Consider the following 72,089-nt stretch of genomic DNA (forward strand, 5'->3'; position numbering starts at 1 on the left):
TTAGTAACAAAACGAATTTAAAGAACAAAAAAAATCTGTATAAATTGTATGACCACGAATGCAAGAAGTCTGATCGGTAAAGTGGGTGAGCTTGAAGCGAGAATGACTGATGAAAATTATGATATAGTCGGAATAATGGAAACATGGCTTGATGAAAAGTGTGATTGGGCGGTAAATTTACAGGGTTACAATCTCTTCAGAAGAGACCGTGGGAACCAGAAAGGGGAGGGGTATATCTGTACGTTAAATCGTACTTAATGCCGAGGCTACGGGAGGATATAGGTGCAGGAGATGAACATGTGGAATCTCTGTGGGTGGAAATATAGAAATTGAAAAGAGAAAAAAAATAACAAAATCCTGATAGGGGTTTTCTATAGACCACTAAAAACAACAGAAGAAACTGAAACCTTACTATTACAGCAAATAGAAGAGGTGTCAAACCGCAACAAAGTAGTTATCATGGGGGACTTTAATTATCAAGATATAATATGGGAAAACGAAACCTGCAAATCTCATAGGGGTGATATGTTCTTAAGATCAATTAAAGATAATTACTAGAGATGAGCGAACACCAAAATGTTCGGGTGTTCGTTATTCGGAACGAACTTCCCGTGATGCTCGAGGGTTCGTTTCGAACAACGAACCCCATTGAAGTCAATGGGCGACCAGAACATTTTTGTATTTCGCCGATGCTCGCTAAGGTTTTCATGTGTGAAAATCTGGGCAATTCAGGAAAGTGATGGGAATGACACAGTGACGGATAGGGCAGGCGAGGGGCTACATGGTGGGCTGCATCTCAAGTTCACAGGTCCCACTATTAAGCCACAATAGCGGCAAGAGTGCCCCCCCCCCCCCACTGTCAGCATAAAGATCGTTCTCCTCTGCCACAGCTGTAACAGCTGTAGCAGAGAAGAACGATGTTTGCCCATTGAATTCAATGGAGCCAGCAAAACAACAGGTTCCACTGAATGCAATGGGCTGCCCGCGATCGCAGGATGAATGGTCGGAAAGGGGTTAAATATATAACCCCTTTCCTGCAATTCATCCAGAAATGTGTTACACTAAAAATATATACCGGCGTATAAGGCGACCGGGCGTATAAGACGCCCCCCCAACTGTCACCTTATACGCCGGTAATACAGTGCAGCAAAGAATAAAAAGCATTACTCACTTTTTCAGATGATCTGCGGCGCTCCTGCAGGCTGTCGCTCCCTCCTAATCCACGGCAGAGTATTCCTTTCTGCACGAAAGGCTTGAAATCCCCGCCTCCAGAAACACAGCCAATCACAGCCAATGACAATGATGTCATTGAATGGCTGTGATTGGCTTGAAATCCCCGCCTCCAGAAACACAGCCAATCACAGCCATTCAATGACATCATTGTCATTGGCTGTGATTGGCTGAAGGCACATGTGTTTCTGGAGGCAGGGATTTAAAGCCTTTCGTGGAGAAAGGAATAGTCTGCCGGGAACCAGGAAGGAGCGACAGCCTGCAGGAGCGCCGCAGATCATCTGAAAAAGTGAGTAATGCTTTTTATTCTTTGCTCCACTGTATTACCGGCGTATAAGGTGACAGTTGGGGGGTCGTCTTATACGCCCGGTCGCCTTATACGCCGGTATATATTTTTAGTGTAACACATTTCTGGATGAATTGCAGGAAAGGGGTTATATATTTAACCCCTTTCCGACCATTCATCCTGCGATCGCCGGCAGCCCATTGCATTCAGTGGAACATGCTGTATTGCTGGCTCCATTGAATTCAATGGGCAAACATCGTTCTTCTCTGCTACAGCTGTTACAGCTGTGCCAGAGAAGAAGGATTTCTCTTCTATATGTTCTCAATGGGGTCAGCGCTGCTGCCGCCGGCCCCATTGAGCGCATATAGAGAAGATTTATGGCCCTAAGAAGGACCGTTGGGGTTCTTGACACCTAAAATACTCCTAACACTCTCCCTATAGCAGCTCCAACACGATAGCACTTTCCCTAAACTCATGTCAGAATGCATCCATAGCGAGCCGCAGGAGGGGCAGATTTCAATACTCGGGTGACACCTTATCTCCCCAGCCACTCACAGCAGGGGGGTGGTATAGGGCTTAAACGTTGCAGGGGGAAGTTGTAATGCCTTCCCTGTCTTTATATTGGCCAAAAAAAAGCGCTAACGTCTCAGGGAAGAAAGTTAAATTAACCAGAACACCGCATGGTGTTCGTTACGAATAAAACGAACATCCCGAACACCCTAATATTCGCACGAATATCAAGCTCGGACGAACGCGTTCGCTCATCTCTAATAATTACCTTATCCAACTTGTGCAGGAACCAACGAGAGGGAGGGCTATTCTGGACTTAGTACTAACTAGCAAACCGGACCGAATAAAGGGGGTACAGGTTGAGGGGCACTTGGGGAACAGTGACCACAATATAATCAACTTCCAACTGTCAATTAATAATAAACCTTATCAGGGAGCGACAAATAAACTAAACTTTAGTAAAGCAAAATTTGATCAGCTTAGAACTACTATCGGTAACATTAATTGGGACAACGTCCTAAAAAATGTCAGTACAGAGGACAAATAAGAAAAGTTTAAAAGGATCCTAATCACCTCAAGTGAGCAGTTCATTCCCTTTAAAAATAAAAGAACTTTGAGTAAAACGAAACCAATGTGGCTCGACAAGACTGTAAGGGGGCAATAAATGAAAAAAAGAAAGCGTTGAAACTACTAAAACAAGAAGACAGCAAAGAAGCACTAAAATCGTACAGGGAAAAAAACAAAATATGCAAAGATAGGATCAAAATTGCTAAGGAGGAGGCAGAAAGACTGATCGCCAAAGAGAGCAAAAACAACCCGAAACTATTTTTCAACTACATTAACAGCAAAAGGATTTGCAATGAAAGCACTGGCCCTTTAACAAATAATGCAGGAGAAATCATTGAAGATGATGGAGGGAAGGCAATTCTATTAAATAGTTTCTTTTCAAGCGTATTCACAAACGAAAAGGAAATGCCCCACGAGATGCAGGTGAATAAAATGAACCCCTCAAAAAATATCTCATACCTAACGCAGAAGAAGTGCGGAACAGGTTAAAGGAGATTAAAATCGATAAATGGCCCGGCCCAGATGGAATACACCCAAGGGTTCTGAGAGAACTAAGTGATGTGATAGCTAGGCCGCTATATCTAATACTTGTGGATACTATCAAGACCGGGGTTGTACCATTGGATCGGTGCATTGCCAACGTGGTTCCAATTTACAAAAAGGGGACCAAAAGTGAGCTTGGTAACTACAGGCCGGTAAGTCTCACTTCACTAACGGGAAAAATATTTGAGGGGTTTCTGAGAGACACAATCGAAGAATACCTCAAGGAGAACAACGGAATAACTCCTCACCAGCATGGATTCATGAAAGGTCGATCATGTCAGACCAATCTGATCAGCTTCTACGATGAAGTAAGCTGGCTCAATGATAGAAAGCAGAGGGTGGTAATAAATGGTTCATACTCTGATTGTGCCACCGTCGCTAGCGGGGTGCCACAGGGTTTAGTACTAGGTCCCATTCTGTTTAATATATTTATTAACGACCTGATAGAGGGGTTGCACAGTAAAATATCAATATTTGCAGATGACACAAAATTCTACAATATAATTAATGCAACAGAGGACAATGTACAGCTACAAACGGACCTAGATTAGCTGGGGGCTTGGGCAGAAAAATGGTAAATGAAGTTCAATGTGGATAAATGTAAGGTTATGCACATCGGCATGAGAAACGGATGTTACCAGTATACACTAAGGGCGCCCACCCACTGGCGTTTTTTTTCCCTGCGAAATTCGCAGCATTTTTTTCTCTGCAGGGGTCTATGGGACTTGTAATGTTAAAATCGCGATCGCGCAAAATCGCGATTTCGCGGTAAATTGCGATTTTGCGCGATCGCGATTTTAACATTACAAGTCCCATAGACCCCTGCAGAGAAAAAAATGCTGCGAATTTCGCAGGGGAAAAAAACGCCAGTGGGTGGGCGCCCTAAAAGGGGTACTGATGTGGGTTTGATATTTGAAATAGTTGTTTCCAAATAGTGATTGCTGCGTGAATTGTGGAGTTCATTGGTGTTACTATTTTTAAATCTAAGCTAGATGCTAGGAGTAAGTTGATTAATGATTTTCCCCTCAGAATGCTTTGTTCCATCCTGGGCCAGCTGATCCCAGGTTGTGGGAGGCACCATGCTCTTATTTGTTTGATAATGTTGGCTTTGAAATATGCATCTAGATTTGGGACTCCCAGACCTCCAAATCGCCTTGGGCTGCACATTATTGAGGTGGCAACTCTTGGCTTTTCGTTACACCAGATGAATGACATGATTTGTTTTTGGAATTTCCTTACTATCTTGGTGGGGCATATGGTTGCAATGTTGCGAAATCTGTATAATATTTTTGGGAGGATCATCATCTTGTAGATAACAATTCTGCCCTGCCAAGAAAATTCGACCTTGTAAGATTCTAAGCTTTTCTCTAATTCCTCAAATAGGGAGTTCATATTGTTGTTCATTGTGTTTTTTGAGGAGGGGGTAATATTTATTCCTAGGTATTGGATCCCCATTGGTTCTCACGCGTATGGAAATTCTTTTTGATTTGGGTTTGGAGGGTGGTTGGTATGTTCAGGGCTAATATTTTTGATTTAGATGGGTTGATTTAGATCCTTATAAAAGGATCATTTGCTAAAGCTATATAGGAGTTCTGATACTGCTCTTAGGGATTCTATAGGGGAAGTCAGCATTAATACGACGTCATCTGCGAACAGGCTGATTTTATGTTGACTGGGGAACATTGGTACTCCCTTGATTTCCGGGTGCAAGCGTATGGCCTTCGCCAAGGGTTCCATAGTTAGGATGAACAGGGAGGAGGACAGAGGGCAACCATGCCTGGTCCCATTGGTGATCTTAAAGGGGCTGGATACAGTTCCATTGATTAAAACCTTTGCTGAGGGGCATCCATAGAGCGCTTGTATTGCCCCCAGGATTGCTCCTTCAGATCCCATCTCCCTCAGAACTGAGACGGTGTATCCCCAGTGGATTCTGTCGAACGCCTTCTCCACGTCCAGGGTTAGGAGCAGAGAAGGCGTTCCGGAGACCTCCAATCCCTCCAGTGCTACCAAGAGTCTTCTGGTCGCATCGGATGTTTGTCTCCCTTTAACGAAACCTGTTTGGTCGCTCTAGATAATGTCAGGTATTATCTCTAGCAAGATTTTTGCATAATATTTGGTGTCGTTATTCAATAGGGATATCGGTCTAAAATTGGCTGGGGAGGGCATATCTTTACCTGGTTTGGGTATTGTGACAATGTTTGCCTGTAGCATTTCAGTCACAAGAGCGCCGTCAGGTCAGGTAGTGTAGCTGGGGTGTTTAGCGCTGCCAAAAGCGCAGTACCAAGTTGTGCGCATTTTGGCAGTGCTGAAACTGCTGCCCATTCATTTCAAAGGGCGACACAGGGCTGAAAAGGCCAAAAATGGAACATGCATCGCTGTCAAAGCGCAGTGTTGAAGACGCTGCGTTTTCAGCCTTGTGTGAGTCGCCCCACTGAAATGAATGGGAACGTTTAGCGCAGCGCTGAAAATGCAGCACTCGACGCTGTACTAATATGCCTGTGTGAGGGAGGCCTAAGGCTCGGGTCGTATCTGCGTTTGAGAATGTTGCAGGTTCTGTAACATTTGACAGGAAATCTAAGACTGTATGAAGAGCAGCAAAACCGGATAGAACTTATTACACATCAGTCCTTTTGTAGCGGCTTACAGATGGATTATCCAAAATGTCTGCCCTATTGGTCAGATGGGAGAATGAGCCAGGAACTCTGATTGGCAGATAAATGGTAAGGAGACAGGAGAGTGGAAGCCTGTGATTGGAGGGCCCGTTGACTGGATACACCAGAGTAGCGCATGGGAGAAAAGATTAAGAAAGCGTGCGTACGCTGCGGGTGACAGTTGGTCCAGTCAGCGGAAAGCAGAGAGAGGAGTTGGGTCAGCCATCCGTGTAGAAAGATAGAACTAATGTCAGTCAGTCAGTGAGCCGATGGCCAGACAGAGAGGAGTACAGCTGATGTACTAGAGAGTGCAATAACTGCAGAGTGTAGGAGCCGGCAGGAGAAGAGAGAATCAAATGAGAGATAGTGAGAGAGGTCAGTTAGTGAGAGTATAGCCAGCTACCAGTCCGTGTACAACAGAGAACAAGGCAGTGCAGAGCGTGCCCGTAGGAGTTATTGCAGGGAAGTAGTCATCAGATAGTGAGATAGATGGGTTAGTGAGAGTATAGCCAGCTGTCAGTCTGTGTACAGAAGAGAATAAGGCAGTGTGGAGCATGCCCGTAAGAGTTGTCATAGGGATGCGGTCATGAGAAAGATGGGTTAGTGGGAGTACAGTCAGCTGTCAGTCCGTATACAGCAGAGAATAAGGCAGTGTAGAGCGTGCCTGTAGAAGTTGTCACAGGGAGGTAGTTATCAGATAGTGAGATAGATGGGTTAGTGAGAGTACAGCCAGCTGTCAGTCTGTGTATAGCAGAGAGCAAGGTGGTGAGGAGCGTGCCTGTAGGAGCTGTCATATGGATGCAGTCCTGAGATAGATGGGTTAGTGAGAGTATAGCCAACTGTCAGTCTGTGTACAGCAAAGAACAAGGCGCTGTGGAGCATGTCTGTAGGAGTTGTCATAGGGATGCAGTCATGGGATAGATGGGTTAGTGAGAGTATAGCCAGCTGTTATTCTGTGTACAGCAGAGACCAAGTCAGTGTGGAGCGTGCCCGTAGGAGTTGTCATAGAGACGCAGTCGTAACATAGATGGGTTAGTGAGAGTACAGCCAGCTGTCAGTCCGTATACAGCAGAGAGTAAGGCAGTGTGGAGCGTGCTTGTAGGAGTTGTCATAGGGATGCAGTCATGGGATAGTGAGATAGATGCGTTAGTGAGAGTAAAGCCAGCTGTCAGTCTGTGTGCAGCAGAGAGTAAGGCAGTGTGGAGCGTGCCTATAGGAGTTATCATAGGGAGGCAGTCGTGGGATAGTGAGAAAGATGAATTAGTGAAAGTACAGCCAGCTGTCAGTCCATATGCAGCATAGAGCAAGGCAGTGTGGAGCGTGTCTGTAGGGGTTGACACAGGGAGGCAGTCATCAGATAGTGAGATAGATCTGTTAGTGAGAGTACAGCTAGCTGTCAGTCTGTGTACAGCAGAGAACAATGCATTGTGGAGCATGCCTGTAGGAGTTGTCATAGGGACGCAGTCGTAAGATAGTGAGATAAATGTGATAGTGAGAGTATAGCCAGCTGTTAGTCTGTGTACAGGAGAGAACAAGTCAGTGTGGAGCGTGCCCATAGGAGTTGTCATAGGGATGCTTTTGTGAGATAGATGTTAATGAGAGTATAGCCAGCTGTCAGTGCGTATACAGCAGAGAACAAGTCAGTGTGGAGCGTGCCCGTAGGAGTTGTCATAGGGATGCAGTCGTGATATAGGGTGATAGATGAATTAGTGAGAGTATAGCCAGCTGTCAATCCGTATGCAGCAGAGAGCAAGGCAGTGTGGAGCGTGTATGTAGGAGTTTTTATAGGGACGCAGTTGTGGGATAGTGAGATAGACAGGTTAGTGAGAGTATAGCCAGCTGTCAGTCCATATACAGCAAAAACATGGAGGTGGGAAGCGTGCCCATAGGAGTTGCCATATGGACGCAGTCATGAGATAAATGGGTTAGTGAGAGCACAGCCAGCTGTCAGTCTGTGTACAGCAGAGAACAAGGCAGTGTCAGTACAAGAAAGAGAGACAATAGGATAGTGATAGCCTGCTAGTCTGTTTTAGGGAAAGATAGCAGCATACTGGAGTGTGCCCATAGGAGTTGTCATAGGGACGCAGTCGTTGGATAGTGAAGAGAGAGTCATCAGAGAGAGCTGTTGTCGGGACGACGGAGGAGCATGTAGCCCTGGGGATTATGGTCATGAACCTGACAGGAGAGCCATCAGACCCTGTGGCGAGTGACGGCCTCTATAGCAGAGTGAGGGTGCCGAATCCTAAGGGGAGAGAGCAAGCGATCACAGAAGAGGAATAAGTACCAACAACACCCCCTGCTATATACTCCAGCCCTTATTGGGATCTCCCTGGACGCCGCGCTCCCTGTCGTCGGGCTCACAGGTCCTGGCAGTGAGTATTGGCCTGTCAGGTGCGCCCCCTCACCACTCCACTCCTTTCTGCCTGCCGTTGTCGGCCTCTGAGCTGCGGGCCCTCAGGACTTTGCTCATCGGTGACAGGCTGCACCCCACTCCGTTCAGTAATCATGCGGGTCCTTGGGCCGGTCACCTGCGCCCCCTCAGCAGTACGCTCTGTTCTGCCTGCCGTTGTCGGCCTCTGAGCTGCGGGCCCTCAGGACTCCGCTCACTGGTCACAGGCTGCCTAAAAGGTACGCCGGAGACACTGACAGCGGCCCCACTAGGGAACTTTATACGGGGAGATGGCAGTGTGCCGTGCAGCACAGTAACAGCGCAGGTCCCACGGCGACGCGGGCTTCACTCAGAGCGGAGCCAGGACCAGCGCCGCCGCACTTGCTGCACTCTGTAGCCAGCGCAATTACAGTGGCCACAGGAGGGAAGATGCCATTAAGACATTCACTTCTGTGGCCTCTGCAAGGCACATGTCAGCGGGACGCTCTCCTCTGCAAACACGAGTGCTCAGTGCCACCAGCGCTGATTGCCACGACCTTATGGCTCTTTCTCCAGCATCACACAGGATGCCCTAAAATGGTTCACTCCTCACGATGGGATGCCCGAGTATGGTTCATGTTTCACATCACACAGGATGCCCTAGCATGGTTCACGCCTCACCACACAGGATGCCCAAGCATGGTTCACCCCTCACCACACAGGATTCCCTAGCATGGTTCACCCCTCTCCACACAGGATGCCCTAGCATGGTTCACCCCTCACCACACAGGATGCCCCTTGATGGCTATTCTCTCCCCCTTCGTGGCTCTCTCGCCCGCTCTCCCGCTAAATGCTGCCTATGATTCCCCTCCCTCACTGCATGTCAAAGTCCTCCTGGCTTTGAGTAGAAGCTTAAATTATGTCTTCTGCTTGGTTTCAGCTCAGATCTGAACCTTTGCAGAATCTTATTAACTAATAAAGTAAGTATATAGAACATATATTACATTTGTACTTGGAGGCTGTTGGCATCAATGTGCCACATTCAGTCTGAGATGATGGGATCAAACATTTGACTAATTTCTCCCCAGTATCTTGGGGGTTCCAATAATGTAACAGACAATCTCAATGTAATGCTCAGAAAGTAATTTATTGTAAAAGAACCAATCAGAGGTACAATTACTTCTCTTCAGATAACAGTTTTCATTCTATTATCCAAATGTATAGATAGAGAGGTGATTAGAAAGAAATCAGATCTTGTGGCATGCCTGTGCCATAGTGATGTAAGGTACCTGCAAAACACAAGAAGCCATGGTTAGTGGGGGATTATGGAAGATACCACATATATGTACTGTGTGTGTAACTGTATCCCTTATTACATGGACAGGTATCCTCAGGGCCCAATCATGTCTTTTCAGTAGGAAAATCCTGCTATGGTATTTAGAGGTTCCCAAGCAGCGGGCGCTCAGAGGATGCCCTTCACTCACAATGTCTGCCATCACTCTTCTTTGCAGCCACTTTCCTAAGCAGGGAAGCCCTCATTGATCCCACTGGGTTCCTATCACGTAGTGACGGTCTGTTCCTCTACAGCAGGCACTGTTCCCTCTGTACTAAATGGGTGCTCCGTGAACCCAGGAACCTGCAGGGCTGTCTCAGCACAGACATTGGTGGTTAGGATAGGCCACACAACTACTGGGATCCCATTAACCCCTAAAATGCACTGGGAAAGCTCCATGCGACTTCATGGCTAGCTGGATTCTGCTGGGTTTTGTAGTTATGTATGAAACATAACGGATAGCAGAGTCATGGCATCAGTCATGGGTACAAAAAGGCTGGATATAGGATTGCGTGCTGCTGGAATTATTTCCCCTGGCGGTTGAGTTGTGCGTTTGGGGAACAAGCGGAAGGATCACAGGTTGATGTTTTGTTCTGAGAGTAAGGGTAATCTGTTAGGATCACTTTTATGTCATGCAGACAGTTCTTTATTATCACAATTTCAATTTTTGGGGGTATTGAGGAAATGTCTGGTTAAAACGGGTTGTGGTTGCACTACGATCACGTCTCATTCTTTCCGAATCGGTGCTGCCACGGAGGCAGCGAGGTTGGGGATGGCTGAGCAGAGGAACCAGAGTTCAGGAAGATGGATGTCTGACCGCTATAAATTATATGTACGTCCTGCTGATGTTGCTGTTTAATGTCTTGTCTACCGGAAGTACTGAGGAAGGTGGTGTGGATAGTGGGACGCTCCTTTGTCCATTGGGGTCAACATAGAGTGATGGACAGATGCTATTCAGAGAATCTGGGGCTCGATGATGGACAATTTGAGGCATTTTGGTATGGGATCAGGGGGATGCGGCGGCTCTCGATGTCAACATTCTTGTTCAAAAAAAGAGAGGTGTTGCCAGAGCCAAGCATTTTTTTGATGCATCTCGGGGGTAAAGATATTGGGAAGAAGAGTTTTTTTGACGTGTTATGCGATATCCGTACTGAACTTTAGTGGGTAAGGGATAATTTTGCAGAAGCGGTTTTAGTAATTTCTGAGATAATCCCTAGGTCGATTTGGTCTTTTCCCAGGTTTTTTTTCATGGAGAAAATTCAGAAGAGGCTAAATAGAGTGTTAGAAAGATGGGTACAGACGATAGGAGGCTTCTGAGTGAGGCACATAGACCTAGAGGGATTTGCGGGGGGTTTATATTGAGCGGATGGAGTTCATTTCTCAGCAGTGGGTTTGGACATTTTTAACATGAAATTCCAAAATATGATTGAGCAGGCTGCGACTGGGTTGGGTGGGCCTGTCGTCATGCGTTATGGCCTGGGGGGGATTGCCGCCTGACTTTGGCTTGTGGGTATCAATGGTGTGATAATGTTTGGTTATTTGTTTAGTCTGGGTGCATACAGTATGACCAAGGCTACATGGTTTTATACAAAAATTATTTGAGTTTGAGTTAATTGTTAACCCCCTTTGAACATAAATGCCGTGGTCATTAATTGCCATATTGGTGTCAGTGTCTTTATTACAGGTATTGTTTAAAGCATAAGATTCCATGTTCTCTACCACAATTTATTTGCCCTTTCAATAGCTTTTCAATGGTCTTTGTTGCACTAAGAAAACAGCTTCTCATTGGCTTAAAATAAGATAACTGGTCACAGAAAATCATTATAGCCAAGGTAAACTTCGCTACATCTATAGGAAACTATGCATGTTAAAATAAATTGTGTGATTGCTGGGAACAGTAGTACACTTCTACATCACAAACTGCATAGTTTATGAAGTGTGCTATTCAATGGGAAGCCACGCTGGCATCTGCTTTATTTACTCCAATAAAGACAACGGCAAGTAATTAGCATTTATTTTGTGTCCGGGATGGTAAATTAGTTACATGGACTTATAATGGGTTAATATGTCTGATTAGGATGAATTGAATTACTAATGTAAATATTGGAAACAGATAAAAAGGACTGTATTTTATTACCTCACATTAGCATTGCTTGCTTCCAGCCATACCACCAAGAACGCCTCCAAGAACACCACTAAGGCCTCCAACAGAGCTTCCAACGTTTCCAACAAGGTTTCCAAGAAGGGATTGAACAGTGGTTATAAGACCTCCAATTACACCGACAATAATAGTAGTAAGACCAGCAACAAGAGCAAGATCCCCAATAAGAGATATAAGTTTTGCAGACACGTCGGTTAGAGCTTCGTCCACGGTATCACTGAGCTCCTTTACGATGGGAATCACATCAACCAAATTCTGGAAAGAAAAACATTTATCAACAAGTGGATTTTGTAAAGTAATATACAATACAAATATACCTTCTAGTTCCCAGGATTAAAAATGTATTTTCTATACTTTAGTCATTTTTATATAACGCACACATGTTCTGCGGCGCGGTACAGGGAACACTTCCATTGGTTCCCATTGGGCCTCACTATCTGACCTCCCTTTATTAAAGATGATAATTTAATGATGTTTGTAATGTTGGAGGGGTGTCTCATCACAACCTCTTTACAATAAGGGGTTTCCATGGTAACATGTAACTGGTCTGCCTTTATTACTTTGCCTTGTATTATTGCCTTGGCAGAAGAAACAACTAGCACCTGTATGGATATAGATATACTATGTCCGAAACAACATTTACAGCGGGCAGCCCTGGGGGTCTTTGCTCGGCCGAAGACTGTCTTATAGAACTTTTACTCCTAGCTGTTATGGCATCAGAGCTGACAGAAAGGAGCAAAGACGGCCATCTCTGCTGCAGCTCCTCCTACCAGCACCACAGCGGTGTCTGGGGAGGGTTTGGATGGACTTGCATGGCCAAGTACCTTACATTATTGTACATTTGGATATACAGGTATCTCAAAAAGCATAAAACAGGTTAAACTCCCCAACAACGCTACACTAATCCATGTATGACATCAGCAATTATGTCATGTCAGGATATAATTCTTTGCAGATGACTCATGGTAAAAGGGTTTTCCAGGCGCTTTTTATTGGTGACCTATCCTCAGGATAAGTGATCAATAGCTGATCGGCTGGGGTCCACTGCTCAGTACCCTGACGAATCAGCTTTTGTAGCGCCTGCTATCACCGGTAAAGCACACACAGGGTATGGAGGAGAAGCACATTGTTCCAACCCCTGTGTAGTGGCCATGGCTGGTAACTGCAGGTGCAGCTCTCACTGATTTTAATGGGAGCTGCACCTGTAGTTATCACTGCCAGCCATTACACACGGGTCAGAGCGACGTGCTTCTGCTCCATGCAGTGGGTGCCAGAACAACTGATCAGCAGCAGACCTCAACCAATAAGCTATTGATGACTTATCCTGAGGGTAATAATACCTGGCAAACACCAATAACTTACCAGTCTGGGTGCACAGTATAAAATGAAAGATGGCGTCTTTATATAAAGGGTCTGGCCACTTATTTTTTTACATTTAGAATGCTGTAAAATATTAAAAACAGTTATAGTAATTTTAACTATCGCCCGGCACTCTGTATGTTTGATCCCTATTGATTTGGACATGTGAGCACTGCAGCCAATCATTGGTAGAGCCAGTGATTAACGAAAGAGGAAATCCAATGACAAAATGATCCAGTGATGATGTAAAATCCTTAATACAGATACTCCCCTACTTGCAAACAGGTTCTGTTCCAGGAACCGGTTCGCAAGTACATTTGTTCGCATGTCCGAACAAATGGTTGTATGGATGGGATCGCGGGTGGATCCCGCCCCATACAATGTCGGGTGCAGGCTGCTCTTACAGCCGCCACCCGGCGGCACCAGTTCCAACAAGCAGCACCGCTCGTCAGAACTGTTAACACTTCAAATACTTAATTTGTGTATTCTGACAGCGGCATTTAAAGTGTTAACAGTTCCGATGAGCCGCGCCGCTCGCCGGAACTGCTGCTGTCGGGTGCCGGCCATAAGAAACAGCCTGCACCCAACATTAAGGGGTCCTGTACAGTCCTGTAAAACATGCTTATGTGACTTCTGGCATAAAAAAGCAATGATTCACTTCCATGGCTTGAGCCGTGGCGATCTTAGGCCATGACTAAAAGTGCCGCAGCTTAAACCGACATCCTAAGAGCGCGACAGCTCACAGCGCAGAAGCCAGTCACTGCTTTTATATGGCGGGACTTCAATAAAGAGATCTTATTCATGGGAAGAGAGGGGATGGATAGTCTTGCTTTCATCACTGAAGGCCACTCAGTGTATTCAGCACCCCAGGAATGAAGGTGACATGTGGTAACCAGACACGTATGTAACATGTGAACTGCCTTTATACTATTGTATCCAGTACCATAATGACAAATGGCGGATGACTTTCTATGCGCTTCCAGCACTCCTCTAGAAGATCCCAAGTGGCCATTGTTCTCTAACAGTCTAATGACAATGAGCCATTATCTCCTTTATAATAGGAAGCTTTCATATGGCCGTGATTTCTTTAAGATGCTTTTCTAGCCATTAAATCCTTTTTTATTGAACAGAAAGTTATACAATTCTCAATAAGACTTCGAAAGGCCCATTTACATGCATGTTCAAAATTCGTTCAAATGGCCAAAAATGAGTTACTAACATTAAATGTAAATGTGGGCATCGTGTACTTTTCGTTTAAAGGAGGATTTTAAGGTGAAGTTAAAATCCATCATTCAGCCACCAAAAGATAAAGCAAGCACACTTATCTTTCAATAGACAGCAGGCTGTTCTCCCCACAGCACCTTTTCACTAGCCAGGAGAGAACCATGCAGCTGTTTGTACAGCTGGGAGTGTCTTTAAACACATGCTGGGCTCTGCAAACAACTTTTACACACACATTAAGATGCTAAAGTGTTAGGCCACCTGCAGAGAGCCGGTTCGGATCCCGCTGCAAGAATTCTCTCAGCGGGACCCGACCTGAGCCCCTGCAGGGACCAGCCTGGCACTCACCTGCTCCTGCGGCTCTGGCTATGTGATGTGCTGGCTGCCGCCTCGGCCGCTGCATGCGCAGAGTGGAGCTAACGGCCGGGGAGTGACATTTCTGCAAGCCCCGCACAGAAATAGAGCATGCCGCGATTTGTTTTCGATGCAAGATTTCGCGTGGACAAATCACGGCCTTGGGATTGCGTTTTCTAACGCAATGCTATGGCAGCTTCCACGGGCGGAAATTCTGCGGCAAATCCTGTTGCGGTATTTTTGCCCGTGTGCAGGGGCCTTAATGGCTATTAACAGTTTACGCAAATAGATCACTTAATGTTTCAATCTTTCAGTCATTTGAAAGATTATCTTTGCATGTAAAATGGCCTCAATTCTTCATGGGTTTCAAGATTCTTCTGAGTGGGAACTTCACTGCCTGTTTCATTGCGATTCTCTGCTCGTGGCCGGCAATTCGCAGCATGTTGCGAATTGCCGCTATTCTCCACGGTCAGCCTATCTGTCAGATAGGCTGACAGCGGAGATCCGTCTGCCGGCTCCTGCTCTCAGGCGGCGGCTCCTGCTCTCAGGCGGCGGCTCCTGCTGCGGAGATCTGCCGCAGGATACCGCAACACCTATGGAGAGGCATCCTTAAGGTTTCCCCATCTCCAGCACACTAATTACTTCCTTTATCTATGGCAAATGGTGTTGCTGTAATCATTAATAATATACTAGGCAAACTGAAACTAATTAGTTTAGAAATGGCTTGATTTCAGGTGACTCTTTATGAAAGGAGTCTTCTATTGGCAAGTGGGAAGTCACATTACTGTAAATAGCATGCACACCAACCCCTGATTGAAGCACTTACCTTAACGCCACAGACTACCCCCAGTACAGGTTTAAGGACAACTTTAAGGACAGCACACACGACTTCCTGCAGATTATGAAAAAACATAAAACCATGTTTTCAGTATATCATTTCCGGTGTATTACAGTCATTTTCAATATTGTGACTCCTGAGTGCATTTTACACAATGTTATTGTCGGTAATCAGAGTAGTTAGCAGACAAATCAGATTCTATCTGTAGGATGCCGTGAATACTCGTTATATATCTCAGATGCCGCATCAGCTGTGACTACAGAGAATGTCTGTGAACCTTATGGCTGGGTTCACACAGGGCGGATTTGCCGCGGTTTTGCCGCAGCAGATCCACCCGCGGCAAAACCGCCCACGGCCACTAATCCCGGGATTAGCCAGCCATGTGGATGAGATTTCTCAGAAATCTCGTCCACACGGGACGGCTAATCCGCTGTGGTAAATCCGGTTGAAACCGCGGCTGCGGCCGCCGCAGCCGCGGTTTCAAAAGAAGCAGCATGTCCATTCTTTTTTTCATTCCGCTGCGGCCGCGCTCTCCTCTATGGCAGCGCCGGCCATAGCGAAAGAGCGAGCGGCCGGGCCGCTTCAAAGCCACCGTGGCGTAAACCGCGGCGGTTCTCCCGGCTGAAATCTCGCGGTTTTTGCTGCGGCCAAACTGCGAGATTTCCGACGGGAATCCGCCGTGTGTGAACCCTGCCTAGTTTGTCTGCGCTTCACTGCTATTTTCTTGTCTTCTGTGTGAGGAGGAGCAGAATAAAAATGTAGCTTACCGTCAATTTAATAACAATTTTCAGAAGGTCTTCAATAATGCTTTTAAAAACTTCCATAACTTTAGTGACGTCCCCAGTCTGAAAAATAAAAGTTGATTATACCTTTAGTAATCAGTTGTCATTAGTAACAATTGCATGTAAAGATGCATTAACCCATTAAACAATCCTCTAGCTCCCTTAGTGAGCACATAATAGACCTGTCTTTATACACAGCAGCCAATATGAACCAGCAGAGCGGCAGGGAAAGGGGAGAGAACGGAAGACGGGAGCAAGGATTTGTCAGGAGACGTTACTCTGACTTCCTGTAGACCCCGTAGATAAGTTGTAGTCAGGGGTCACAGCTCTGCCCTATCGGAGCCGAGCAAAACAATCATCTAAGCTTTCAATAGGCAGCAGCTATACTCTCAGACATACATTTAAAATGCCTTCTTCCATCAGACGTTCCAATCATCATATACAGCGATACCTTTTTGTAAAATCCCTTAAACTGCGATGTACTGGCATGTTTCATTTATGCTTGACAACTAATGTTGCTGCATTCTGTTGGGATGTCTGCTAAAATGGGAGCTACAAGAAAGCCGAACAACAGTAATAGTAATGCCTCTGCTCATTTAATACATATGTTTAACCTCCTGTCTATGACAGTGTTTCCCAACTCCAGTCCTCAGGGACCGCCAACAGGTCATGTTTTCAGGATTTCCTCAGTGTTGCACAGGTGATGTAATTCTTGTCGGAGCCTCAGACATTGCCACAGGTGTTCTTACTATAGGAGATCCTGAAAACATGACCTGTTGGGGTGCCTTGAGGACTGGAGTTGGGAAACACTGGTCTATGATGTAACTGAGTTCGGATATGATAATGTGCAGAAATCACAGGGACAGATAAAGTTCTTTTGAAATTTGAGAATTTCACCGAAGAGAATTAAAATTAAAATATAACTTATTAATATTTAATTAAAATATATTGACGAAACAACTCCAAGACATACCGATACAGAGATCTGTGTATATCCCCCTGGCTTATAGATGCTCACTCGGGGCCTGATATCAATTCCTTGTTGTATATGATCCCTTTATATATCAATTCCAGGGAATGAATAAAGCTACACATGACTTTTCAGCTTGCCCTACAACATATATTACCTAATCATGGTGCAGCTCCTTTATAAGGGCGCCCACCCACTAGCGATTTTTTTTCCCTGCGAAATTCACAGCATTTTTTTCTCTGCAGGGGTCTATGGGACTTGTAATGTTAAAATCGCGATCACGCTAAATCGCAATTTACCGCGAAATCGCGATTTTGCGCGATCGCGATTTTAACATTACAAGTCCCATAGACCCCTGCAGAGAAAAAAATGCTGCGAATTTCGCAGGGAAAAAAAATCGCCAGTGGGTGGGCGCCCTAAAGGAAACCAAAAAAGATATAACTGCACCTGCCAGGAGATATTTGAAAGAATATTTCCATACAAAGTCTCCCAGCTGCTGTTCAAAATACTACAAGGATAGGTGCAATCTATTGTACTGCATGTATAAGACCCAATTTACACAGAAAGATGATTTAAAAAAATGCTCAAAGGACAGTTTAAATGACAATTTTGAGCCATCATCTTTGCATAGTCTATAGTAGCTAAGTGGCTACTAAAGAGCTATGCAAGTGGAGCAAGACACCACTGTGATCAGTATGAGAACAATACAGCTGTTTTGCATAACCAAACAGCTGCATTGTTCTACTTGCTTATAGCTCGTATCCCGCTGTGAACTACCAGCAGAACATGAGCTAGAACAATCTTATGAGCGCTGCCAACTGTGATAACAGCCTGCACCACTGATGAGAGTTCATTGCTCAGTTCTAGAAAACTAGAATTGAACGAGGAACGAATCGTACACGAAAACTGCACAATGTACATGCATTTAGATGCAACAGTTATCTCTCAAAAGATGGGTTTGAGTGAACTTTGAGCGCTAATCGTTGTGTCTAAGTGGGTCTTTTTTGATATTATGTAGATCTTGTCTAAAGCAAGTCACTCAGAGATCTACTCTCCAGTATATTGAGATAAAACCTCTTCTCCAAACAGCATTGTACGCCTATTCAGGTCAAGGATAATAACGCAGCCATTCTGCTATTTATGGGAGAAGTGGGGGATATGGACTGAATATGGATCTTTATCATACTTACCCACACATCCCTTAGGCCTCATGTCCACGGGGAAAATCAGGCCTGCTCCGGATTCTCCATGGAGAATCCGGAGCGGGTCCCTCCTGCCCCACGGACATGAGGGCTGAAAATAAGGATAAATAAGAATAAACTTACCTCCCGCCTGCTCCGGATCCTTCCTTCACTGCGGCGCCATCTTCTCTGCGTCGCGGCCGGATCTTCTTTCTTCGGCCCGGCGGATGCGCAGGATCACGTCGGTGACGTGCCCCGCACATGCGCCGGCCCGAAGAAAAAAGATCCGGCCGCGACGGAGAGAAGATGGCGCCGCGGCGAAGAGAAGAAACGGAGCGGGTGAGTAAATTCCGATTTTTGTCTCCCGCGGATCCGGACAGCTTCCATAGGCTTCAATAGAAGCCCACGGGAGCCGTCCCCGTGGGAGACCCGCACGAAAATGGAGCATGGTCCGGATTTTTTCATGCTCCATTTTTTTTAAAATCACTTTTATTGACCATCCGCGGGTATTTATCTACCCGCGGGTGGTCAATGCATCCCTATGGGGTGCGTATCCGCGGGCAGGAGAAGAGTTAAAATCTGCTGCGGATTTTAATTCTTCTTTTGCCCGTGGACATGAGGCCTTAGGGTTTCTATCACCATAAAGCCCCTGACAGATGTCATGCATAAAGGATCTAATGGTGGTGACTGAACGATGGTGTTATACTGACAATACACCGTACATTTATTAGGTTTCTGCTGAATTTCTTTGAATTATACATACATTTATTGGTGTCTTTATTCACATACAGACAGCAAATGACGCCAGATACATCCAAAGCGTCTAACTCGCTGCCAATGCCTGCTTTTTGAAAATGGCTGTTTTCTCTATATGTTTAACAAGCATTAGTCTCTCCTGATATCCAGAGACAACAAGCAAATTGTACTCAATTACTTATTTTTTAGGTGAAGAGCTTCCGTGATCCGCTTCCTTAAAATGTCCAGCTTTTCCTGACTGACTATCTGCAAACTGAGACGCTCCGGAGCCTCCTTGAGCCGTCTTATCTTACGTAATTGATAACCCCCTATTTATATAGGCCTCTCAGCTGTATAAAGAAGCTGATGTAAAAAACTCTCTGTTTAGCTGTCTATTAGAGTCTAACTACCGTGTTTCCCTGAAAATAAGACACTGTCTTATATTAATTTTCCCTCTTTCTGCTCTCTGGGTGTCCACATTCTTGTTGGTCGTCCTCAGTACTGAAACAGCATTCTGTTCCTGGTAACGTGGGTGGAATATCCCGTCTCCAGCAAGAGAATGCTGTGATTGGCTCAGGACCGCAGCCTGAGCCAATCACAGCTAGTCTTTGATGAGGCAATCACAGCCATTCAGTGAATGACATCATTACTTATTTTTCAAGCGAACGCCATCCCTCACCCTAACCCCATTCCCTCTGAAAATCAGGTTAGGGTTTATTTTTGGGGTAGGTTTTATCTTCGGGGAAACACAGTATAACCATTCTCTAGAGGTATATCTTGATCTTTCTAACTATCTACGTGTTTCCTCAGCAATGATGATCCCTAGCGTATTCGTCAGCATAGTGTTTCAGAGAAATGAGCAGCTATTTGGACAGCCGTGGTGCCTGGCTGACATATTAGATACAGAGCTGGTAGGCATTGTAAGAACCAGGGTTTAATAGTTGTAGCTCCGCCTACCTTTCTCCGGGGGCTCATCCTCAATGCTCCAATAAGCATGCAGCCATCACACAGAGACCTTAACCTGACCTGATAATGTGCATATGTCCATTATTTGATATGAAAATCCCCTTTAAGTTGTAGGTTGCTACTTACCAGGATCGCAGTTATCTGTGCAGCCGTGCAGCCCTAACAAAGATAAACAATGTAGAATTCTTAGATTTGACAGATACTGTTTTCTTACATGTGTTTACTATAAGCACTAGAAGACAAAGTTTACAACACTTTTCAAGAGATTTTTCATAAATGTTTATTTTAAAAAATTTTTGCCATGTACTCCATGAAGCTGGCTTTCCATGCAAGCACATTAAAGTGGTTTCCCATGATTAGAACTAAGGTTCTGCTATTTCTCCAGTCTTTTTATTGGCTGTTTGAGGTATTGAAGCTCAGCCATACTGAAGTGAATGCAGCTGACTTGCAGTACCATACACAGCCTACGGAAAGTTATGGCGCTGTTTCTGGGATACACAGTAGATCCTTTATTCCAGTCCTGAACAGTCCCCTTATAGCCGTTGAAGTCAATGAAATAACATCATTTAACTTTACCAAATAAGGTTTATCAATGAGCCAATAACATAAAATAGGAAGGAAGGTTCTTACCATTCCATTTAACATGTCCCCAAGTTGCTTACCAAGACATCTAGCCAGTAACTTCTGAAAAGTAAAAAAAAATACCATGAATTAAGAGTGAGCCTTTTCAATATTGCAAGAACTACTTGTGAAGGAGGGAATATTAACCAGTGTTGTCCTGACATCTATCCGTGTTGGATATACCTCTAGGCAGATATTTTGCGCATTACGTGGTCATCATTTATAGAATTCGTCCTGCAGAAACATGTGATTGTTTTATTCTGATCTGTTATTTATAAGTTCATTCTCCTCGATGCTCTCACACAACACTATTAACCGTTTTGTCGCTGTCCCAAATATATATCTGGTTTTCCCATTGGCTTAATGCAGCCCATTTGCTTATTTACCACTGAGAAGTAGAGATCCAAACTGAAGTCAGATCTGTTTGTATCGAGGCCTTCCAATCTGCAGTGTGCAGTGAGCAATCAACTTGCTGAAGGAGTTAAGTATTTTATGTTATTATATGGCACATATAGTGTATCAGTGTTAACCTTACTTCATCACATCTAGTCTTTAATATTCCTCATTTAGGCTGCCTGTCCATGGCCACGACAGAATAGCGCTAGCAATATTGCACTGCAGGTAAGGAGGAGAGCACTAAAATGTCTTCATGATGAGCCTGTCTTAATAACAGGCTCACCGCAGAGAATCGCGACATGCCACGACTTTATTCACGTGAGCGGAAAATCGCTATGATTTTCCATTCGTGTGCATTAGGCTGTGCTTTCATAGTTATCCTATGGAAAGAGTGTCATGCGAGCTCCGTGTATGATTTATCACCACGGATCTCACTATGACACCTCGCCCGCGGACAGCCAGCCTTATAGATTTGAAGCTTTAGTATAGCCTTTAACCCCTTAATGACACAGCCCTACCCCTCACCACCATTTTCATTTTTTTCTTTCCCCTTTTAAAAAATCTTAACTCCCTTATCTATTGATGTCGCTGTATAAAGGCTTGTTTTTTGCGGGATGAGTTGTATTTTTCGATGGTGCTATTTAATGTACCATATAATGTACTGAAATACTTTTAAAAAATTCCAAGTGGAGTAAAATGAAAAAAAAAAACAACATTCCGCCATCTTTCAGTGTGTCTTGTTTCTACGGCACACAAACTACAACAACAATGACATGCTATCTATATTCTATGGGCCAGTACAATTACAACGAGACCAAACTTGTATATTTTGTTTGCTGTACTATTTTTATTTTTAATTTTAAAAACTTTTAATTTTTGAAATTATTTTCTGCCGCCATCTTCTGCGCACAATAACTTTTTTTTATTTTTCCATCAACGGTGGTTGTGCGAGGTCTCATTTTTTGCAAGACGTCCTGTAGTTTATGTTGGTACCATATAGGAATACATGTGACTTTTTGACCGCTTTTTATTGCATTTTTTCAGAGTGACTGAAAAAGTGCATTTCTGGCGTTCTTTTTTTTTTCTGACGACGTTCACCGTGCTGCATAAATAATGAGATACTTTTATAGCTTGGACTTTCACAGATGTGGCGATACCAAAGATGTATTTTTGATTTATGATTTAGATTCTTTTTTATTATAGATATGGCAAAAGGGGGGTGATTTAAACTTTTATTACTTTTTTTTTTACAATTAATAAGACTTTATTGATCTGATTTTTACTGTTTTTTTAGCAAACCCCCCCCCCCCTCCCCCCCCCCTAGGGGACCACAACTAGTGATGCTTTGATCTCTACTGCAGTATTATGTATTGCAACAGCATTACATTGTAATGCAATCTGACAGGCAGTCTATCAAGCCACCCCACAGGGACAGCTTGATAGGCAGTCTGCTAAGGCAGCCCTGGGGCTTTTCAGAAGGTCACTGCCTGCCATGATACCACATCTCCCTGCATTAATAGCTGCGATCAACCATGCAGCTGATTTCAGCTATTTGCTGCGGGTGTCAGCTGTAATAAAAAGCTGACGCCCGCACTGTATGAAGAGAGGTCACCCTGCGATCTCCCTTCATACATACCTCTCTCTTCATACATACCCCGATGCTGCATGACATAAATGTATGACATATAGCAGGAAGGGGTTAATATGAATATATTTTGAAGTCAGCATGCGGTCTCCTTGTGAAACTAATTTTCTTTTCTGAGACTAATTCTACCTCAATCACACGGTCATATTTTCGATCCATATTATCCACGTATTTATTTCACGTTATACCCCATTGAGTTGTATTGGGGTATCCACGCATGCATTTTTCATCTCCTATTTTCATCTATATTACGCCTGAGTGAAAATCAGCTGTAAGATATGTCCTGCCCTGTCTTTTATCACACGTAGAAACACTAAGTGCAAGAAAGGTAGGGCGCGGACTATTATTTTATCACGCGGATAAATATTGCGCAAGAAAAACAGCTGTAAAATGAAACCATTGCAGTTAAAATGAGTCAAAATCACGGCCGTCTGTTTAAGCCCTAACTCCCAGGTTTTGTCAAATTAACCATAATTTCTTATAATTCGGAAACTTCCTGCTTCCATGTTTTCTGTATAATTTGTTGGCACTCTACCACAGAATCGCTCATAAGACGTCCTGTTACTCTATGATTGTCATTGGCACCATACATATATTGCTCTGAACCAGTGGATGCATACAGTGTTAGGTAAACTATATGCATCAGTATTTAGGGGCCCTTTTACACGGGCTGAGAAATCATCCAGATTTCAGCAAGAATCTGAGTGATGATCGTTCAGTCTGAATGCACAACTGATCAATTCATTCAGCGTTCCATTTTTGCACGCATAAAAATTGAAACGACGGATCAGCCATGTAAACAATCATTCATCTATGAACAACAGCCGGTTTACTGTGAATGAAGGCGGGCCAGAATGACCCCCGGCCCCCTGCACCTCCATTCACTAGCAATGATCATTCCTGTGTAAAAGCACATGAGCGATTCGCTGGCACCACCTGTTGGGCATCTGCGGCCGACCGGTCGTCCCGTGTAAAAGCCCCCTTAGTCTGGTATCTCTGCTTCAGGGCATTGATGGTTTACCACTAGAGATGAGCGAATGTACTCGGCCACGCCCCTTTTTCGCCCGAGTACCGCGATTTTCGAGTACTTCCGTACTTGGGCGAAAAGATTCGGTGGGCACCGTGGGTGAGTGGGGGTTGCAGCGGGGAGTGGGGGGGAGAGGGAGAGGGCTCCCCCTTGTTCCCCGCTGCTACCCCCCGCGCCGCCACGCCTCCCCCCCCCCCCCCGTCCCCCAGCGCCCCCCGAATCTTTTCACCCGAAGTACTCGAAAATGGCGGTGCTCGATCGAGTAATTACTCGAAACGAGTACGTTTGCTCATCTCTATTTACCACCATTACAATGTTATATTGTATTTAATTATGTCATATTAATGTGAAAAACCTTAACAGCGCTTATAGAAAAAAAAACAACTGTAATCCACACTTAAGATAAAATTACCAGATGTCCAATTGAGACTTCAAATGCATTTATCGTCCTCACGAGTAATTGGTCTGCAGCGCATGTCTGTAAAGTAAAGTAAACTTTAGCTGATTTGCTTTTGACCAGGTATATTGTGAGTGACATGGTGACAATCTATTGCTGATTAGACGAACATCTTCACTATACTCATATTACCAATCCCTCCACCTCTAACAGTGATGTGTTATGATCTGTGTTGTATCTGATACCTTGTAACCCAGCAGTATCCAGTCTCCAGTAACATTCTGTTGCAGTTCCCTGCTCCACCAGTGATATTTGTCTGGACCCAGAATATCATTATACACTAACTAATCTCCAGTAAGTAAGCTGCGCAGTGTCCACCCCAGGGGAACGGTACCCATGGTTATCAGGGTACGGTATGGCCCCGCCCCCAGTGCATGCTGGTCCTATGCTTCACATCTGATTACATATTACACTCTAGTTATAACATTTTATTCTAATGCAAGCATTGTAACTTGAGATCATAAATTGATGAAAAACTAGTACTTGGTTATGAAGCCCTTAAAGATCAATAAGACAAAATAAGGATGCAAGGGGTTGTCTAAGGTCATTGCATGTCAATACATAATAAATTATCCTATACTTACTTTCCCGAGCCCCTGCATGTCTCTCACTGAATGAGACATCACAGACTGCTGCAGCCAATCACAGACCAAAGCATTCTAACATTAGTGTTTGTGATTGGCTGCAGCAGCCTCTGATGTCCGGTATAAAGCCTGACTGCAGCCTGTAACCCCAGTGTTATAGGAGAGACCTGACCTGTGCTACTGGAGCTGCAGGGACCCAGGAGGGGTGAATATAGGACCATGTATTATGTTTTGACACAAGGAGAACTAATTAAAAAAAAACTCAGAAACCCTTCTTAAGGCCAGCTGCACATAAAAGGGTCGGTTTCCGCATGTCGGAGCCGGCAGTGGAATCCAACCCTGTGCCTGGCCCACATCCACATGTACCTGTCTTTTCTTCTTCTTTTCTGCACTGTGGATGGTCTGCATGGCAAACCGTCAGACATCCACAGTACAGATTTTTTTTATTTTTTAAATCCCTGCTTTTCCCACGCCGTTGCTAGGTGATGATGCGGGTAACTTTCTGCAATGTCATTGCGGAAGGGCCGCAGGTCGGACGGCTTCCATTGAGTTCAGTGGAAGTTGTCCATGTGGAATCTGGACTAAACTAGAGCATGCTGGGATTTTTCCTCCGCAAGTGGAAAAATCACTATTGATTTCTGCTAGTGTAGAGGAAAAAATGCTTATCCATAGCATGCTATTGAAGGCATTTGCTATGGAATCTGGAGGTGGACGCCCACGTCGGATTCTGCAATGCAAATCCGTCCATCTGCAGCCGGCATAAGAAGAAATTGCATAACTAATAAACAAATAAAACAAGTCATTACATATAAAAGCCAGTAAGAGATTCTGGAAGATGGAGAATCACTTTCAGTCTGGAGGACAAGAGTTTCTTCAGGGACCTGTATTATATACACAGCGTACCAGAGAAACAATACAGACTGATGTGTAAATGAGGAGCTGATCCTGCCGCAGTAAAACACATGTAGCACTGGACTATATACTGGCGGGGTGTCACAAGAAAGCCCATCAGCACATGGACTGCTGTAATATAGCAGGAAGCCCACGTCATACCCAGCCGGTACCCCTGTGATGTACATGTACTGCTGTAATATAGCCAGAAGCCCACGTCATACCCAGCCGGTACCCCTGTGATCTACATGCACTGCTGTAATATAGCAGGAAGCCCACGTCATACCCAGTTGGTACCCCTGTGATGTACATGCACTGCTGTAATATAGCAGGAAGCCCACGTCATACCCAGCCGGTACCCCTGTAATGTACATGTACTGCTGTAATATAGCAGGAAGCCCACGTCATACCCAGCCAGTACCCCTGTGATGTACATGGACTGCTGTAATATAGCACGAAGCCCACATCATACCCAGGCGGTACCCCTGTGATGTACATGGACTGCTGTAATATAGCACGAAGCCTACGTCATACCCAGCCGGTACCCCTGTGATGTACATGCACTGCTGTAATATAACAGGAAGCCCACGTCATACCCAGCCGGTACCCCTGTGATGTACATGGACTGCTGTAATATAGCAGGAAGCCCACGTCATACCCAGCCGGTACTTCTGAGGATAAAGGGGTTAATATTATGTTTTATACATCTAAGTTAAAATTTACCTTTAGACAGTGACAGCATTGCAAAACATCAGCAAGGTTGCATATACAAATGTTTAGGTCCACGCACTGAAATAAAATGATCAAGTAGCAAACAGATCAGTAAAGAGAGCATTACACTGCAACACATTTTACAAACATTTCTTAACAGAAAGTAATTGATCCGTTTCTGTAAAATTAAATCCTGCTGATTCCACCAGTAACATTGAATACCAGCGGCACGTCTCACTTTCAAGTTACAAACAGTTTGGACGGGCCGTAGTATTACTATTCGCCAAGTAATTCTTTTAGCCTGGAGAGTGGGGGCCTCAGGCTCATCTTTTCGGTAGACTTGGGAATTATCTTTGAAATGGAAGAAACATACTAGGAGTTCAAAGCGGTTACGAGGTCTAACTGCTGCAAATATAGGGGTCGCATGCACAGCACTGGTAGACCAGTGTGAACGGATGCAAGAGTTTTGTACTAAACCCATTAACTTTATGATTCCCAAAGGTGCAGGTCTGGGGGAACCAAGGAAATGGTGACCATAATATAATACATTTCCACTTGTCTTTCAGTCGGGTGTTTTGTTGTTGGGGAGCCTCAAAAACACCAAACTTCAGGAAGACAGAACTGACTCAGCTTACAGATCCCCTTAGCCTTATTGACTGGGACAATGTCCTCAGAATAAGGATGTAGTGATGAGTAACTCACTAGAACAGTTTAGGAAGGGCCTGGATGTCTTTCTTGAGTGCCACAATATCACATATTTATTCTGACTGACAGATTTGTGCTCAACAAGGAATGTTCTCTCCCTAAAATGAGGAAAATTGGTTTCTACCTTATTGTTTTTTTTTACTTTCCTCTGAATCAATATTGTATGATATTAACCAATAAATATTCTGAAATGTCTTGCTTCCTGGGTGCTCACATGGTGCTTACGTCATGCATGTACTGTGCATAGTGTGTGTCTACGTGTTTAAAGGGTTTAGTTCTTAATTAGAGATGAGCGAACCTACTCAGCCATGCCCCTTTTTTGCCCGAGCGCCGCGATTTTCTCGGGCGAAAAGATTCGGGGGGTGCCGTGGGTGAGTGGGAGTGGGGGGGAAAGGAGAGAGAGAGGGCTCCCCCCTGTTCCCCGCTGCTACCCCCCCCCCCCCCCCGCTCCGCCACGCCTCCCCCGCCCCCCGGCGCCTCCCAAATCTTTTCCCCCGAGTACGGAAGTACTCGAAAATCGCGGTGCTCGATCGAGTAATTACTCAAAACGAGTATGTTCGCTCATCTCTATTCTTAATATAACATTGAGTGTGTTTATTTCTTTAATGGTAAAACGAAAAAAGGTTTGGTACGGTGTTAGCCAGTGGAACAATGTGTGATTGTTCTCAGTGAGAGAAACCAAGCAATCTTGTAGGAAGCGAGCTGTAACATCATGCATTTTTGTTAGCCATTAAAAGGTCTCATATCTACCAGATTGCTTGGTTTCTCTCACTGAGAACAATCACACAATATGTCTTTTATAGTAACCATGTATAATACATACTATTCCTTCCAACCACATCCCCACCTCACATGTACAATTCTCAATGCAGCATTGATTGGCCACTCTATCACATATATTGTCTTGGAGATGCTCACCTGGACTATGTTTCCCTATCTATCTGTAACTCAGAGAATGGCTCACTCTTCTAGTATTATACATAGAAGATAACTATTGCATCAGATTCGGAAATGCTTGTGTGTTTTCAGTAACACTTTTGTGCACACTCAACTGGTCTTCTCCTATCTTTGATGGCAATTAGATAATAGGATCTTATGTAAGATAAAAAAAAAGTTTTTAAAAAATTGTTCTTACTCCCACAGATGTAGATTTACCAGTAGTAGCACCACCACCACCACCACTAAGTAGGCCAAGTTGTCCTGTGCTAGTGCCTGTAAGGAAATATAAAAGGGGCAACATAATTGTAAGCAAAAGAAGAAACTTGTTATCTTATGGTGTTAAAGGGGTTGTCCCGCGGCAGCAAGTGGGTCTATACACTTCTGTATGGCCATAATAATGCACTTTGTAATATACATTGTGCATTAATTATGAGCCATACAGAAGTTATAAAAAGTTTTTTACTTACCTGCTCCGTTGCTAGCGTCCTCGTCTCCATGGTGCCGACTAATTTTCGCCCTCCGATGGCCAAATTAGCCGCGCTTGCGCAGTCCGGGTCTTCTGCAATCTTCTATGGAGCCGCTCGTGCAGAATGCAGGCTCCGTGTAGCTCCGCCCCGTCACGTGCCGATTCCAGCCAATCAGGAGGCTGGAATCGGCAATGGACCGCACAGAAGAGCTGCGGTCCACGGAGACAGAGGATCCCGGCGGCCATCTTCAGCGGTAAGTATTGAAGTCACTGGAGCGCGGGGATTAAGGTAAGCGCTCCGGTAAGCTTCCTTTACCTCCCTGCATCGGGGTTGTCTCGCGCCGACCGGGGGGGGGGGGGGTTGAAAAAAAAAAAACCCGTTTCGGCGCGGGACAACCCCTTTAAGAAATATTTGAGAGCACAAGAGCAATCATTATCCCGTAGTCCATATCCAGCGTATAAAGGAAACCAAGGGATACAAATAAGCAATAAAGCAAACTTCCACTTCTCTTACATAACTTTTTAAAGTACTTATGATACAGTAATGTGTACATCACTTGATGGAAAAATAGCAAAGCTTAGCTGCAATGGAGATACCATATAGTTCCAGGATCACCCAACTCTCACTGATACGTACTTTTCCCCTTCCATGTAAAACTCCCTATACTACACTGAATCAGTTTGTCTTATGTATAGCATTGTTTTAACCCCTTCCCGCTCCATGACGTATAGGTACGTTTTCTGACAGCGACATTTAAGTCCCCCGAACGATATTCCCCAGCGCTGCCTTACCAGACTGCCTATTAAGCCATCCCCGTGAGGTGGCTTGATAGACTGCCTGTTAAATGGCAGTATGATGTAATGCTGTAGCATTACATCATATTGCAGGAGCGATCAAAGCATCGCATGTTAAAGTCCCCAAGGGGGACTTCAAAGTAAAGTAAAAAAAAAAATCAATAAAGTTTTTTTAATTGTAAAAAAAAAAAATTTATAAAAGTTTAAATCACCCCCCTTTTGCCATATCTATTATTAAAAATCTAAATCATAAAATAAAAATATGTATTTGGTATCGCCACATCCGTAAAAGTCAGAACTATCGAAGTAGTGCATTATTTTTCCCACACGGTGAACGTCGTCCAAAAAAAAAATAAATAAAGAACGCCAGAAATGCACTTTTTTAGTTACCCTGTCTCTCAGAAAAAAATGCAATGAAAAGCGATCAAAAAGCCGTATGTATTCCGAATAGGTAATATCGGAAACTACAGGACATCCTGCAAAAAATGAGCCCTTGCTCAACTACGTCGACGGAAAAGTAAAAAAGTTATTACGCGCATAAAATGACCGCAGAAAATAATTCAAAAAAATTAAATGTCTTTGAAAAAAAAAAAGAGTAGTATAGTAAGAAAAAACCTATACAAGTTTGGTATCATAGTAATCGTACTGACCCATAGAATAAAGTTATCATGTCATTTTTGTTGCCGTGTGTGCACCGTAGAAACAAGACGCACTAAAAGATGGTGAAATTGTTTTTTTCATTTTACTCCACTTAAAATTTTTAAAAAGTTTTTTAGTACATTATATGGTACTTTAACCCCTTCCCGCTCCAGGACGTACCGGTACGTCCCGGGAGCCTGGTACTTCCCGCAAAAGGACGTACCTTTACGTCCTGGAGATAGCACGGGATCACATAAGATCCCGCGCTATCCCGCAGCGGGAGCCGGCTGTCAGTCACAGCCGGGGGGGCCATCGGAGATGCGTCCGCCGCTGTTAACCCCTTCCCTGCCGCGATCTAAGTAGATCGCGGCAGGGAAAGAGTTCACAGAGGGATCGCGATCCCTCTGTGTCTCCGGCCGGCTCTCGCAATGTCATCGCGAGAGCCCGTCCTGTATTGCCTGTGCCTATAATCGCTGTACAAGCGATAAGGCATGGGAGAGCAGTAGCTCTGCCATGCCTTATGACAGCGATCATAGGCACAGTGATGTAAGTCCCTCAGAGGGACTCAAATAGTATAAAAAAAAGAAAAGAAAAGTGTAAAAAAAAAGAAAAATGTAAAAAAAATGTAAAAAAAACCCCTTTTTTATGCTTTTTCTAATATTAGCATAAAAAAAGGGAAAAAAAACTAAAACCCCACATATTGGATATTGACGCGTCCGTAACGACGTGTACAAAAAGTTGAACATGCTTTTTATTTTGTATGACAAAAAGCGTAAAAAAAACGCTAAAAAACAGAGGCAAAATGCTAATTTTTAACATTTTGCCTCACAAAAAATGCAATAAAAGTGATCAAAAAAGCCGTACATTTCCCAAAATGGTACCAATAAAAACTACAGCTCGTCTCGCAAAAAATAAGCCCTTAAAGAGCTCCATACATAGAAAAATAAAAAAGTTACAGGACTTTGAATGCAGCTATAGAGAAAAAAAAAGATTTCCAAAAAAAAGGGGGTTTTATTGCAAAAAAGTGTAAAAACCTAAAAAAAATATAACAATTTTGGTATCGTTGTTACCATACCGACCCGCAGAAAAAATTTAGTGTGTCATTTATGCTGCATGATTAACATGATTTAAAAAAAAAAAAAATCTATGGCAGAATTGATGCGTTTTCTCTCCGTTATCATTAAAAAAAAAATAATAATAATTTTACGATATTGTCTATATACCCAAAAGTGGCACTGATAAAAACTACAGATCGCCACGCAAAAAACAAGCCCTTATACGGCCGCGTCCACGGAAAATAAAAAAGTTATGGCTTTTGAAAAATGGAGATGGAAAAATACCAAAAAATCGCTTGGTCCTCAACGCCAAAACAGGCCGTGTCATTAAGGGGTTAAATAGCACCATTGAAAAATAGAACTCGTCCTGCAAAATACAAGCCCTCATGCAGTGATGTCGATGGATAAATAAAGGAGTTATGATTTTTTTGAAGAGGGGAGGAAAAAACGAAAATGGAAAAAGAAAAAGGGGCCGCGTCATTAAGGGGTTAATATATGATTCTGTTCAGCATCTGCACATCTTTATGTTTTAAATATTGTTCATTAAAGTAGTTCTCTTATGTTATCAAGCCTCTTTGGCCTGAACATCACATGGCATAGTTTCCATATGTTTACTATAGAATGTATCCATTGCATATTGTGGCTATCAGTAACTATTGTAAGTTGTGTTTTACAGATTTTTACCTCCCTCACTAACCTAACCATATCATGGTAGAAATAACTATTATCAATGTATCCTACACAGGTGCTCAGCTGTCTAATAAAAACTTAGTTTCTCCTCTATCATTCAAGATAGGAGAAAATGCTGATTCCAGTGATTTAACTCATTAATTCCCACAGTCAATATGAGTGGATTATGAACAAAGGGGTTAAGAACCTTGAAAGGACCCTAGAGATGCATTCCCAATGCCTTTCCAAAGCATGAAATAACGATTGCCCCACAGTTGTTATATAAAAACAAAAAATACCCAAACACTAGATATCCACACAACCATTGAAAGCGGGAAAAGTTTAAAAAAGTTATTAAAAGTTAAGCTCAAGCACTCTGAAATATAACTATAAACAAGGGTAAAATTTCATTTTTTTGTATCTGCAAAGCAAAAATACTCTATACATTATTTAATGAGTTATATGTATCCCCAAATAGTGCATAAAAAGCTACAATGTCACCCTCTTAAAACAGAGTCATACATCAAAGTCAATGGAAAAGCATAAAGTCATGGCTGATGAAACTCAGAGAGGCAAAATAAAATAAAGACTTTGTCATAAAGGTCCAAACAAGTCTTGGTGACTACTAAGGTAATAATAACTGGGGAATCAACACAAATCTTACAAGTAGATGGCCTTGTAGTATTATGCTATATCTCCTATTAGATAACTGATTCACTAATTACAAATTCAGACACACACTTTATCTTACAGAGAAATAAAATATTATTATAACCATTGACCAGAATTTAAACTGACTGCATAGATGAGACAGATAGAAGATAGAAATAGTACATGGCATCACTGTATCTTTTTATCTAAAGGTTTCTAAGTAGAACATAAAATATAAGATAATGAAAATAATTAAAAATCTTTGACTTATCATTTTTGTCCCACAGTTTTACTCATATTAACAGTTTATTGCTTATTATTTAATTAATTTCTACCGTGACATTTTACAAACCTGCAAAAGCAAAGTTTTTGTTATATTCAACTGCTATTCTTTACTTATATGGGGATAATTTTTGACTGATGAGAGATAGGAGTTATTTTTCTTACCCATAGAGCACCAAGCACTGAAAAAACTAATATTTAAGTCATTATTTAAACTATTTTGACAGAGAGATTTTCATATAAGCATTATGAAAATAAGACAATTAATTTACATAATAAACCAATAAAATGTAATTAATGTAAAACTTACCAATGAAATTGGCAACGCTCAGACTGAGGAAGATGACGGCAAGTTTCATGATGCAGTTGTAGTTGTTAAGCTCTTAACTTCAGGAAAAAGTCAAGGCTGTCTTTAAACCTTAGCGTTACGAGCGCCCTTTATATACATCCAAGATGATGCTTGAGGGCAATGCTGTCATTTTTCCTTATTTGCTGATTGGCACAGTAGTAAATGTTGTCACTATGCCAAAACTTTATTACTAGTTTGTGCGTATTCAATATTCATCAAAAAGATGTATTTTATTCTAAACATTCTGTGTTTGCTTTGTGTCCCATTGTACTTGCAGAAATTAAGCGCACAGGTTTCTAAATTGATTATATGTTTGTTATAACATTTTTAAAATAGGAAGCTATTATGAATATAATTATTTTGTAATATATACACCAATAATAGAAATATTAGTAGAAAGAAAGAGTAAAAAATATATTTTGTATTAGTTAGGTATAATTTAAAGCTCCTGGGCCCCACTACAAAGTTTGAAATGGCACCCCCACCCCCCACTTACCATGTCCCATTTATAAAACCAATCTTCCCTTGTGACTTTTGCTATCTCTGCACAGTCTATAGTTGTGCAACTGGTTTGATTTTACCTGTATTCCTATTCCAAAATAACAATAAGCACATAGTTGGTTTAATTATTTGCATCCTATTTAGGGCTCATGTCCATGGATGGGGTTTGAATTGCGGAACCTGAGTGGTGCACCTGCTCAGATGATCCACAGTACAAGCCTCCCATAGACAATTATGGGCACACGCACATTAATTAAAGCATGCGGATTGGTTTTGCAGACCATTTGGTCCGGAAAACTAATTGCAGCATGCTCTATTTTTCTATGGTTTCCTCAGGGACGTCTTCCATTGAAGTCAATGGAAGCCGTCCGATCTGCGACACACCCACAACTGTCACTGCAGGCTTGCTGTGGATCTTCCAGAAAAGCGGGAGATTAAAAACAAAATTAAAAATCTTCACTGAGCATGTGCAGGGGTGTGCTAGCTGGTGGGCCCATCCACATGTCAGTGCAGCAACCCACTTCCACGGAGGAGCAGATGGACGACCTGCACGGCCACACAGAGGATCCAGAAGGTCCTCATGCCTCGGGCAGGGTGGGATTCCATGGTGGGGCTCGCGTCCACGAAACCTGACCCGCCCGTGGGCATGAGGCCTTACACATTCATGGAAAAATTCTTTTTAGAGAAAATCACAAGTCATAAATCAAAACATAAGATTAAAATTAGAGGCAATATTCCTATCAGCTTTTTATTAAATGGAAAGTTCACTCTGAGGGGTCCCCTGGCAATGAGCTTATCTAAGAATGTTCTGCCTCTGGAAAACTCCAGCAATCATTTATAATCTGTGCAGGAACCTGACAGCAAGAGTTCAGTTTCCAAGCAGATCATGTGCGGGGGCAATGGAGCATTACTCAGTCCCCAATAAAATCAATGGGTCTCCTGACGTAGTCCTCTTGATATGGGAACTTCACTATAACTCATAAATCATTGTAAAGTATTTGAATGTGTTTTCAAAATGAGATAACCTTGGTAACTTGTCATTAGAGTTCAGCAGCTGAGCCTGCTCCATATATCATGGATGCAAGGTAATACCTGCTTTCAATGGCCAGAATTGGACGAAACTCTGCATCCTTCCATGTAATGCCTCAGTTGCTTTGGCCAAAACCTACTGTGGCACCTGAGTGGTTAGACAGTGGGGGTAGGGTTCCTCATGTCAATGACTAGATGGGACAAGGAAGCAGGATTCATACCTAGGAAACAAGGAAGGTCAAGACGTTTCCCTGATCTAAAAGTAACCAAAACTGCCTAACCACAGGGCAAACCAACCCTCAACGGGGCAACCCAGCAGCAGGCATCTTGGGCTTCCCTGAAACATCCCTAGAAGCTCAAGAAGAGCAAACAAAGAAGGCCCAATGGGATAGATCCAGTAACAAAGAGGAAAAACATACATGGAAGGAGCAGAATAGAACAACAGGATAACAATACAAACTGACACTGAATCCACACAGCACCAAACACTGACCAGAACAACTCCCTATCCTCATTACACAGATTCAGGATAGCTTGTAGTTAAAACCAGTACCTGTGTAACCTCACCAAAACATCCCAGCCAGCCTATTAAACAACTACAGAGCTGAGGTGATGTTTCTTCCATAATGTTACATAATGAATCTGCATCTGCGCTACCAGGCACATCACATGGTCTGTGGCTGATGCTCTGATGTCACACTGGGCCCAGATTGAATCCTAGACAATGTCTGTAGCACCATAACACCCATGTTTCCTGATCGGACCACTGCTGTAATCAGAGGTGTAACTTGAAAATTTGGGGCCCCAATGCAAAATCTGTAACAGAGCCCCCCCAACTATAATGCTTTATTCATACTACTAGGCTCCCTATATGGAGAAGATAGGCCTCATGGGCCCCAAAGGGTTCTGGGCCTAGGTGCAACCGCATCCCTTGCAGCCCCTATAGCTACACCCCTGGCTGTACTATTGCAGGGTATCAAGCCACTGCTATGGCTGCTAGTGAGCCTACTAAAGGATCCAATCTGCCATCATAGTAGTTATATTAAACCCTGCCAGGTTAAAGTACTGCAGAACAGAAGTATTCCAGTGCATTGTATAAGTGATCAAGGACTTGCATGTTCAAGTCCTCTAGTTGGACTGAAAAATGTTTTTTTTTATTTAACATTTTTAAAATATAAAACTAATTTAGCATATGTGGAATCTAAACAATAAGGAGGCAGCAATACAAATTATTATTTTTTTAATTTCCAAGCTATTAAAACATGCTAATTAATTATCGAACACAATATACACCATTAAAAAGCACAATGTCAGAAATATTATTTGATCACCTTACTGCCCCCTCAAAAAAGGGAAATAAAAAGTGATTCAAGTTATATTTACTCTAAAGGGGGCAACAGCAGAAACTACATAGAACTCACCCTGCGAAAAAATAAGCCCACACAAACCTATTTTGATTAAAACTTAGAAAATGTATGGTTGTTAGAAGAGGCTGAGCTTGGAAAGCCGTCTATGAGAAGAGGACCATATAGAGCATGGTAGAAAAAGCAAAAGTTCCACCTTGCTTGCAGTCTCCAGCTCTCATTCATTGAATGCAGATATAGTCACATACCTTCCCTACCGCCCAGGCGGATACCTGCCCTGGATTCCGCAATGCAAATATGCCCATGAGTGTAATGCACAATTTCAATAAACCTATACATGTAAGTCATTACAGTCCTCTTGTATGTTATAACTGGGTGAACAGGCTGCTAGCCGGGAGGAAGAAGGTGGGGGGGGGGGTTATGACATTACTGCTTCCTAATGTTAAAGTAGATAAATACTACTTATCCATATCCACTTAAGGGGTGACTATTTCCCTAATCTGCGGGGTTTCCTATTATTGTGTCATCCTATTGTAGTAGTTTATCCATGGTGACCAAGAAGCCTCATAATTGGGTATTTTCTTGCTCCTAATAGCTGGTATTTTTTCATAAATTCCATGTTCAGACATCCTGTCTATAATATTTTGAATGGAAGGTGGCTCTGTGGACTTCCAATTCCTTGCTATGACCAATTTGGCAATTAGTAATAGATGGACCACTGTGCGTCTGTATCTGCTAGAAATCTTTCCTATTTCCAGCAATAGTAATGCCCTTGAGGGTTAGGTGCCAATTCGATTCCCAAGAAATTAAATATTAATGCAAAAATTTGCATTAAAAGTGCTAGTTATCTGTATTTTGATACATTTGAAAACGTGGTACAAATCTCATCTAAGCTACAGATTTTGAACATTTTACCCCAAAACATCTGAATGTTTTTATGTCATAATGCGCTTCTACATACTCATAGTAGCACACATAACAGTGTATCTTACAAGCACGGAGACAATTTTAGGGTATGTTCAGATGTCATGTACGTGCTGCCTATTTTCCAGTTTGGATTTGCATGCAGAAAATATGTAGCATTTTACAGTACAAACAATGTGAATGAGATGTTAGAAACTAAGGGCCCGTTAAGATGCAAAGATGATCGCTCAAAAATTGCTCAAACGTCAGTGAAAAGTGACCAAAGCTTCTCCGTTTTAGAAAGTTCTGTTCTGTTTTCAGCATTTTAGCCAGACAAAATATGATTGGTAATGACACAATTGTGTCCAAACAAAAATCCAGCAACTAATGTAAACCTTGTAGCTTCTCTCCGTTTCAGAAATGAAAGTCTTGGAGCCGTCCAGAGGTTAGTCAGAGGGATGTTTTTTGGCATATACGATGGAACACTTTAATGGGAAGCAATGTAGCATTAAGGTTCCTTTACAGAAGGTGAATATCACCCAAATAATCACTGGAAACACCTGTTCTCAGTGTCAGTTTCCTGAAAATCACTTCAGGGGTGCCGGCAGACCATTGCCTTCAATGGAGCCACCGGTGCACCACTGTAAAACACGGACATGTGAACACAGCATAGGGAATTCAGTGGTTGTAATATATGCGTGTTTTGGTGCATGCATATACAAGCACATGAACACACTTGTGTGAATCCACCGTAGAGCTGTAGTCTCCCTAATGGTCGCCTTTTTCTGTCACTCAAAACGCATTTCTATCCAGTCTGGGGTTTGTCAGATGATGTTTTTTAAAGTCTTACTGTATGTGGTCATAATCTTGGATACTGTGCCTCATGATACAGACAGTCATCTACTACCTTTGTTACAGAGGCACCCACTATACAGGCCCCAACAATCTGACTGTGCTGGAATTCAGTCAGCTATGCCATGATTCCCACAACTGCACAGAACACTGAAGACAAATAGCGCTTACCATATCTTGATGCTGTTATACAAATTATAGCATCACACAACACCTACAGCACTGTCTATTAACTCCGCTGTAGTACACATGTATGCATCCTGGACCATTAGGAGGGATCCACACGGGAGCTACCCTTTTCATATAGTTAAAAAGTATTGATAATATTGTGAAGTATGATTCACAATCCCATGTAATGTAATGCATGCATTTCGTACAGTTTTCATATTTTTTTCTTCACCTAAGATTGTTGGCACCACTCTTATCGAGACTCTTAGCAACCGGACCTCTTGAAATATCTGGAGTTTGCAGCATTAACACATGGCATATACACTGGAACACAACACAACTTCTAGGTTGACAACCCGCAGTGTCTTTGTCGCCATACCGAACCAGATCATTTAGGGGCATACCTCCCTATCAGACTTGCGACAGATACAGTCTGGTCCACACTGGGCCTCAGGTTTGTAGCTCCAGTAGCTGCCGCAGCAGCCTCTTCCCCCTTTACACCCCTACTGCTGTCCTATCTAATTTAGCACACAGAATGCCTGATTTCATGCCCTCTGCAGGCCACCACCATGGACCATTCAGCGTCTCTGTGGAGGAGCAGCTGGCAACTAGAGAGCCCTACGAGAGGAGAGTTGTAATGGGAACATCAATTTCTTCCCCATATCAGCCGTCAGTGCAGCAGCAGAGGAGCAATGTCAGCTGTAGCAGACTGCTACTAAAAAGACCATCTGAGGGAGGAACAATGTTAGTGGCCAGTCTGGGCAGCCATGGATCCTTAGTGATTCCAACCCTTCCCAGCTAACAAAATAATCTGCCAGTGTTGTGGGCGGACTGCTATTTCCCTGGGCTCCTACTCAATGAACCTACAAAGCTGTGCTCCGTGAACATGCACCTGCACCTGTTCTGTGAGAGTGGGGGTCACTAAAAGGGAGTTCGAATTAACGAAATGAAAAAAATTAAATACATCTGGCTGCTCCTGGGCTCCAGTGCCTGGTGGCAAATGTAGCCCTGATCTACATATGTATAAATATGCCTGTGCACTGTGGGTGCCATTACTGGCATACTTGCCAATTCACTGTTTCAAGCTGATCCCTCTGGTGTACCACTAGGGATTTTAGGGCTAGCAACCGGGCTCCTTAGCGATCAGGGGACCACCATCCCCTGCAAAGCACCGTTCTACTACCGTTGGGGACCGGCTGTGGGTGAAAGCCAGGAAGGGGAGGGAATGTTACCAGGGAGCGGCAGACTCCCCAGTACGGCCGTCCCTCCCACTGAGACTGCAGCTGTGCTTGGTCACAACTGAGGACAGTCACTGCACTACCGGCCACGTGATTGGTCCGGCTGACAGTGCAGTGAAAGTGAGGTGAAAATGAGAGTGGAGTCCACAAACATGCAGTACAACCAGGTATCTACTACAAGTAATCATGTACAGCAAACAGAAGAAAAGAAAACCGGAGTGCAGGACTTATGAAAATATATATTTATTACATATAGAAAATTCATATAAAGAAAGAACACAAAAATGCACACAAGTGTAAAAACACATGAAGTCTAAAAAAAATCCCCAGATAACTATATGAATCCCAGAGAGTACAATACAAATCAGAATAGATCTATATCACTAAATCTGTGCAGGGCAATAGCCATCAGTACATCTGCAAAATACCCCCATCAAGAAGGAAAAGACAAAGTGCATGTTGTAGATAGTAATATAAGGCTCCTCAGGGTTCTACCTTAGTGTGGGGGCTAGACCCCCTGACACACATTTCCAACAACCTTCTTCAGAGTAGTACTGCCATCCACACATTCTATCCCTTAAACAGTGTCCAAGTAGTTGAGCACACCAGTTCATAATCCACGGCCCTTGGAAACACCCCTACACCTTCTCACAGCAGTCTTCCTTTATTAAGGATAGTACATCATATGTAAGGGTGTACCAATATGGCTTTCACTGAGGTTAGTGAATATATACAAGACTGACTTAAGTGACAGAAAAGAAAAAAAGTTTTTTTGTATTAATCAAACTAACAGCCAGTCTCGTATTGATGTTAATCCCTGTCACAGGCGACATAATGGCGCATATCTTGACGGCACAGGGAAGCCAAGAGCAGCATGCAGCTCTCATGGAGCGATGCTTAATCAGGATAAAAAAGACATTACATCCATATAGAGGCTGCCTGAATGCCATCCACAATGCCACAACGACCACTATGTGCACAGTCACGCTCTGACACATGGACAGGAAAAATGGACCACATGCATTATAGCAACCTTAATAGCAATCTCTATAAGGGCTTTTTCAAACGGATGTAGGCGTTTTTACATGTGCCCGCTGACGCTGTAAAAACACGCGAACGGGTGCACAAATCTGCTGTTTGTGTACCCGTAACACGGCATGGGCCAGGCGCATATACGCCGTGCCCGGATTGCCGTCGGGCAAGGGGGAGACAGTTTAGCTATGCTAAAGTACCTTTCCCCTTTCCGTCCCCTGTCCGCAAGGGAAGGAGGTGGGAGCTAGTGTGCTAAGCTAACATCCTCTCTCCGCCCCTTGTCAGCTGCCAGTAATGAGAGGGGACGGGAGCTTATCAACTAGCTCCCATCCCGTCCTGCCCCCTCCTATTGCAAACAGTCGGCAAGTAGTGAGGGGGGAAGGGAGTTTAGCAGACGTGCTGCTAAACTCCCTCCCACTTCCCTTCTCCAGCCGCTGTCATTGGATCCCATAGGAGTCTATGGCAATGGCTGTATTTCAGCCTGGAAAATTGGTACTGAATTATATTTCCTGGTCGTCGTAAATGCGCCCGGCTGAAATAAGCGATTTTGGCCGGCTGGGCGCTTTTACCCTGCGGAAATACGCCCATGTGATCTGATGCTTTGGAATCCAATGCATCAGATGGTAGCGTATATTGGCTGGCCGTGAAAACGGCAGCCGATATTCGCACGTGTGACTAAGTCCTAATAGAAAGGGGAAAAAAGCCTTCTTAATGTGAACATAAGTGAAGACAGTTTTTGAAAAAATAGGGAATAAGTAAAAAAGTACATGACAATAAATTAAGTGGAGATAATAAATAAAGCCTATGATGCATGTAACTGCAATATAATGATACAGAAGATAAATAAATCCATGTGAAATGAGGGACAAGAAATCCCAGTCTGACTCCATAAATTAAAACATTGTACATATAGGCATTAAGAGAATACAACAGTATAACACCCTTGACAGCAATCTCTAAGATAAGAAATCAAGAATTAAAACAAAAAAAACTTTTCTCTCATATGTGAAAATAAGTGAAAGAGTGCACGATATTAAGCATTAGCGACAACAATGAATCAAGAAGAGATATTGAGGTGTAAATAAAATTTACCTTTAAGGGCTCATTCACACAAGTGTTATTCTGCACGCACCTGTGCTGTGCAAAAAGCAGCGCTGCACGGATGTGCAAAAAAAAACACATGAATTAAGCTCCATGCCCATTGCTTTCCATTGGGCCGCCACTGCTGCCAGTGGCCCCATTGAAAACAATAGGCTACAGGCACCAACCACAGGCTCTTCCCTGAAATTCAAGCCTAACTTCTATAAAAAAAATATAAAAATATATATACTCACCTGTCCGCCGCTGTCGGGGCTCTTCGAGTCTAGCCTCTTGGCCTCCAGCACTGCTCTGAAGCTCTTTTAGCAGGCAAGGAGTTTAAATAAAAGGACTGCTTCTGATTGGCTAAGCGCTCATATTTAAATCCCTTCCCCGAAAATCACTGTGGGGGTGTCAACATCTTATTGCTTTCAACGGGGCCTCAGGCAGTGGCGGCACCATTGAAATCAATTGGAGAGCTTTGCGATCCTTTGCCACAGCTGTGACAGCTGTTGCAGGGAATTCTTTACTCCCCACAGAGAGTGCTATCATCAGTGAACACTGTGACAGTGCTGTCACACTGTTCAGTGTTGAGGAGACTCCCCGCGGGGAATATTTACATGCATCACGGACATTCTTGGAGAATGTCCAGTCTTTTGCAGGTGCGCGCATGGGGAATCAATGCTTCTAATAGATGCACAGTTTTGCACGCGCCTATGTATGTGCAATACAATGCTCGTCTTAATGAGGCCTTAACCACTGTCTATGTTAATATGACACTCATCAAAATACAATACAGTGCAATAGTGAGGTATCGCAGTAAATTGTATAAGCAAAAAACAATACTAATTAAAGTCCCCTGTGGGAATAAAGAAGGAGATTAATGTTTTTTTTTAATTATTACAAAAATGAAAAACACTGGAACTTTGAAAAAAGAACTTTTGCTAGTTTTAACAAAGGTATTAAAAAAACAAACAATATTTTTGACATCACCATGACTGTAAAAGTCCGTTTTTTTTAAATAATGTTTTATTTTGCTACAGTAAAACAAAAACAAAATGCCAAAACTGCACTATTGTGGTCACCCTGCTTCTAAGAACAATTTGTATTAAAAGTGATCAAAACATTGCATTAACCTGAAATTGGTACTAATAGAAACTAAAGGCCTTCCCTCAAAACATAAGCCTATTCACAACCCCAGTGACAGAAAAATAAAGAAATGCAGACATTTTTTAGCATTTTTCAGTACATATTATGGTACAGTTTACTAATTATTTCCTCTTAAAATAAATTTTTATCCCACAATAACTGAGCCCTCATGTGGCTATATCAGCGGGTACATAAGAAATATAGCGACGAGCAGAAGACAAAAAATGGAAAAAAGAAAATATTAGATGCCCATAAAGTGCTTTTGTAAAGCTTTACAGTATCCTCAAATCCGGCCCCCATGCAATAAAATAACAAATCACCATGTACTCCCCTCTCCCCGCTCCTGCTGTGCACCACCGCACTCCCTGACCCTCCGCACTTGTGTTTGTGTACGGGCCACAGTCCCACCTAGTTTATGGGATGTCATATGTGATAAAGACAGAGTTCAGCGATCAGGAGGTCGGCCTATAAATGTAACATCAGAGGTAAGGCCGGAAGGAGCGCCCCAGGACACAGGGGGAGCCGGGAAATGTGAATATATGATTCTTTCTTATTTTCTGCAAGACGGACTAGTTTTATAGGAATTTTACAACTTGGAAACCCCTTTTAGGGCTTAAGGCCACTTTACATGACTGTGTATTCGGGTCACGTGTTGTCCGTATATTCCACAGACAGCACGCACATTTATATCTGTCCCTTCATCATTCTTCTCATTATTTTACCCCTTTGTATTTTCTGGATAATACCCAGCTATCTGGGAGAATATTATTGTTATATTGGAAGTGGCATGTTACGGTTTATCATTGCCTTCTCACATTTGTCTAAGTGAAGCTCTTGTAAGACTCCAATAAAACTATATTGATGAGATGTTTTCTACTAGCTGTTGCTGAACTTATACCTCGGCACACAATGATGGACTTGCATCTAGGACACTTCTTATTGTGTTTCAGCAGACTAGTGATCATCCACTGAACAGACTGTAATCTCCTGGCATTTTCATAAGAATACGTTTTTTTGCTAATCTACATTGGACAGATGTGTCTTCAGGAACCTGATATGTTTTGTCCAGTGATAGTATAACCCAGTAATCTAGCATTCTGCTAGAAGTTGCTATTTGCCTCTTGCATCAGCATTGAAGCTTCTTGGCTCCAGTTGCAAGCAGAATATAAGAGGAAGATTTCCTTCTCCGTTTTGGCTGTACAATGAAGACTCTTAATGAAATAAGTAAATATGTAATGTTCCACGTATGTCTTCTGAGAAGTGTTCTTGTACGGCAGCCAGCAAATGTTTGCTATAAGGCTCAACATGGAAATCTGCGATTGCCTAGCTACAGAGCTGGGATTTTATTAAAAATTAATTTACAATAATTGAGATCACTAAGTAGAGTAAATGAAATGATAACTATTCGGCAGTTCCTTACGGTTGCCACAATTATTATTTTTTAGGTATTTCCACTTTTGCACAATAAAGACCCATTTTGGGGATATTATTTGTTTTTGGCATCAGTGCCTTTAAATGGCCCAGAAATGTTTTATTTTCCCATCACCGCAGCTGAGTGACGCTTGCTTTTGCATGATGAGCTGTAGTTTTCATTGATAGCAGCTTGAGGTACATAAAGTATTTTGGCCCCTTTTTTATAGTGTCTGTTTTGAGGGATATAGAGTGTCATGAATGTGTTGCATTGGTGCTTACAGATGCAGCGATGCCGGTCATGTATTTTTACTTAATTCAGGTTTAAAAAAACAAAAAAACACCGAAGTGCAAAGTAGGGTTTTTCTTTTATTTAATTTTTTGCTACATTTTTCTACATCCCTGCAGCAGACTAGAATCTAGATCAGTCACATCATATAGGACAATAGCTGACATGGGAACTAAGCTCTCTGTTACCCTAAAAACCCAACTTTGACAAGACCCCTGGCAGCCTTTTATACACATTGGCAGCTTAGGGTCTTGTGAAGGGCCCCACGGCTGTCATGGCTGTTTACCTTTTAAGCACTGTCTATGTTAATATACCACTCATCAGAATACAATATACTGCAATAGTGAGGTATTGCAGAGAATTGTAAAAGCAATAAAATGAATGCTGGTTCAAGTCCCCCGTGGGAATAAAGAAGGAAGTTAGCTTTTAATAATTACAAATATGCAAAGCAATTAAAAGAAAAAAAAAGAAACTTTTCCTATTTTCAGCAAAATAATAAAAAAACAATATATTTGGCCTCACCATGACTGTAAAAGTCCATTTTATTAAAATAATGTATTATTTTTGAACATAATCAACACCCACAGCAAAAAAATATCCAAAATGCCCAAATTGCACTATTTTGAGAAAAATTTGTATTAAAAGTGATTAAAAAGTTGCATGGACTGAAAATGGAACCAATGAAAACGGTAGGTCTTCCAACAAAAAAAAGGCCTATACACAACCCCACTGAGAGAAAATGGCGCAAGTGTGATTTTTCCCATTTCACCCTGCGTAGAAATGTTTTAAGGTCTTTCAGTACATAATATAGTACAATCTTATTATTATCACTTCTTAAACATAAAATGTTATTGCACAGTAGCCAAGCCTTCATATGGCTATATCAACGGAGAATAAGAAAGGTATTCTTTTGCGAAGGTGTAGAGCAAAAAGCAAAAATGGAAAAAGAGAAAAAAATATCCGTGTCCATGAAGGGGTTTTTCAATATTTACAGTGTCCATAAATCCATAAACTCCCCTCCCCCCGCTCCTGCTGTGCACCACCGCACTCCCTGACCCTCCGCACTTGTGTTTGTGTACGGGCTTAAGTCCCACCTAGTTTATGGGATGTCATAGGTGATAAAGCCAAAAACAGAGTTCAGCAATCAGGAGGTCGGCCTGTAAATGTGACATCAGAGGGAAGGCCGGAAAGGACACAGGGGGAGCGGGGAGGGGTGAATATATGATTATTTCCTATTTTCTGCAAGACAGGCTGGTTTTATAGTAATTTTACAACTTGCAAAACCCTTTTAGGGCTTAAGGTGGCTTTACATGGCTATGTATTCGGGTCGTGTGTTGTCTGTGTATTCCACAGACAGCGTGCACATTTATATCTGTCCCTTCATCATTCTTCTCATTATTTTACCCCCTTTGTATTTCCTGGATAATACCCAGCTATCTGGGAGAATATTATTGTTATATTGGAAGTGGCATGTTACGGTTTATCATTGCCTTCTCACATTTGTCTAAGTGAAGCTCTTGTAAGACTCCAATAAAACTATATTGATGAGATGTTTTCTACTAGCTGTTGCTGAACTTATCCCTCGGCACACAATGATGGACTTGCATATAGGACACTTCTTATTGTGTTTCAGCAGACTAGTGATCATCAACTGAATAGACTGTAATCTCCTGGCATTTTTATAAGAATACGTTTTTTGCTAATTTACATTGGACTGATGTGTCTTCAGGAACCTGATATGTTTTGTCCAGTGATAGTATAACCCAGTAATCTAGCATTCTGCTAGGAGTTGCTATATGCCTCTTGCATCAGCATTGGAGCTTCTTGGCTCCATTGCAAACAGAATATAAGAGGAAGATTTCCTCGTCCGCTTTGGCTGTACAATGAAGAATCTTAATGAAATAAGTAAATATGTAATGTTCCACGTATGTCTTCTGAGAAGTGTTCTTGTACGGCAGCCAGCAAATGTTTGCTATAAGGCTCAACATGGAAATCTGCAATTGCCTAGCTACAGAGCTGGGATTTTATTAAAAATTAATTTACAATAATTGAGATCACTAAGTAGAGTAAATGAAATGATAACTATTCTGCAGTTCCTTACGGTTGCCACAATTATTAGTTTTTTAGGTATTTCCACTTTTGCACAATAAAGACCCATTTTTGGGATATTATTTGTTTTTGGCATCAGTGCCTTTAAATGGCCCAGAAATGTTTTATTTTCCCATCACCGCAGCTGAGTGACGCTTGCTTTTGCATGATGAGCTGTAGTTTTCATTGATAGCAGCTTGAGGTACATAAAGTATTTTGGCACCTTTTTTATAGTGTCTGTTTTGAGGGATATAGAGTGTCATGAATGTGTTGCATTGGTGCTTACAGATGCAGCGATGCCGGTCATGTATTTTTACTTTATTCAGGTTTTAAAAAAAACAAAAACACTGAAGTGCAAAATAGGGTTTTTCTTTTATTTAATTTTTTGCTACATTTTTCTACATCCCTGCAGCAGACTAGAATCTAGATCAGTCACATCATATAGGACAATAGCTGACATGGGAACTAAGCTCTCTGTTACCCTAAAAACCCAACTTTGACAAGACCCCTGGCAGCCTTTTATACACAATGGCAGCTTAGGGTCTTGTGAAGGGCCCCACGGCTGTCATGGCTGTTTACCTTTTAAGCACTGTCTATGTTAACATACCACTCATCAGAATACAATATACTGCAATAGTGAGGTATTGCAGAGAATTGTAAAAGCAATATAACGAATGCTGGTTCAACTCCCCCGTGGGAATAAAGAAGGAAGTTAGCTTTTAATAATTACAAATATGCAATGCAATTAAAAGGAAAAAAAGAAACTTTTCCTATTTTCAGCAAAATAATAAAAAAACAATATATTTGGCCTCACCATGACTGTAAAAGTCCATTTTATTAAAATAATGTATTATTTTTGTACATAATCAACACCCACAGCAAAAAAATATCCAAAATGCCCAAATTGCACTATTTTGAGAAAAATTTGTATTAAAAGTGATTAAAAAGTTGCATGGACTGAAAATGGAACCAATGGAAACGGTAGGTCTTCCAACAAAAAAAAGGCCTATACACAACCCCACTGAGAGAAAATGGCGCAAGTGTGATTTTTCCCATTTCACCCTATGTAGAAATGTTTTAAGGTCTTTTAGTACATAATATAGTACAATCTTATTATTATCACTTCTTAAACATAAAATGTTATTGCACAGTAGCCAAGCCTTCATATGGCTATATCAACGGAGAATAAGAAAGGTGTTCTTTTGCGAAGGTGTAGAGCAAAAAGCAAAAATGGAAAAAAAGGAAAAAATATCTGTGTCCATGAAGGGGTTTTTCAATATTTACAGTGTCCATAAATCCATAAACTCCCCTCCCCCCGCTCCTGCTGTGCACCACCGCACTCCCTGACCCTCCGCACTTGTGTTTGTGTACGGGCTACAGTCAGACCTAGTTTATGGGATGTCATAGGTGATAAAGCCAAAAACAGAGTTCAGCAATCAGGAGATCGGCCTGTAAATGTGACATCAGAGGGAAGGCCGGAAGGACACAGGGGGAGCGGGGAGGGGTGAATATATGATTATTTCTTATTTTCTGCAAGACAGACTGGTTTTATAGTAATTTTACAACTTGCAAAACCCTTTTAGGGCTTAAGGCGGCTTTACATGGCTGTGTATTCGGGTCACGTGTTGTCCGTGTATTCCACAGACAGCGTGCACATTTATATCTGTCCCTTCATCACTCTTCTCATTATTTTACCCCTTTGTATTCTTTGGATAATACCCAGCTATCTGGGAGAATATTATTGTTATATTGGAAGTGGCGTGTTACGGTTTATCATTGCCTTCTCACATTTGTCTAAGTGAAGCTCTTGTAAGACTCCAATAAAACTATATTGATGAGATGTTTTCTACTAGCTGTTGCTGAACTTATCCCTCGGCACATAATGATGGACTTGCATATAGGACACTTTTTATTCTGTTTCAGCAGACAAGTGATCATCAACTGAACAGACTGTAATCTCCTGGCATTTTTTAAAGAATACATTTTTTGCTAATCTACATTGGACTGATGTGTCTTCAGGAACCTGATATGTTTTGTCCAGTGATAGTATAACCCAGTAATCTAGCATTCTGCTTGGAGTTCCTGAATGCCTCTTGCATCAGCATTAGAGCTTCTTGGCTTCCGTTGCAAGCAGAATATACGAGGAAGATTTCCTTCTCCGTTTTGGCTGTACAATGAAGAATCTTAATGCAATAAGTAAATATGTGATGTTCCACGTATGTCTTCTGAGAAGTGTTCTTGTACGGCAGCCAGCAAATGTTTGCTATAAGGCTCAACATGGAAATCTGCAATTGCCTAGCTACAGAGCTGGGATTTTATTAAAAATTAATTTACAATAATTGAGATCACTAAGTAGAGTAAATGAAATGATAACTATTCGGCAGTTCCTTACGGTTGCCACAATTATTATTTTTTTAGGTATTTCCACTTTTGCACAATAAAGACCCATTTTGGGGATATTATTTGTTTTTGGCATCAGTGCCTTTAAATGGCCAGAAATGTTTTATTTTCCCATCACCGCAGCTGAGTGACGCTTGCTTTTGCATGATGAGCTGTAGTTTTCATTGATAGCAGCTTGAGGTACATAAAGTATTTTGGCACCTTTTTATAGTGTCGGTTTTGAGGGATATAGAGTGTCATGAATGTGTTGCATTGGTGCTTACAGATGCAGCGATGCTGGTCATGTATTTTTACTTTATTCAGGTTTTTAAAAGCAAAAAAAACTGAAGTGCAAAATAGGGTTTTTCTTTTATTTAATTTTTTTGCTACCTTTTTCTACATCCCTGCAGCAGACTAGAATCTAGATCAGTCACATCATATAGGACAATAGCTGACATGGGAACTAAGCTCTCTGTTACCCTAAAAACCCAACTTTGACAAAACCCCTGGCAGCCTTTTATACACAATGGCAGCTTAGGGTCTTGTGAAGGGCCCCACGGCTGTCATGCCTGTTTACCTTTTAAGCACTGTCTATGTTAACATACCACTCATCAGAATACAATATACTGCAATAGTGAGGTATTGCAGAGAATTGTAAAAGCAATAAAACGAATGCTGGTTCAAGTCCCCCGTGGGAATGAAGAAGGGAGTTAGCTTTTAATAATTACAAATATGAAAAGCAATGAATTTTTTTTTTTAAATCCTATTTTCAACAAAATAATAAAAAACAATATATTTAGCTTCACCATGATTGTATAAGTCTGTTATTTTTTTAAATAACGCATTATTTCCATACATAGTCTACACCCACAGCAAAAACATCCAAAATGCCCAAACTGCACTATTTTGAGAACAATTTGTATTAAAAGTGATTAAAAAGTTGCATGAACCTGAAAATGGAACCAATAGAAACTGTAGGTCTTCCAACAAAAAATAAGCCTATTCACAACCCCACTGAGAGAAAATGGCGCAAGTGTGCTTTTTTCCATTTCACCCTATGTAGAAATGTTTTAACGTTTTTCAGTACATAATATAGTACAATCTTATTATTATCACTTCTTAAACATAAGTTTATTGCACAGTAGCCAAGCCTTCATAGGGCTATATCAACGGAAAATAAGAAAGGTATTCTTTTGTGAAGGCGTAGATCAAAAAGCAAAAATGGAAAAAGACAAAATATCCGTGCCTATGAGTTTTTTTTATAATTTTTACTCCCCTCTCCCCGCTCCTGCTGTGCACCACCACACTCCCTGACCCTCCGCACTTGTGTTTGTGTACGGGCTACAGTCCCGCCTAGTTTATGGGATGTCATATGTGATAAAGACAGAGTTCAGCGATCAGGAGGTCGGCCTATAAATGTAACATCAGAGGTAAGGCCGGAAGGAGCGCCCCGGGACACGGGGGGAGCGGGGAAATGTGAATATATGATTATTTCTTATTTTCTGCAAGACTGACTGGTTTTATAGGAATTTTACAACTTGGAAACCCCTTTTAGGGCTTAAGGCCACTTTACATGGCTGTGTATTCGGGTCGTGTGTTGTCTGTGTATTCCACAGACAGCGTGCACATTTATATCTGTTCCTTCATCATTATTCTCATTATTTTACCCCCTTTGCATTTCCTGGATAATACCCAGCTATCTCGGAGAATATTATTGTTATATTGGAAGTGGCGTGTTACGGTTTATCATTGCCTTCTCACATTTGTCTAAGTGAAGCTCTTGTAAGACTCCAATAAAACTTTATTGATGAGATGTTTTCTACTAGTTGTTGCTGAACTTATCCCTCGGCACACAGTGATGGACTTGCATCTAGGACACTTCTTATTGTGCTTCAGAAGACTAATGATCATCAACTGAACAGACTGTAATCTCCTGGCATTTTTGTAAGAAAACATTTTCTGCTAATCTGCATTGGACTGATGTGTCTTCAGGAACCTGATATGTTTTGTCCAATGATAGTATAACCCAGTAATCTAGCATTCTGCTAGGCGTTGCTGAATGCCTCTTGCATCAGCCCAAGAGCATCATAGCTCTTTCTGTCTATAGGCTACAGGTGTATAGAAGAGGAAGATGAAGATTTCCTTGTCTGTTTTGGCTGTACAATGAGAACTGCTGATGACATAAGTAAATATTTGATGTTCCTTCTGGGGCTCTTCTGAGAAGTGTTTTTGTATGGCAGCCAGTTTGTTTTGAAGCTCAACATGGAAATCTTCGATTGTTCAGCTGCAGAACTAAAATTCTATGAAATTTTAATTCCCAGTAATAGAGTTCACTATGTAGAATAAATGAAAGGATAACTCTTCTGCCTGTCAGTACGGTTGTGACGATGACAAAAGTATTTTAACTTTTTTTTAATCCTTTTCACTTTTGCAAAATAAGTACCGTTTTGGGAATTATTATTTGTTTTTGGCATAATTGCCTTGAATGGCCCACAAATGCTTTATATTTCATCTAAGGAGCTGAGTAAGAACTTCTTTTTGCATGACAAGGTATAGTTTAAGGTACATAAAACTTTTTGGGTCACTTTTAGTCTACTTTTTGAGAGGTGAAATGAGGGGGAAAAATGTTGCCATCTTTTTTTTTGTACAGTGTTTGTGGTATGCAGTAAAAAGTGTCTTGAATTTATTGCACTGGTATGTACGGATGTGCTAATGACAGTCATGTTTTTATGCCTTTATTTGTGCTTTAAATAAAACTGACAGAGAAACTAAACTCTGTCACCCAAAAAAACGCACCCTTGAAAAGATCACAGTAGGCCCTTTCTACATTACTGCCCGGGGCCTTGTGAAGAGCCTCAGTTCTGTCTTGGCTATTTACCTTTTTAATATTGACTTTGGTAATATAATGCTCATTAAAATACAATGTACTGCAATAGTGAGCTACTGCATTCGATTGTATAAGCAATCAAACAAAAATATTTTTTAAAAATCATTATATTTGGCATCATTATGACTGTATACATCAGTTATATTAAAATAATGCATTGTTTACCCAGAAGATGAATACTAGGGATTCAGAGAGGAAGAATAAGGCTATATTCGTTTCAAAAATAGCCCTTCACAAAAATAGACTAAAAAATAAATTTTATTAATATCAATTAAAAGTAACGTATATGGGCAGACGGACTAACACACACATAATAATGCAACAAGGGTAGATATTTACAGGTGCCAGAGTTCAGACGACTGCAATTTCCAAGCGTACTGTATCTGATGTACTATACGGTGTCTTATTCAACGATTCAGTACGGCGCAACTCCGGTATATGACTTCTCATTCAATTGATGTCAATTTAATTTTTACATGGACACCAATCAAATGGGTACATTGGATCTCCATGATCTATTACCAGAATCCCCTATGATCACATTTCGCCTTGGCCATAACCATAAGGACCATCTGGTTAAAAGCCACCTAGAACCATCTGATCTGAGTAAAACATGGTTAAATTCCTCCAAACCTTCCGTTACTTTTCCCTGTCACAATTGTACGGCCTGTTGTTATATCCTGAGGAGCAATTCCTTTCAGAGCGCAGCCACAAACAGAACTTCTTCCAGTTGTGATTTTATCAACTGCAGAACCCAAGATATAGTATATATGGCAACATGCCCTTATCCGAAAAATTATGTCAGCAAGACAATTCAGCTATTTTGCCATCAGATACTGGCACATATGGGTAATATTCGTTGCCACGACTCGTCCACATTGGCTGATGATATGGGGTCTGCATATGATGCAAATATTGAACATCTAAAGTTACAAGGTACAGAGCTCCTCAGGACACATGGCCATAGGGAGAACATAGATAGACGACTGCTCCAAAAAGAAGCAGCATGGATCTACTGGCTGGACATATTGAGCCCTATGGGCCTTAATAATCTATAAGATAAAGGACCTATCAGGAAAAATGTCATTGTCTACTGAAGACATAGCAAGGAAATTTGGGAAATTTTACAAGTCTCTATACAACTTATCAGATAACAACACACCAGACCCCCACAACTACTCACCCAGCCTCCCTGGCTTTCTTAGATGGCCCAAGATTACAGAAACCATCCAATTTAAGGACGTATCCAACTTAAGGTGCTCATTTACCATCCTCAAGATGGCTGAGGTTCCTCACCTCTATCCCCAATTGAAAGAGCCTAGGTCCAGATGCCTTTACTATGCTATATTATGAAAAATTGTCCAAGAAACTCTGTCCAAATGTTAACTTAACTCTGCAACTCTCTCCTTATGGGGCAACTCTCCAGACGCCTTCATAACCCTAATCCCTAAAGAAGGCAAAGATCTTGAACTTTGCAGTAACTATCGCCGTATCTCTTTGTTAAATGCAGACCTCAAACTCTACACAAAAGTCATTTTCCAGTGAATTTCCCCTTACTCACTAAACATATTCACCCAGATCAGGTGGTTTTAGTGCTAACCGGAGGTAAATTTTATACATCCCACATAATTAATGCAATCTATTACACTAAAACAACTAAAATACCGCTGGTACTTCTCGGTACGGATGCTGAGAAGGCCTTCGACACAATTAGCTAGGAATACATGCAATGATCACTAATGAAATGTGGCTTCTCTGACCAATTTATTAGGGCTATTTTTACCCTTTATTCAAGCCCCTCAGCCAAAATACTCATCAATGGAGCTTTGTCGGACCTTTTCCACATCAAGAAGGGTACTATCTCCTACGCTATTTATCTTGATGATGGAAACCATGCTTCAAGGTATTAGACAGAGTCTAGATGATCTCCTCATCTTTATGAGCAATCCCCAAAAAGCTTTCCCAGCAATTCTGGAGATATTTTAACTTTTTGGCAAAATTTCTAACTTTCATATCAACTTTGAAAAATCAGAGGCCCTGAACATCTAGACACCAGTCTGCCCTCCTAATTGGCGCAAACTACGCGCCCCTCCTTAAAAATATAAAGCTCAACTCCAACAGCTAAACCTACTATTCCTCTCTACTTATATATTGCCTTACATTATATACATCTTACAAATGGTACCAATGGAGGTGCCTGGCTTCTTTTTCTCCCAGATACACTAACCCTTTAGGAAATTCATCTGGAATAAACACAAGCCACATTTATCTTTTGCATATATGTCCCAGAAAAAGACCTCAAGGAGGCTTTGGCTTTCCAAACTTAATTCATATTACAATGTGATACACATATCCAGATTATCATCTTTTGTAGACCCTAAATTAGACATACCAACCTAGAGAAATCCTTACTATTACCAGATAATCAACTTCTTCTCTGGTCCAAAGATTCCTCCTCAAATAAAATTCAAGCACTCAGCCCAAATACTAAAGGCACGAGTAAACTCTTACAATCCCTACTAAACTCCCCCGCCAAATCATGGTTACTCAGGGAATGGAAAAGACACCTGGGTGCCACATTCAGCAATGCTAAAACTAAGAAAATACTAAATAATTCACATGCATTCTCTAGATGCGTTCGCTTTCAGGAGAATTCTTACGAAATACTCATTAAGTGCTATAGATGCTCACTTTAGACCCGCAAAATAAAAATCATTGCCGACTACCATAATAACCTCATACCACTCAACTGGACAGAGAAGGAGGTTCCCACATTATCCCATTGGAGAGATGAGGTGTCACAGGTCTTGCGCTTCAAGGAACTTGCTGCTTGGGAGTCTGGTACAAGAGCCAACTTTTTGAAACTATGCAGAAGACATATAGGAAGAGTAGCCAGCTTCACATGAAAAATGCTTTGCCTTTATTTTCAAACAGTGCCAAGCTGCATCAGACCAAAACAGAACAGGTTTTAACCTGAAGAGTTGAATTTTGATGTTGTGACCCCTTTACTTTTCCTATTTAGGGCATAAGGAATAGTCATGCCAAATTCATGTTTGTGGGGTGCAGATGTGTGTTATTAGTTACATTGCATAAGGTGTCACGTACTTTGGCCCTTAGAATTGAATAATCAAATTGCGACCCATTTACTTTTCCTATTTATGACCTAAATAATGTTCATGCCAATTTTCAATTTGTACAGATGTGTTTTATTAGTTTCATTACATAGGGGGTCACTTACCATATTTTTCACCTCAGAAGATACATTTTCTCACCCCCAAGGCGGGTGGAAAAAGTCAGTGAATCCTATAAAGTGAATATGCCAAAATTCGGACCCGGACAGCAGCGAAAAAAGATCTCAAGTCCATCGCAGGCATAGCAGGGCATCTGAGCCGCCTGTAGGAACAATAAATGAGTGGACTGTTTGCATATACACTTGAGGCAATGGGACTGGGGACCACATTAGAAAACAGAGAGTATATGGGAAAATTGTATGTTGTTCAATCCCCACTCATAAAAGAGCCCTCAAACCACCTAAAGCAGCCACCCATTGAGCATTCCATGCTGATTTATAATTTAGCAAGGTTTTGGACACAGAGACTTCTTATCCAGTTATGATAATTGCACTCTTAACCCCTTGAGTGGCACGCCTGGAAAATTTCCGGGACGAGCTCCACTGCCCATAGTGATATACCCCGGAAGATTTCCGGGCTATGTATCACTATGGGAGCTGCAGAGCACAATGCCACAAGCTGTGACAGTTTGCTCTGCCTGCACAGACCCACACAGAGCAGTGCAAGGGCTTTGAAAAACCAGCAGAAGATATTGCCGATGTGTCGGCAATCTCCTGGTTTGTTTACAGGTTGCTTCTGACAAGCCGATGGTCTCTGTGGCAGGGAGAGCTGGTTGTTAGCTGTCAGAGGACAGCTAGGTACTAGCTCTTACAGCAGAGATCAGAGAAAACCTCCGATCTCTGCTGTGTTAACCCTTTACATGCTGCAGCATGTAAAGGGCTGTCACCATCGGACCCCCGGAATGTGATCAGGGGTCCTGATGGGTCCCTGTGGAAGTCCCCTAAAGGGACAAAAAAAAAAAATTAAAAAAAAAAAAAGTTTAAAAATTATAAAAAAAATAATAAAAACACTTGTCTCCCTTTACTTTGAAAAAAAAATCAAAAATACAATCACACATGTGGTATCCATGCGTCGTAATGACCCAGAGAAGGAAGTTAATACATTATTTAACCCCTTAATGACATGGCCCCTTTTTTTTCGTTTTTCCCCATTTTTTTCCCTCCCCCCTGTTTAAAAAATCACAACTTGTCCTGCAAAAAACAAGCCCTCACATGGCCATGTCAATAGAAAAATGAAAAAGTTATGGCTCTTAAGACGCAACTGCAAAATTAGTTGAAATTCAATGATTAGACCATTTTAAAAAACCTGCCCTGGTGGGCACGACAGGGTGGTAGGAAACCAGCCACTCAAGGGGTTAATCCAGGGGCATTGATTTGCACATATAAACTTCAAAATGATCTTCTGAAAACTCTCTAGGATTGACGTAGGAATAGGGATTCATAAAGTGTGACACAGATTTCTGTGTCTCCATTCTTATGGCATTAATTCTACTTGCCCAAGAAATCAGTGGGTTCTCTTCAATGATGCCATCCGTCTTCTCTTCAAGTTCATCTATCCACTGACCAAGATCTTTTATATGCTTAGTAAAGTCTTTTACTGCTGCAGTTAGTTCCTCTTTGTATATAGATTTCATTTACAGAAGTAGATTGGAATGTTGAACTGAGAGGACAATGCTGCCTCCGTCTGGGCCTTGTTAAAGATTAAGTGAACCTGTCTTAAATTGGCAGGGCTTGGTGAGCCAGATGGTGGGATCAGATCAACTGAGTTCTGCAAAGCAAACAGGCTGAATGCAGATGCGCATATTTGCATTGCGGAATCCGGAGCGGGCCTCTATCTCTGGATTCCGCAGCAAATACTGCCCACAACATGGTATTTAAAATCACTTTTCCTTATTCATGAGTGGAAAGCAATTGTGATTTTCTGCTCGTTGAGGGAAAATCGCAGCATGTTCTATTGCAGTGTGAATTCTGCATTGATGACTTTAATTGAAGTAAATGGAAGCGGTTTGATCCGCGGCCCTTTGTCAATCATCATTGCGGAAAGGGCGTGGAATCCATGTCATCGCCTAGTTATGGTGGGGCATAACCTGTACTGCGCGTTTGCAACAGCACGCCAGCCGGCACATTCCCAATACAGATTAGGAAGAATCCAGAAAGGTATGCAGGGGTCACTGACCGGGTATCTCATATGCGAAATCCAACCCAGCCGTGTGCATTCAGCCTTTGTAGCATAGAATATAAGGCCAAAAAAGACAATGTCCATCCAGGTTAGCCTTTTACCCCCAATGTTCAGGCAGCATAACGCATAGAGAGATTTACGGGTCCCTTATGCCTAATCGTCTTCCAGAGTACCAAAGAAGGGTAACAGCAGTGTTAAGATGAATCTTGCAGTGCCGGTGTCTGGATAATGCAAGGTCTAGGACAGCATTACATCATCCTAAAACACCTACGTACTTTAAACAAATGTACTTAAAATGTAGAAACCGTGTCCAAAGGATGACGTGGAGGGGCTCTATAACAGTCTGCGTGTAAATACAATGACCGAGAAATAAGGCACATCACTGGCTCTACCAACTCCTCCCCTGAGGGACGTGTGCAACATTGGACAAGACTCCGCCAGGCCTCTTCCAGGCAATGCTAAGGCAGCGTTTACCTGAATAAAGGGTGTGGTGGATCTGAAGGATTATGTCACAGGTGACGCCACCATTCCTTACTCCACAGGGTGTCCAACAGGAAAAAGAATAATGGAGTCCACGCATGAGTACTTGACAGCCTCAGCCACTGGGAACAGTCAATGACTGGAACTTTACTGGAAGGATAAGCAAATTCTCACCCTAATGCAGGAAATACAAATTACGGAAATCAGGGAGGAAAACACAGGATGACACCGATCCTACAGTCCATGTTTGTATGATTCCACTCCTGGACATACACTCTCCAGGACACAGGATGATAGTGCGCCTACAGCCCAAGTTATCTGTATGACTCCTCTCCTGGGCGCACACACACCGGAGAGGCACAAAAACCCTCCACTGACACTCTCTTTCTCTCTCTCTCTCTCTCTCTCTCTCTTAGGACGGAGATCCTGGAACTAGGTCATCAGGGTACCTCTCTTCTTCTTCCATTCTTCACCACATGAGAGTTGAAGGTACCTCCATGTGGCCATCACTCTCCCTCCACACTTAACCATTAAAGCAAAGGAACTCTCTCTTAACTCCCTCTCACATATATAGCTCGCATACTCATGTGACAAGACAAAACTGTTACATTTCCCAGACATATCCCAGACATTCATAGGCATTAACCTTTTACACGCTGCAGCTGTGCAATACACTTAACTGAATGACTAGACAATTTGCACAGTGCATCTGCAATGAAGACATGGCATGTGAGACAAATACAGGACAGTTTTAGAGGGGCCCGATACATAGACTTCGGGCCACTACATAAGGAGAAAGTATGGAGAACAGAAGACATGGCAAGGAGCAAAAAATGCAGACAAAACTAAAGTGCTGTCCTACTAGTAAGGAATATGTATAGTTATTCCGATCTCAGCCACTAGATGGCAGTGACTGCTTATTATATTTAATGCAGCCACAGAGTTTTTTTTCCTTCAGAACTCCCTATTTCTTTAGCTTGTAATGTAAATCAGGCTCCTTTTCAGTATTAGTAGGGGTTATATTGGAGGGACCAGGGAAAGTAGCTGCATCATGTTTATATGCCTATATACAGCGGGGTCTGTTGTTAGGGACAAATATTCTACAGAGGATATATTCAAGCTGGGTGTGAAAATCCTTGTGAAATGTATGACATTGCTTTTAAATCAAGCACCTCACCTACTATCTTCCTTTTCGTAATTTTGTTTTCAGTGACACCCCTGTACTACGATTGACCCCCTCCCCCCTCACACCATTGTACACTATTTTGACAAACATATTTAAAGTGACTTTTACTCCCATTGACTTTAATGGTAGTCGGAATCGGCAGTCCTGATTCACTATGATTTTGGTGAAAATGACCCGATCCCAACATGAACCGATCATTCCACTAATCACTCTTCATTAGTAGTTGGGAAGTTCAGATGGAGAGATGTTTTCAGGTATGCCTCTGAGCATAATATTATTCCTTCTTGATAACCAACTAGCTCTCAAAAAGTATGCTCTGCTGCTTCCTGTTTGCTATACAGCATCTAGACTTAGATGCTTACGTTGTAGGACCATTCTAAGCAGTACAATAAAGTTTCAGTCTAACAAAAATGGGAAAACGTTTTATATTACATACCATGAAATATTCCTGTTAAAATATCTCATGTGCGTGTTATAATGTAAATATTGTTTTCAGTATGTGGGGCATAGCATTCAACAGCTAAGCAGCAGATCACGTAAACAACAGAGTTATTAGCATACAGTACAGTGGGGGAAATCATAAAGCAGGGTTACATCAGAAATCTGGCATTAAAATGCAGCAGGCGGCCTAAAATGTGCAACTTTTCTTTTTCTGCTTCCGTCACCACTTCTGTATTCCTTTTTTTTAATCAAGCTTCTTTTAGCAATGCAATCATGACAGCCATGACTAGAGATGAGCGAACGTACTCGGTTCGGGTGTTTTTGCACTCGAGCACCGCTTTTTCCGAGTAACTGACTACTCGGACATTAAAATGCAGCAGGCGGCCTAAAATGTGCAACTTTTCTTTTTCTGCTTCCGTCACCACTTCTGTATTCCTTTTTTTTTTAATCAAGCTTCTTTTAGTAATGCAATCATGACAGCCATGACTAGAGATGAGCGAACGTACTCGGTTCGGGTGTTTTTGCACTCGAGCACCGCTTTTTCCGAGTAACTGACTACTCGGACGAAAAGATTCGGGGGGGAGGGGGTGGCGTGGTGGAGCGGGGGGTAGCAGTGGGGAACAGGGGGGAGCTCTCTCTCTCCCCCCACTCCCCTCTGCAACCCCCCGCTCACCCCTGGTGCCCCCCGAATCTTTTCGTCCGAGTAGTCAGTTACTTGGAAAAAGCGGTGCTCGAGTGTAAAAACACCCAAACCGAGTACGTTCGCTCATCTCTAGCCATGACCCATCAGTCATTTCAATTACACTCCCATCTATTCACAAAGAGCCAACTCTGATTCAGTTTTTAATTCATCGCCATCTTGTGGTCAAGTTTTATTACTACAGCTAGAATCACTGAGAATATTATGTACTGGTGTTTTAGTAATATCTGCTTAAATACTGACAGCATTCAATCCAGGCTTCCATAGCCCAGGAGATTTAATATTTCACGTGTCCATTTTTATATTAAACATTTAGAGTAATGTGGGGGCGGAGCCTGACCGCTGTGCTTAATGGCCGCTTGAGTGCAGAGCTCCGGCGGCAAGGCACCTTCAGAGGGTCACAGCAGCTATTAGAAGCGCTGTAATGAGAAGAGTCGGGAGGGAGAGAGCTGCAGAACACACAGGGACGCCGCGGGGAAGCAGAGGACAAGCTGACATGCAGCGCTTCCTCAAAGAAAAGAGTCCCCGCTCACCGCTGTTTCCAGCCAAGATGGCACCGGCACAGACCTCCGCTGCAGCTCAAAGTAAGGAGGGGGAGGAGGGGGCCAGTTCTGATAATGAGGATGGAGAAACAGTATCGAGAGGCTTTATGAAGGATCTTATACTGAAAGCCCTACACCCTATAATGTCTGAGCTGGGGGAGATCAAGGAGGATATAAGGAACCTGGGAAGACGGGTAGAAGAACTTGAAACATCCACGTCCTCCATAACAAACCACGCTACTGAAATGGTACAGATTCTGCTGGTGCATCATGATCACCTTAACAGAGCCCTCTTGATGCAGGAGGACCTTGAAAATAGAAATAGGAGGTGTAATATACGCATCAAGGGGCTACCGGAATCGTGGGCCACAGAAAGCCTCTCCAAAGTGGCTAAAGAAATTTTCTCATCCTTGCTCGGCTCAGAGAGGGCTGCTCCAATATCGATAGAGCGGAGAAAAGAGTCCCCGCTCACCGCTGTTTCCAGCCAAGATGGCACCGGCACAGACCTCCGCTGCAGCTCAAAGTAAGGAGGGGGAGGAGGGGGCCAGTTCTGATAATGAGGATGGAGAAACAGTATCGAGAGGCTTTATGAAGGATCTTATACTGAAAGCCCTACACCCTATAATGTCTGAGCTGGGGGAGATCAAGGAGGATATAAGGCACCTGGGAAGACGGGTAGAAGAACTTGAAACATCAACGTCCTCCATAACAAACCACGCTACTGAAATGGTACAGATTCTGCTGGTGCATCATGATCACCTTAACAGAGCCCTCTTGATGCAGGAGGACCTTGAAAATAGAAATAGGAGGTGTAATATACGCATCAAGGGGCTACCGGAATCGTGGGCCACAGAAAGCCTCTCCAAAGTGGCTAAAGAAATTTTCTCATCCTTGCTCGGCTCAGAGAGGGCTGCTCCAATATCGATAGAGCGGATACATAGAGCCCTCAGACCCCTCCCGGCGAACACTGAACCACCAAGGGACGTAATTTGTAGATTGTTGTCCTTCCAAGACGCGTTCGCCATTTTGAGAGCCGCCAGAAATCACAAAAATTTAAAATACTCTGAGGCTCCTCTGCAGATTTTCCAGGACCTGGCCCCTACCACCCTAACCAAGCGCCGCCTGCTTCGCCCACTTCTTGAGGCGCTCAGGGAAAAAGGTATCAAATATGCCTGGCTGTTTCCGTTTGGCCTGAGCTTCTCCCACAAAGGCCGCAGGATAAATATCAGAGACCCTGTGGACCTGCAGGCGTGCTGGCAGCTTCTGGAGATGGAGCCGTTAGATCTCCCGTGTTGGCTGCCGCTTCCGGTGCTGCCCGACCTGCCTAAGCTCCCATCCCCAACTACCTGGGTTTCCGTTGGACCTGCAAAGTCTCCCAGAAGCAAAAAAAAGAAGAGTCGCGACAACACGCCAGCAGGAGATTGAATTCTCGCCAGCGGTCCTTCTGCCAGACGACCATACTCAGGTTTCCCAGAGGGATTTCGGAGACTCATTCGCTCTAAATCATCCCTGTGTGTTTGGGAACGCTACGAAATTGTAGCAGGTCTTGGACCGGGTCCGGAAATTTTCATGCCTGGACTTGTGGGCCTGCGAGGAGCATCTGGTGGGTTTTCTTTTTTCCTTTGGACTTGAGGATGTCCAGCCACTTTCTCGTGGCTTGTGGAGGACTTCGTTGACCCTTCCCACCCGACCCACGAAAGCCATATTTTTTCCATGTTTTAACTTTATACTTTTCTAGACCCTCAAAGGTGTCTGTCAGGGCAGGTCTTGTGCAACACAGCTTCTCTGTCTGGTAGTTTTTGACACCAGTATCCCACCCCTAGAGGGGCTTACCGTCTTGCACACCACCCCCACTGACTGTCTTCGGACTAATTGGTCTTGTTGATTACTTGTTCTTGTATTTAGAGTTTGTGTTACCCTACCCGTGTGTTTCCCCCCCCCCCTCCCTGAGTGTCTTCTCCCTCGCTCTCCTCCCCTGCCGCATCACAGAAAGTTCCCGTATAGTATTTAAAGATCTATTCACGTGTCAGCCTTCTCTACCTTAGGATATTCTTGTAGTTCGTCATGCCTCCGCCTCGACAGTCAACGACAGATGAACGCCTCCGCATTACCTCCTTTAACGTGAGAGGGATCAACTCTCCCTTCAAGCGACACAGCGTGGCCCAGCTTCTTCGAAAATACGGTACCAAAATTGCCTTTCTTCAGGAAACGCACTACAAGAGGGGTAAGTGCTTGGCCCTTCCGGGCAGACAGTACTCGCTGGGCTTCCACAGTTCACACCCAACCTCAGCATTTAAAGGGGTTTCCATCTTCTTCCATAGCTCTGTCCCCTTTAAATGCGAAGCACAACACACTGATGAGGAGGGCAGGGTCATCCTCTTAAGAGGACACATTAATAATTTTAAGATTACCCTGGCTAATTTTTACATTCCAAATTCGGGTCAGGTTCCCTGGTTGGTTGGGCAACTGGAGACCCTAAGAGAATTCGCAGTGGGCCCCATCATTCTGGGAGGTGACCTAAATTTAACGATGAATCCCCTGGTGGACTCGTCGACGGGGCACTCGCAGATTTCACAAAACAAGCTGAAGCGATTACACCGAGCCCTCTCCAAGATGGGTCTGGTGGACGCCTGGCGCCAGTGTTCCCCCTCCGCTAAGGACTACACCTATTTTTCCCAAGTCCACGCCTCGTTCCAGAGGCTCGACTATGTCCTAATAGCCTCAGGACTCTTACCCTTTCGGGTAGACTCAACTATCGCTGCCACCACCATCTCTGACCACGCTCCTGTGCATGTAGACCTAACAATGCTCTCCAGCACCCCCAGGGAGTGGAGATGGCAGCTAAACCCCGCTTTATTAGACTCCGAAGAAGATAGGACGTCGCTCTCTAAACAATTGGAGGAATTTTTCAGGTTAAACTTAGGAGGGGACCAGTCGGCAGCCCTGGTGTGGGAAACGCACAAAGCGTTCATTAGAGGCCAACTAATAGCCTTAGGTACTAGGGAAAAAAAGAGCCAACAGAGAGAAATAGATGACTTGCTGGGGCAAATTGCCAAATTAGAGTACTGCACTAATCACAGGGACGGAAAAAGTCTATCCTGCGATTATTATAAAGCCAGCTGATAAAGGCGGCAATATTGTGATTCTTAATAGATCACAATATATTGACATGTGCCACCGACTTTTGAATGATCCCTCCACCTATGGTACTCTCTCATGTGATCCAACAAACTCATTTTTGGTCCTACTGCGTGATCTTTTACAACGGGAATTGGCTGCCGGAAATATTGATACCAATGAATACCTCTTCATGTACCCTCCAACTCCAACCATCGCTACGTTTTACGCACTGCCAAAGGTGCATAAGGGTACTAACCCTATTAAGGGACGTCCTATCGTATCGGGGGTAAATAATCTCACCCAGAATGTTAGCATTTACATTGATAAGAACTTGCGCCCATACGTTCTATCATTGAGATCGTATGTTAGAGATACGATGGATGTCCTGCGTATTCTTGATGGTATTACAATCGATTCCGATGTCATCCTAGCATCATTAGACATCGAAGCACTGTATAGCTCCATCCCTCATGACGGCGGTCTGACAGCAGTGTCTTCCTTTCTCCAACAAAGGGGTGCACATTACAATAGCCATAACCAGTGTGTCGTTGACCTACTCGAATTCATCTTGAAGCACAATTATTTTGTGTTTGACTCCGAGTACTTCCACCAGCTCAGGGGTACAGCGATGGGGACGCCATGTTCCTCATCTTATGCTAATCTGTACCTGGGCTGGTGGGAGGAAAGGGTCATTTACAATAATCCACTCTGGTTCGACAATATCATCCTCTGGTTACGCTATATAGACGACATCCTCGTTCTATGGAAGGGGACTCCCTCATCTTTGGAGACCTTCGTTGATGCACTAAATGTGAACACTAGAGATGAGCGAACACCAAAATGTTCGGGTGTTCGTTATTCGAAACGAACTTCCCGCGATGTTCGAGGGTTCGTTTCGAATAACGAACCCCATTGAAGTCAATGGGCGACCAGAACATTTTTGTATTTCGCCGATGCTCGCTAAGGTTTTCATGTGTGAAAATCTGGGCAATTCAAGAAAGTGATGGGAACGACACAGCAACGGATAGGGCAGGCGAGGGGCTACATGTTGGGCTGCATCTCAAGTTCACAGGTCCCACTATTAAGCCACAATACCGGCAAGAGTGGGCCCCCCCCCCCCAACAACTTTTACTTCTGAAAAGCCATCATTAGCATGGCATACCTTTGCTAAGCACCACACTACCTCCAACAAAGCACAATCACCGCCTGCATGACACTCCACTGCCACTTCTACTGGGTTACATGCTGCCAAACCGCCCCCCCTCCCCCCCCAGCGCACACCAAAGTGTCCCTGCGCAGCCTTCAGCTGCCCTCATGCCACACCACCCTCATGTCTATTTAGAAGTGCGTCTGCCATGACGAGGGACCACAGGCACACACTGCACAGGGTTGGCACGGCTAGGCAGCGACCCTCTTTAAAAGGGGCGGGGCGATAGCCCACAATGCTGTACAGAAGCAATGAGAAATAGAATCCTGTGCCACCGCCATCAGGAGCTGCACACGTGGGCATAGCAATGGGGAACCTATGTGCCACACACTATTCATTCTGTCAAGGTGTCTGCATGCCCCAGTTAGACCGGGTTTTTTAATTCATAGACACAGGCAGGTACAACTCCCTATTGTGAAGTCCCTGTCGACCGACAGCATGGGTGGCTCCCTGGAACCCACCGGCGGTACACAAAAATATCCCATTGCATTGCCCAACACAGCTGAGGTAGTAATGTCGTGCGTAATACAGGTGGGCTTCGGCCCACACTGCATGCCCCAGTCAGACTGGGGTTCTTTACAAGTGGACACATGTAGGTTACACTCCGTGTGCACCTACAGCATGGGTGGCTCCCTGGAACCCACCGGCGGTACACAAAAATATCCCATTACATTGCCCAACACAGCTGAGGTAGTAATGTCGTGCGTAATACAGGTGGGTTTCGGCCCACACTGCATGCCCCAGTCAGACTGGGGTTCTTTACAAGTGGACTCATGTAGGTTACACTCCGTGTGCACCTACAGCATGGGTGGCTCCCTGGAACCCACCGGCGGTACACAAAAATATCCCATTGCATTGCCCAACACAGCTGAGGTAGTAATGTCGTGCGTAATACAGGTGGGCTTCGGCCCACACTGCATGCCCCAGTCAGACTGGGGTTCTTTACAAGTGGACACATGTAGGTTACACTCCGTGTGCACCTACAGCATGGGTGGCTCCCTGGAACCCACCGGCGGTACACAAAAATATCCCATTGCATTGCCCAACACAGCTGAGGTAGTAATGTCGTGCGTAATACAGGTGGGCTTCGGCCCACACTGCATGCCCCAGTCTGACTGGGGTTCTTTAGAAGTGGACACAGATGCATTTACAACTCCCTGTGGACCGACAGCATGGGTGGGTGCCAGGAAGCCACCGGCGGTACATAGAAATATCCCTTTGCATTGCCCAACACAGCTGAGGTAGTAATGTCGTGCTTAATGCAGGTGGGCTAAAAATTTATTTGATTACACTGTAGGCGAGGGCCCACAAAAATTGCTGTATCAACAGTACTAATGTACATCCCAAAAATTGGCCATGGCCAGCCAAGAGGGCAGGTGAAACCCATTAATCGCTTTGGTTAATGTGGCTTAAGTGGTAACTAGGCCTGGAGGCAGCCCAGTGTAACGAAAAATTGGTTCAAGTTACAGTTCCAACGCTTTTAAGCACATTGAAACTTTTAAAAATTGTTTAGAAAAATTATTTGAGTGAGCCTTGTGGCCCTAAGAAAAATTGCCCGTTCAGCGTGATTACGTGAGGTTTCAGGAGGAGTAGCAGGAGGAGGAGGAGGAATATTAGACACAGATTGATGAAGCAGAAATGTCCCCGTTTTGGATGGTGAGAGAGAACATAGCTTCCATCCGCGGGTGCAGCCTACGTATTGCTTACGTATCGCTGCTGTCCGCTGGTGGAGAAGAGAAGTCTGGGGAAATCCAGGCTTTGTTCATCTTGATGACTGTTAGCCTGTCGGCACTGTCGGTTGACAGGCGGGTACGCTTATCTGTGATGATTCCCCCAGCCGCACTAAACACCCTCTGCGACAAGACGCTAGCCGCAGGACAAGCAAGCACCTCCAGGGCATACAGCGCTAGTTCAGGCCATGTGTCCAGCTTCGACACCCAGTAGTTGTAGGTGGCAGAGACGTCACGGAGGACGGTCGTGCGATCGGCTACGTACTCCCTCACCATCCTTTTACAGTGCTCCCGCCGACTCAGCCTTGACTGGGGAGCGGTGACACAGTCTTGGTGGGGAGCCATAAAGCTGTCCAGGCCCTTAAAGACTGTTGCACTGCCTGGGATGTACATGCTGCTCGATCTCCGCACCTCCCCTGCTATCTTGCCCTCGGTACTGCGCCTTCTGCCACTAGCGCTGTCGCCTGGGAATTTTACCATCAGCTTGTCCGCAAGGGTCCTGTGGTATAGCAACACTCTCGAACCCCTTTCCTCTTCGGGAATGAGAGTGGGCAGGTTCTCCTTATAGCGTGGGTCGAGCAGTGTGTACACCCAGTAATCCGTTGTGGCCAGAATGCGTGCAACGCGAGGGTCACGAGAAAGGCATCCTAACATGAAGTCAGCCATGTGTGCCAGGGTACCAGTACGCAACACATGGCTGTCTTCACTAGGAAGATCACTTTCAGGATCCTCCTCCTCCTCCTCAGGCCATACACGCTGAAAGGATGACAGGCAATCAGCCGGTGTACCGTCAGCAGCGGGCCAAGCTGTCTCTACCCCCTCCTCCTCATCCTCCTCATGCTCCTCCTCCTCCTCCTGTACGCGCTGAGAAATAGACAGGAGGGTGCCCTGACTATCCAGCGGCATACTGTCTTCCCCCGCCCCCGTTTCCGAGCGCAAAGCAGCTGCCTTTATGCTTTGCAGGGAATGCATGGCAGAGGAATGGTGACGCTAATGATTGCAGCATCGCCGCTCACCACCTGGGTAGACTGCTCAAAATTACCCAGGACATGGCAGATGTCTGCCAACCAGGCCCATTCTTCTGAAAGGAATTGAGGAGGCTGACTCCCACTGCGCCGCCCATGTTGGAGTTGGTATTCGACTATAGCTCTACGCTGTTCATAGAGCCTGGCCAACATGTGGAGTGTAGAGTTCCACCGTGTGGGCACGTCGCACAGCAGTCGGTGCACTGGCAGCTTAAAGTGATGTTGCAGGGTGCGCAGGGTGGCAGCGTCCGTGTGGGACTTGCGGAAATGTGCGCAGAGCCGGCGTGCCTTTACGAGCAGGTCTGACAAGCGTGGGTAGCTTTTCAGAAAGCGCTGAACCACCAAATTAAAGACATGGGCCAGGCTTGGCACGTGCGTGAGGCTGCCGAGCTGCAGAGCCGCCACCAGGTTACGGCCGTTGTCACACACGACCATGCCCGGTTGGAGGCTCAGCGGTGCAAGCCAGCGGTCGGTCTGCTGTGTCAGACCCTGCAGCAGTTCGTGGGCCGTGTGCCTCTTATCGCCTAAGCTGAGTAGTTTCAGCACGGCCTGCTGACGCTTGCCCACCGCTGTGCTGCCACACCGCGCGACACCGACTGCTGGCGACATGCTGCTGCTAACACATCTTGATTGCGAGACAGAGGAGGAGGAGGAGGAGGGTGCTTTAGTGGAGGAAGCATACACCTCCGCAGATACAACCACCGAGCTGGTGCCCGCAATTCTGGGGGTGGGTAGGACGTGAGCGGTCCCAGGCTCTGACTCTGTCCCAGCCTCCACTAAATTCACCCAATGTGCCGTCAGGGAGATGTAGTGGCCCTGCCCGCCTGTGCTTGTCCACGTGTCCGTTGTTAAGTGGACCGTGGCAGTAACCGCGTTGGTGAGGGCGCGTACAATGTTGCGGGAGATGTGGTCGTGCAGGGCTGGGACGGCACATCGGGAAAAGTAGTGGCGACTGGGAACTGAGTAGCGCGGGGCCGCCGCCGCCTCCATGATACTTTTGAAGGACTCCGTTTCCACAACCCTATACGGCAGCATCTCAAGGCTGATGAATTTTGCTATGCGGACGGTTAACGTTTGAGCGTGCGGGTGCGTGGCGGCGTACTTGCGCTTGCGCTCGAACACTTGCGCAAGCGACGGCTGGACGGTGCGCTGAACTACACTGGTGGATGGGGCCGAGGACAGCGGAGGTGAGGGTGTGGGTGCAGGCCATGAGGCGGTAGTGCCTGTGTCCTGAGAGGGGGGTTGGATAGCAGTGTCAGGTTGGGGCACAGGGGGAGAGGCAGCGGTGCAAACCGGAGGTGGTGAACGGCCTTCGTCCCACCTTGTGGGGTGCTTGGCCATCATATGTCTGCGCATGCTGGTGGTGCTGAGGCTGTTGGTGTTGGCTCCCCGGCTGAGCTTTGCGCGACAAAGGTTGCACACCACTGCTCGTCGGTCGTCAGGCGTCTCTGTGAAAAACTCCCAGACCTTGGAGCACCTCGGCCTCTGCAGGGTGGCATGGCGCGAGGGTGCGCTTTGGGAAACAGTTGGTGGATTATTCGGTCTGGCCCTGCCTCTACCCCTGGACACCGCACTGCCTCTTGCAACCTGCCCTGCTGCTGCCCCTGCCTCCCCCTCTGAAGACCTGTCCTGAGTAGGCGTTGCAAACCAGGTGGGGTCAGTCACCTCATCGTCCTGCTGCTCTTCCTCAGAATCCTCTGTGCGCTCCTCCCTCGGACTTACTGCCCTCACTACTACCTGACTGCAAGACAACTGTGTCTCATCGTTATCGTCCTGCTCACCCACAGAAAGTTCTTGAGACAGTTTGCGGAAGTCCCCAGCCTCATCCCCCGGACCCCGGGAACTTTGCAATGGTTGGGCATCAGTGACGATAAACTCCTCTGGTGGGAGAGGAACCACTGCTGCCCAATCTGAGCAGGGGCCAGAGAACAGTTCCTGGGAGTCTTCACGCAGCTGAGCAGGTGTCATTGTAGTGGAGTGAGGAGGCTGGGAGGAAGGAGGAGCAGCAGACAGAGGATTCGGATTTGCAGCAGTGGACGGCGCAGAACTGCGGTTGGACGATAGGTTGCTCGAAGCACTTTCTGCCATCCAGGACAGGACCTGCTCACACTGCTCATTTTCTAATAACCGTCTCCCGCGTGGACCCATGAATTGTGCGATGACTGTCGGGACGCCAGAGACGTGCCTCTCTACTAATCGCGCCGCAGTCGGCTGCGATACACCTGGATCAGGAGTTTGGCCTGTGCCCACACCCTGACTTGGCCCTCCGCGTCCTCGGCCGCGTCCACGTCTTCTAGGCCTACCCCTACCCCTCAGCATGCTGTATTACCAGTGATTTGATTTCACAGGCAGGAAATAAATTGGCGCAAGACTGCAGGCCAAATATAATTTTTTCCCTTTTTTGAAAACGAAAGGCCCCACTGCCTCTAGTGAATGAATAATCTAAGTTTAATAACTGTGCTGTGGCCCTGCTAATGTGTCACAGAACTTGAGGGTAGCAGAGTTATTATAACTCTGGCAGAGCAGGTATTTTTTTCCCAATTAAGGAAAGCAAATGGCGAAGCCAGGAGTAAAACGTAGCTGGGTGCGTCTGATTTTTAAACGTTGCACACGCAGCCGACACGTGTCCACCGCCCTTAGGACGGACAGAGGCAGGACAAATAGAATTTTTTTCAGTTTTTTTCCACCAAAAGGCAGCACTGCGTATATTCAATGAACATGAGAAGTTTAATAACTGTGCTGTGGCCCTGCTAATGTGGCACAGAACTTGAGGGTAGCAGAGTTATTATAACTCTGGCAGAGCAGGTATTTTTTCCCAATTAAGGAAAGCAAATGGCGAAGCCAGGAGTAAAACGTAGCTGGGTGCGTCTGATTTTTAAACGTTGCACACGCAGCCGACACGTGTCCACCGCCCTTAGGACGGACAGAGGCAGGACAAATAGAATTTTTTTCAGTTTTTTTCCACCAAAAGGCAGCACTGCGTATATTCAATGAACATGAGAAGTTTAATAACTGTGCTGTGGCCCTGCTAATGTGGCACAGAACTTGAGGGTAGCAGAGTTATTATAACTCTGGCAGAGCAGGTATTTTTTTCCCAATTAAGGAAAGCAAATGGCGAAGCCAGGAGTAAAACGTAGCTGGGTGCGTCTGATTTTTAAACGTTGCACACGCAGCCGACACGTGTCCACCGCCCTTAGGACGGACAGAGGCAGGACAAATAGAATTTTTTTCAGTTTTTTTTCCACCAAAAGGCAGCACTGCGTATATTCAATGAACATGAGAAGTTTAATAACTGTGCTGTGGCCCTGCTAATGTGGCACAGAACTTGAGGGTAGCAGAGTTATTATAACTCTGGCAGAGCAGGTATTTTTTTTCCCAATTAAGGAAAGCAAATGGCGAAGCCAGGAGGAAAACGTAGCTGGGTGCGTCTGATTTTTAAACGTTGCACACGCAGCCGACACGTGTCCACAGCCCTTAGGACGGACAGAGGCTGGACAAATAGATTTGTTTTCAGTTTTTTCCCACCAAAAGGCAGCACTGCGTATATTCAATGAACATGAGAAGTTTAATAACTGTGCTGTGGCCCTGCTAATGTGGCACAGAACTTGAGGGTAGCAGAGTTATTATAACTCTGGCAGAGCAGGTATTTTTTTCCCAATTAAGGAAAGCAAATGGCGAAGCCAGGAGTAAAACGTAGCTGGGTGCATCTGATTTTTAAACGTTGCACACGCAGCCGACACGTGTCCACCGCCCTTAGGACGGACAGAGGCAGGACAAATAGAATTTTTTTCAGTTTTTTTCCATCAAAAGGCAGCACTGCGTATATTCAATGAACATGAGAAGTTTAATAACTGTGCTGTGGCCCTGCTAATGTGGCACAGAACTTGAGGGTAGCAGAGTTATTATAACTCTGGCAGAGCAGGTATTTTTTTTCCAAATTAATGAAAGCAAATGGCGAAGCCAGCAGTAAAACGTAGCTGGGTGCGTCTGATTTTTTAACGTTGTACACGCAGCTCACACGTATCCACAGCCCTTAGGACGGACAGAGGCAGGACAAATAGAATTTTTTGTCAGTTTTTTTCCACCAAAAGGCAGCACTGCGTATATTCAATGAACATGAGAAGTTTAATAACTGTGCTGTGGCCCTGCTAATGTGGCACAGAACTTGAGGGTAGCAGAGTTATTATAACTCTGGCAGAGCAGGTATATTTTTCCCAATTAAGGAAAGCAAATGGCGAAGCCAGGAGGAAAACGTAGCTGGGTGCGTCTGATTTTTAAACGTTGCACACCAGCCGACACGTGTCCACCGCCCTTAGGACGGACAGAGGCAGGACAAATAGAATTTTTTTCAGTTTTTTTCCACCAAAAGGCAGCACTACGTATATTCAATGAACATGAGAAGTTTAATAACTGTGCTGTGGCCCTGCTAATGTGGCACAGAACTTGAGGGTAGCAGAGTTATTATAACTCTGGCAGAGCAGGTATTTTTTTCCCAATTAAGGAAGGCAAATGGCGAAGCCAGGAGTAAAACGTAGCTGGGTGCGTCTGATTTTTAAACGTTGCACACGCAGCCGACACGTGTCCACCGCCCTTAGGACGGACAGAGGCAGGACAAATAGAATTTTTTTCAGTTTTTTTCCACCAAAAGGCAGCACTGCGTATATTCAATGAACATGAGAAGTTTAATAACTGTGCTGTGGCCCTGCTAATGTGGCACAGAACTTGATGGTAGCAGAGTTATTATAACTCTGGCAGAGCAGGTATTTTTTTTCCAAATTAAGGAAAGCAAATGGCGAAGCCAGCAGTAAAACGTAGCTGGGTGCGTCTGATTTTTAAACGTTGCACACGCAGCCGACACGTGTCCACCGCCCTTAGGACGGACAGAGGCAGGTCAAATAGAATTTTTTTCACTTGTTTTACAAGCAAAAGGCCGCACTGCGTATATTCAATGAATAATAACTGTGTTGTGGCCCTGCCTACACAATTCTTTCCCTGCAGTATCAATGGAGGGTGCAATGCTCTGCAGAGGCGATTTTGAGAAGAAAA

The 72,089-nt window shown here is 43.8% G+C and overlaps 1 protein-coding gene across 1 annotated transcript; it reads right to left on the reverse strand.

Annotated features, from left to right (window-relative positions):
- Positions 1-9,283: 9,283 nt before the first annotated feature.
- LOC136611519 (uncharacterized) lies at positions 9,284-33,040 on the reverse strand. Its single transcript, XM_066591187.1, has 10 exons — positions 32,899-33,040; positions 28,228-28,304; positions 26,400-26,465; positions 24,157-24,222; positions 20,686-20,739; positions 20,182-20,214; positions 16,189-16,266; positions 15,410-15,475; positions 11,626-11,904; positions 9,284-9,444 (listed from the first exon to the last, which is right to left on the reverse strand). The coding sequence occupies exons 1-9, from the start codon at positions 32,945-32,947 to the stop codon at positions 11,632-11,634; spliced, it is 762 nt and encodes a 253-aa protein (XP_066447284.1). The 5' UTR covers positions 32,948-33,040; the 3' UTR covers positions 9,284-9,444; positions 11,626-11,631.
- Positions 33,041-72,089: the final 39,049 nt, after the last annotated feature.

The sequence above is a fragment of the Eleutherodactylus coqui genome, chromosome 2, assembly GCF_035609145.1.
Source record: "Eleutherodactylus coqui strain aEleCoq1 chromosome 2, aEleCoq1.hap1, whole genome shotgun sequence".
In the NCBI taxonomy this organism is placed as follows: domain Eukaryota; kingdom Metazoa; phylum Chordata; class Amphibia; order Anura; family Eleutherodactylidae; genus Eleutherodactylus; species Eleutherodactylus coqui.

Coding starts and splice junctions, on each gene's coding strand:
- LOC136611519 (XM_066591187.1), bottom strand. CDS start 32,947: ATGAAACTTGCCGTCATCTTCCTCAGTCTGAGCGTTGCCAATTTCATT. Junction 26,466..28,227: donor GTAAATCTACATCTGTGGGA/GTAAGAACAATT, acceptor ATTTTATTTCAG/TGCGTGGACCTAAACATTTG. Junction 20,215..20,685: donor GGGACATGTTAAATGGAATG/GTAAGAACCTTC, acceptor TATCTTTGTTAG/GGCTGCACGGCTGCACAGAT.